Source organism: Aythya fuligula, chromosome 11 (assembly GCF_009819795.1).
Source record: "Aythya fuligula isolate bAytFul2 chromosome 11, bAytFul2.pri, whole genome shotgun sequence".
NCBI lineage: Eukaryota > Metazoa > Chordata > Aves > Anseriformes > Anatidae > Aythya > Aythya fuligula.
Window position 1 is genome coordinate 11232606 of NC_045569.1, and position 66291 is coordinate 11298896.

At 38.9% G+C, this 66291-nt stretch overlaps 3 protein-coding genes across 7 annotated transcripts; 2 read left to right on the forward strand and 1 right to left on the reverse strand.

The window, feature by feature from the left end:
- Positions 1-1487: 1487 nt before the first annotated feature.
- LOC116493723 (immunoglobulin gamma-1 heavy chain-like) lies at positions 1488-18294 on the reverse strand. Its single transcript, XM_032195288.1, has 8 exons — positions 18249-18294; positions 16506-16838; positions 5513-5569; positions 3268-3552; positions 2504-2566; positions 1964-2079; positions 1628-1771; positions 1488-1514 (listed from the first exon to the last, which is right to left on the reverse strand). Exons 1-8 carry the CDS (start codon positions 18292-18294, stop codon positions 1488-1490), a joined length of 1071 nt encoding a protein of 356 aa, XP_032051179.1.
- Positions 18295-22883: 4589 nt separating this feature from the next.
- On the forward strand, positions 22884-28797 carry LOC116493649 (CDC42 small effector protein 2-B-like). 2 transcript variants are annotated; one of them, XM_032195178.1, is made up of 4 exons: positions 22884-23297; positions 25069-25281; positions 25727-25828; positions 26416-28797. In XM_032195178.1, the coding sequence occupies exons 2-4, from the start codon at positions 25228-25230 to the stop codon at positions 26488-26490; spliced, it is 231 nt and encodes a 76-aa protein (XP_032051069.1). In that variant the 5' UTR covers positions 22884-23297; positions 25069-25227; the 3' UTR covers positions 26491-28797. The 2 variants fall into 2 exon arrangements, with proteins under 2 accessions (XP_032051069.1, XP_032051070.1); XM_032195179.1 differs by lacking the exon at positions 22884-23297 and adding an exon at positions 23312-23529.
- An 8057-nt stretch (positions 28798-36854) lies between these two features.
- SPPL2A (signal peptide peptidase like 2A) lies at positions 36855-63092 on the forward strand. 4 transcript variants are annotated; one of them, XM_032194679.1, is made up of 17 exons: positions 36855-37047; positions 40628-40747; positions 41949-42131; positions 42896-42985; positions 46110-46243; positions 48482-48633; positions 51640-51736; positions 52006-52107; positions 52819-52900; positions 53221-53295; positions 54017-54073; positions 54231-54284; positions 54696-54795; positions 55682-55759; positions 56084-56244; positions 58368-58401; positions 62697-63092. In XM_032194679.1, the coding sequence occupies exons 1-17, from the start codon at positions 36994-36996 to the stop codon at positions 62726-62728; spliced, it is 1605 nt and encodes a 534-aa protein (XP_032050570.1). In that variant the 5' UTR covers positions 36855-36993; the 3' UTR covers positions 62729-63092. The 4 variants fall into 4 exon arrangements, with proteins under 4 accessions (XP_032050570.1, XP_032050569.1, XP_032050572.1 ...); XM_032194678.1 differs by lacking the exon at positions 58368-58401; XM_032194681.1 differs by lacking the exon at positions 54231-54284.
- Positions 63093-66291: the final 3199 nt, after the last annotated feature.

Consider the following 66291-nt stretch of genomic DNA (forward strand, 5'->3'; position numbering starts at 1 on the left):
CAGATATGTAGGACCTAGAAACATCATAGAAAAGTCACATCTTCTGGATATGACTGCATGTGTGAACGACTGAACCTAACAAGATTGATTAAACAGATTTTGCCTTGCTGCTTTGGAGCCAACAGTACCTCAGTTGTGTACCCTTTCCCTTCAGGAAGTGGTTAATGTGCTTTTCGGTTAATGTGCTTTTCAAAACAAGGGGGAACTTTTCTTGCAAAGTGTGATTTAGTCATTCATTTTAACCACAGGATCCTGCTTCAAGCAGGCAGCAGCTTGAAGCTTATGAGACAAAAGTTAACTGGGACATGTGTGTGCAGTGTTTTTTTGTTGTTGTTGTTTGTTTGTGTGTGTGTGTTTTGACTGCTAACCAAACTTCTAGGTTATCTGTCAAACCAGCCCACAGTATTTCCTGTTGGCCCCTTCCCAGTACTGGTAAGTGGGAAGTCAGTATCCTGTTTTCTCACCTTCTGAGATCTGTACCTTCATTCCTTATTCTCATATTTACTATTTTTCTTTTTGTTACAATCAAAAATTTTGAACCTGACTAATTTAAAAGGGCATGAATAATTAAAATTCATTTAAAAGCAAAGCCAAATTTCTTAGCCTTGCTGAAGTCTTTTAAATGTGTCAGACAGTCTTTCTCTTACCCTGTGGAAAACCCAAGAAAAACAGTTTTAATCGAAGGGAAATATATCATGTGGTAGGTGATTTCCTAGTTCTCAGTGGTGACTGGATATGACAGTTGAATTTTATCAATTTTTACTGAATTATCATAAGTAAGGACACTGTGCAAATCTTACAATACTTCAGCATAATAAAATTTTATTTTGATCTTCATTAAGAAACCTAAAATGTTGGCTCCATATACCTGACAAAGAGAAAAAAGTTTCTAGAGGAACAAAGAAAAATCCTACTATATATCTGTCTAACATGAGTTCCTTCAGGTCCAGTGAAACTACGTTCACCTACACTAGAAAACTAGCACTAATAAAAGCATCTAAAAATTAAAACCATACTATGCTTCCTCTCTGCCTGGGATCCCTAAGCAGTATGGCATTACTTTTGTAGACAGTAATGTAATACAAATAGAGATGTTATTTTTAAAGCATAGTAAGTATGAAGCTCAGTTTTAAGCTTTGAAAACTATCTAAGCAACTTGGTACTTCAACACAGTGGATAGAGGAGTAGGAAATCTAAGTATTCCTGCTTAGCAGTAGGTTGAAGACAATTTCTGATATGAATCAAACATAACAAAAAATTGTTGTAACAATTAATGAAATTTAGCAAGACAAGAGTTCAACAATATTAACTGCTTAAGAAAGCTTTCTGATGATGTTAACTGAAGAGCACCTTGATGAAGTGATGGGACTCAAAGTTCTGCAGGAACTGGGAAGGGATATTGCTTCTTTGGTTCCTTAGATGTTTATTGGCAGCAAAGTTGAGCCACAGTGTTTAAATTACACTGTTACATTTTCTCCCTCTCTTCTTCAGCCCATTGCTGGCTCACTTAGTACCTGAAAGCAGTGTTTGTTTAATGAAGTTGTGCCTAGTTTCTGTGAAATCAGAATAAACTGGATAATCATTTTGGTCATTTTGTGTACTTGATCTTCAGAATTCTCCCACCTACTTTTTCCTTCCCCTTTTTCAAATTTGTTGTATTTGGGGATTCTCCCTTTGTAGTCCTCACATGTCTGGACTTCTCTCCAGACTTTCTCCACTCGAAGCTGCCAGCAGAAGATTTTTTATATAACCTGAGGTGATCTGGTCTAGCCTGGAGCAAAAACAAATTGCGGATGAGCAACCAATGAGTTAGTCACTGGAAACATTGACTCATTCTGTGGAAAACAGAAGAGCTGAGATGGTGTCACTCCTTGTGGGGTTACAGGAGGTTATAAACCCAAATTGTCTGCACTCCCTACACTTCCCTCCTATGTTCCCAGGGACTGAATTATTTATTTCCTACCTCAAAGATGAATAGCTTGATAGTCATGAGTGTACCGAAGGCAATGCTTTTAGCCAGCAAGACTCTCAAACACAAAACCACCATGAAGACCATATTCATTTTTTCCATTTTGACATCTGTTTTCAAAAGAAGAAAAAGATGGAAGAGATTTTGGCATGCACACATCATGGATGAGGGAAGGAGAAACAGAGGGGAAGATGGCAGAGAAATTCATCAAGTTCAGGGACGAGAGGAAGAAATGCCTGCCCAGTGAGAATTTACTTCCTATTACTGGTTTATCCCAGGGAAAATTCTCAGCTATTTAACCTCTTAACCCAAAATAGCAGCTTATTCCTCAATAAATATTTCCAATTCTGACATTTTTACACTAGAGAAAGTAATTTGTCATGTCTTTATACAGAATCCACAATCAGTGAAGCCTATTGTTTAATAAGTATCTACAATTCAGACATTTCTGTACCAAAGATAATACATTTTCATGTATTTTTACTGATTCACCAATAAAGTACATAAACTATACTAATGCTTTAGACAACTAACCTTTTGTAGAGGCATCTGTAATGTTGCAAACTTTCACTGTCACCAGTTCTTCAGCTTTCTCTTCTGTTGAATGATTGAGACACACTATAAACTGTATCTAAACTACATAAAATGAGAATTAAAGAAAGAACACCTATGCCCCTTTCCCCAGCAGTAGATAAGCATTATTGGAATATCAGATGGCAGGCAGACATTAATTCTGGTATTAATTTGAAGAGAAAGAATATCTTTCTACATGTGATTGCAGAAAAGTCCACCAAGATTGTTGAGGATTTTTCTATACTTTTTGAAATGCACTTTACCATAAAAAAATAATAATAATAAAAATAAAAAAAAAAAAAAAACCAGAAGTTTTGGGTAAAAAACATATTTTCCATTTCTTTTTGTTTTCGTAAGTTATTTCAAGCTTTCTGCTATCAGACATGTATACTCATGTGCCTTGAACGATTTTGCATCAGATAAAGGAAGACTCAGAAACATAAAGAGTTTTGGTTTTGGTTTGTTGTTGTTGTTTGGTTGTCCATGTCCCCCCTCCATCCCTCCTTCCCCCCCTTTTTTTTTTTAAAGAAGAAAATTCCAGTGCTTAAATGGTTGAATTAAGATCATCTACACCATGTACTTTTGAATATCTCACTTCCACATGTCTACGCACCTAAATATCTTTCTGACCGTACTTGTTCCTGTTAGATGCTCAAAGACTAAGAAAGTATCTTGGAGGAGGCATGTCCCAGAATCAGTCTGTGCTTGTACCACAAACATTGTACCTGGCAGGATTGTGCTGGCTGCAGTCTCATTCCTCTTGTGCACAGCCTTGCAGGTCCCCTCTGCATCTGGTTTTACTCCAATTACCTTCCATGTACTGTACATCCCCTCCAATGTGATAAGAGGTGCCTTCAGATCATATACAATGTGACCCTCAGGCCCATCAAGACTGATGTTCTTAGGGTAGAATGTCCTTGCCAAACAAGCTATATTCAATTTGCTGCCATATTGTTTGGGTACCTTTGATTTAAGTGCAATGACTTCTGGTGTAGAATATTCTTGTCTGTCTGAAAAAGAAGCATAACTTTAGAATAACTTTATTTCTGCATACTTTCTTGACAGCTAAATCACCTGCAATTCAAACATAGTCCACTCATGTTTGTCCCCTGACACCTAAGTGTCTTCTTCCTTCTCTTTTCCAAAGAGCAGATAAAATACAGAAAGGGAGCATAGTGGGATTTTAATGGAAGGTTTTAATCCCTTGGGGTCTTAAACTTGTTTTTATTAAAACTCATACCTATATGTGAATTAATTTAAATTAGGCACTTTGAAAAGAGGGAGTTCTTAAGAATACAACACAAATGATCATATTCATTAATAATTCATAATAATTTACATCCTAAAAAGAACATTTATTTCAAGGGCAGTCATATATGTTTCTAACATGATACATGATAAAAGATCCTTTTTTAATTGTGCAAAAATCCTTTACTTGATGAGGTTAAAAAGCTTAACCATAAAATATACATGTAAGTGAGAGGACTCTGATACTCCACTCTACAGTACTGTTCCAATAAATGGCATTGGGTAGGATTACCTGCAGATACAAAATAATGTTGCTAAAACAGAAAATGATGTTAAATTTTTATTTACAAATGTTCAGGTCCAACAAGAGTTTCTTTCCAGATTCTGTTATTTCAACATTTCCATAATATTTCTTTGAAGAACCTGAGTCAGGCATAGAAATGTCTCTAAAATTAACAAGTGAATAGTGTTACATGAGCTCTGGAGTGATTTCCAAGTTATGAGACCGTTTCACTACATAATGCTGAGCCATCCTAAGGAATAAAACTAGGGCAACTAACAGAGGCTTTCAGTGCCATTCTGCATATCCCATTTACTCTGTCTTATCTCTGCTTATTCCTTCTGAAAGAAACAAGTCTCCTGTAGATCCTTAAGGCATCTTTGTACTAAGCATTTATGCTTTCGCTGAAACCTACCTGTCATTACTGTGACAAACTAGGAGAAAAAGAAGAGATCTCTGGAATGCTCATCCCCAGTTAAACGGTTATCCAGGATTTCCTGGTACGTTCATGTGTGTTGCCTGTCCTGGAAGTTCAGCTGCTGGGACTTGGAGCTGACTCTCTCTCATATCCTCGCATGGGAGCTGGTTTAAGATGAGGTTATAAGCATTTTGTCTGCACCTATGTTATAGCTCCTTCAGCATCACAGCCTGTGCCTGGCCGTGGCAATCTCTCATGAGAACTCCCCAAGAGTACTGTGTTCAGCTCTGGGATCCCCAACATAATAATGACATAAACCTGTTGGAGCGAGTCCAGAGGTGGCTGCAAGGATGATCAGAGGGCTGGAACACCTCTCCTATGAAGACAGGCTGAGAGAGTTTGAGTTGAGGATTGGGGGAGACTTTATTGCTACACATTCCCACACAAAAGCTGGGGAAGGTAGACCATCCTTATAAAGATCACCTTTATGAGAGTGACATTTCTAAATATGAAGTGCTTTCTCACATTTCAAACAGTTGCTTGCTAAATCCTATATGCCATGATTTTCCCCAGGATTTTTCTTCTGAAACCCTTTATGTCTCCATTTTCCTTTCCATGCATCTTAGTGTTACACAAACGAAAGAAAAGAACTAACTTTACATCATACTAAAGCTGGGCCAAAATACCATCTCCTGTAGGTATAATCAATACAGTGTTAAATTTAGTAGTGCAGCTACTGGGGGGAAAAGGGTCGGGGAGAGGTAGTATTGAGGATATGTGGAGTAATGCTGATGCACACAGCTAGGAAAATAACTTTTTTGGTCTAGAAAAGTTTTGTTAACTAAATTGAGGACTTGAGCGCCTGGTTGGTGTATACATGTTCAAGAGATCCCTAGCAACAGAAAATTCTCATTCAACTGCAACATCATAAAACCCACCCCAACTCAGATTTATTCCACTTTGTCCACCCCACCTCAAACTTACATGTACAAAATATATTAGTAGTAATACAAGCGGAACTTACTTGGTTCAACTGAGAAAGCAATCCCACTTCCAAATACAAGCTTGTCTGTTTCCACAGTGTTTCTGCATAGTCAGAAAACAGAAATGATTTCCTCACTACATATTAAAGGTGTATAAACTCAAAGAACAAAATGACAGGGGTTAGTCCAAAGGATCTGTGAATGAAATGCTATGAAAGCTCTCCAGAGAAACTTTTCTTTCCAAAACTGGGGGGAAAAATATTTTTGTAGTAGAGAGATTTCAAACAACTTGATGCAGGCCAAAGCTTTTAAAACTCTTTCCTCTTCTCTGTTGTTAACTCAATAAGCAATATACTTGCAGAATAAATAGTCACAGGAATACTGCAGTTTGCTCCTTCAGCACACTCCTTTCTTTCTTTCTTTCTTTCTTTCTTTCTTTCTTCCTTGAAATGTTCTTGAAATTTTCTTCTTGCAGTCTCAGGTTTTTGTATGAGGCCTTAGAGTGTTTGTGCCATTGTGCTACTCCAAGTTCTCAACACAGTGATATACTTAGTTACAAAAAGTGCCTCTTCCTTCCTTTTTACTTCACAGTGTATTCAGATGAGACAGGTATACCGATATACCATACAAAGAAATCACATAGACTTGTGAATAAGAATCCGATCATGGGTCAAAAGTGGAGATTTAAACCTACCTGGGATATATAGAATTGCAACATGGCTCTGAGAACACTTAGATTTTTGCCTAATGAAAAAACAAAAGTTGTGTGAGTGTGATTCTACAGAAATTAGCAAAACTCTTCAGAGTTGCAGAAGTGTTCTGCTTTTGTTTGTTTCTTTGTTTTTTCACTTTGGATTTTTTTTTAATTTTACTTATTTTTTTAATTTATATATATATATATATATTTTTTCCCAGGAAGAAGAGGAAAGTGCTCACTCTGGTCTTTTAGAGCTGTTACCTTTCTGGATGGCCCAGGGGTAAGGGTAATTCAGTACCTCAGGAAATCATGCTTTTGACAACTGTTCTTTATTAGGTAGAGTTATATTGTACGACAGAGGCATTATTAAATAGGGATTTTGCTGTGGATGGTGCAAGTTGGATTGATCAAATGTTGCATGATGGTCAAATTCTGCACTCTTAGCATGAACAGCATCTAAAGATTTGTGTCAAGCATAACGTCCAGGGAAAAATAAAATTCACGTGAATACATTTGTTATGCATATGTGTGGCAAGATGTTCCCTTCCTCTGTTATGGCATGGGAGAATAAAAGAATAGAACACTTATATAACATACTTACATAACCAATTCACATTAAAAAAAAAAAAATCTGTGATTTATCCGTTGGTGGTCTTTAACAATATTGATAGAGTATTTACAGGTGATACACAACAACTGTGTTGACTCACTCAGTTGCTCCTGAATGGACTAGACAATGCCCTTCTTGGGTATACGGACAAACCATTCACCAGATAATAGTATGCTATCCACAGAGCATAAACCTTCTAGAAACACACCTGACACTCTTGCATCAGCTTGTTGGTCACAGCTGAAGGTCACAACCCTGTAAGAGTAGTTGGCTGGTCTTGTTGGTTGATCAAGGAGTGTTGCCTGGTGAAGATGTTTGTGAAAGACAATATGAGATGTTGACAATCAAATGCATGGCTTCACCAAGGGAAAATCATGCCTGACCAATCTGGTGGCCTTCTATGATGGAGTGACTATATCAATTGACAAAGGAAGACTGACTGGTGTCATCTACCTGGACTTCAGTAAGGTTTTTGACATGGTCCCACATGACATTCTGATTTCTAAATTGGAGAGATATGCATCTGATGGGTGGACCAGTCGGTGGATAAGGAATTGGCTTGATGGATGCACCCAGAGAGTAGTGGCCATTGGCTCTATGTCCAGGTAGAGGCTGGTGCTTTTCAATATCTTCATCAATGACATAGATGATGGGATTGAGTACACCTTCAGCAAGTTTGCAGATGACACCAAGCTGAATGGTGCAGTTTATACTACAGAAGGAAGGGATGCCATCCAAAGGGACTTGGATAAGCTGGAGAAGTGGGCTGAATGAGGTTCTATAAGTCCAAGTGCAGGGTGCTGCACCTGGGTCAGGGCAATCCCAGGCATATGTACAGACTGGGAGAAGAACCTATTGAAACCAGCCTTGAAGAGAGGGATTTGGGGCTTCTGGTAGATCAGAAGCTCAACATGAGGCCAGCAGTGTTTGCTTGCAGCCCAGAAGGCAGCTGTATCCTGGGCTGCATCAAGAGAAGCATGGCCAGCAGGTCAAGTGAGGTGATTGTCCCCCTTGGCTCTGCCCTTCTGAGGCCCCACTTGGAGTACTGCATCCAGGTCTGGGGCCCCCAGTACAAGAAAGCTGTGGACCTGTTAGAATGGGTCCAGAGGAGGGCCAAAGATGATCAAAGATGATCAGAGGGCTGGAGCACCTCTGCTACGAAGAAAGGCTGAAAGAGCTGGGGATGTTCAGCCTGGAGAAGAGGAGGCTCTGGGGAGGCCTCATTGGAGCATTTCAATACTTAAAGGGTTCTTATATAAAGGATGAAGAGGGACTCTTTACTCGTGTAGATAATGATAGAGGGGAGGAGGGTGGGGAGGGTGTTAAACTGAAAGAGAGGAGAAAGATTGGATGTTAGGAAGAAGTTTTTACTCAGAGGGTGGTGAGGCACTGAAACAGGTTGCCCAGAGAAGTTGTGGATGGCCCATCCCTGGAGGTGTTCAAAACCAGGCTGGATGGGGCCCTGGCAAACCTGATCTAGTGTGTGGCATCCCTGCCTATGGCAGGGGGGTTGAAACTAGATGATCTTTAAGGTTACTTCCAACCCAAGCCATTCTATGATTCTATGATTTTGTGATTCTGTGATTCTGTGATTCTATGACAACTTTCCTTATTGTTGCTCATCCATAGGTAACATTAGTGCCTTGACTATATGGTAAGTAGCTTCTCCATTTCAGTTTGCTTAACCTTATGCTTAGCTTGCTTGCATTCTGCTCAGGCTTAATTAATCAGTATGGGTACTTATATCAAACTTAGTCTGTGGTCTGTTGCCATGTTATCACTCAATATCCGAAAGACCCTGATTATCCTGTCACATTTTTGGCATGGTCAGTCCTGTCCCAAAATGGTGTTCTTTGCCCAGTGTGCAAGGAGCTGATTAGCACTCAGAATCAAGACATTTGCTTATTTCATGTCTGCATAGAGATGAATGCCAGGTAGTAACTCCACGAAGCTCGCATGCCAGCCTTACTGAGAACAGTTAATTATTTTATATATTACAAAATGCAAGATCATCACTTCCTTGGGTTCAATGATAGCATTCACTTACATGATTGGTCTTTTAACTTCTTGCTTTCGTTTAAAGATACAGTACATTACTTTTCTACTACGCATGCTTAGAGGGTAAGGGGTTTCTAGTGGTAGGGGGCTTCCCTAGCCTACAGCTGGCTACTTTACTATGTTAATGGGATAAGCTTCACCTAAAGTTTAAATGAGTAATTCTTTCTACTTCCTTATCTACTTCTTGCTGTCACTGTTCAAGGTTGATAAATCCATTTGGGTTCCCACTATAACAGACTTATGTGAGTGAACTCCCACTCAACGGTTATGTTGACCTCCCCTTCTGCACGTGTTGACCTTCCTTCCTGCATCAGTTTGTGACACGGGAAGTTGCATCTTAAGATACACAATGGAAGCTTATAATGAATACACACTGATTTTTGATGGTTGGTAAAGGACCAGCTATCTTTACTGACAGAGGGTCAGAGCTGAGTGCACAGGAAAACTCTTTTTGAGAAATATGGGTTTCTAGCCAATCCTTGACTGTTTCCCCTTGTTCCATTTTGGGGTGTATTTTAAAGAATTGGATTAAATTTGCTGGGGAACCAATGACCAAAGTAAGATGAAAAGGTATTGTAATCACTTCTGACCACACTATAAAATGAAGGATGGTGAGGTTTGGAACAAAAATGGATACTTGAATGTAATATATACTGCAATTAATGCAGTTTAAAAGGACAAAGAATACTTGTGACAGAAAGAAAAGAAATGATTTCCAGAATTTCAGTACCAAAAAACAAGAGACAGTTCAGAGGTTTCTTGTGAATGGCTGGGTTCTGCTGCATTTGGATTCCAAATTTTGGACTTATTCATAAACCATTATATGATGTTATCAAAGGGTCAGAAGAACTACTGGAATTGACTCCAGAGTACCAGAAAAGTTTTGATGAGATAAGAAGAAAATTAATGGAAGCTCTGGTCTTAGCCTTTCCAGATATGACTAAGCCCTTCCAATTGTATGTATATTGTGAGAAAAATCTCAATAATTTTCTTAGACAAGATCTTCTGTGAAGCTATTTTATTCGCAATTGCAATGGCAGGTGTCCAGCAAGCAGGAGCACACAGTGAAAGTATACCATGACCTTGTATTCCCTATTACTCAACAGCTGATTTCTCCCCTGTTTCCTCATTAGCTGAGTACTATAGGTTCACAAGCTAGTCGACGCCTTTCTATACCATACTATTCTATACTATACCATACTATTTTTTACCATACCATTCTATACTATTTTATTTGACCAACCATTATTTTATCCTTTTCCTTTTCTTCTTTCTTCTCTCCTAAATAGAGGGCTCATGATTTTTGGTTTTACTGATTTTGCACTGCTTCTCCTGTTTTTCTTAGCTATCCTCCTTATTTTGGGACAGTGGGACCTTCCTCTTCCTAATATACTTCCCGCTGCTATGCTACTGTCATGCCTGCACAATCGCTTTTCAATATGCAAGGCTAGTGGCATTTTCCACTGTAAAAACACCTTCTATTGCAAAAACACAACTTTGTTTCTCACAATATTAAAGGTAACATTGGGCCTTAAAAGTGATAACCCAAATGCTCAGGATCTTGAAAAGACCAGTGGCTTTCTTCTCAAAGCAACTTGATGAAATAAGTAAAGAGTGGCCTGCGTGCTTATGGTCTGTAGAAGCAGCTGCTTTATTAATCCAGAAGACTTGGAATCTTCCCTTGAGACAACCTATAACTGCAATGGTCCTTCATGAACTTCTGACAATTATAAATGATAAATGACATTACTGGGTTTCTCTGAGTTAATTGGCCAAATATCAAGCTATTCTGATATAGTAAGAAGAAGAGACTCTGGGTATGGTATCTACATTGAACCTGTTGCCAATAACTAAGCAAGAGCCATTACAGCATCACTGCCTGGCTACTGTTGCATAAGTCTATACCAGCAGACCAGACTTAAAGGATGAATCATTAAAAGATGAAGATTTACAGTTACATACAAATGGCAGCAGTTTCATGCATGAGAGAGAGAGGAAAGCTGGATATGAGGCAGTAACCCTCGAGGAAGAAATAGGAACTAAACCATTACCTTGGAATACCTCAGCACAAAAGGCCAAGATTATTGTGTTGATTATAGCTCTTGAAATAGAGAAAGATCTGAAAGTTAACATATACGAAGTCTAAGTATATTTTTGGAGTCATACACGCCCATGTAGCCATGTGGAAAGAACAAGAATTACTGAATTCACATGGAAACAGTATAAAATATGGACAAGAAATATTTAAATTGTTGCTTGTGCTTTTAGAACAAAAGGAATTAGCAGTAAATCAATACATAGCCAATAAAAAAAGGACAAGGAGAAGTGACTCAAGGAAACAGAAAAGCCAATTTGGCAGTCAAAAAGATGCCTTACAGGAACATGTGGTTGAGGCCCTGATAAAAGGCAGAGAAATTAATATGCCAAATTTGCTGTGTAAGTAATCCCAAATACAAAGAAGACAAGAAGACTACCTGCACATGAAGTGAAATGAAGGATAATCCCTGGGGAACACTGGCAAATAGATTTCTCTGCACTGCTGATATGTGGGCATTATAAATACCTACCTGTTTTAGCAGATACCTTTTCAGAGTGACTGGAAGCTTTCCCTTGCCACACCAATTGTCTGGAGAAGTTGTAAAAGCTCTTTGAAAATAAGTAATTCATAGATTTGGAATCCCTGAAGGGTTATCCTCAGATAATGGTCCTTATTTCGTTTCAGAAATAGTCCAAAAGCTATCAAAGTTTCTTCGATTCAGATGGGACCCCTTGGAGGCCCCAGTCTAATGGAAAGGTCAAAAGGATGAATCCCTCAAAAGGCAGCTTTCAATGTTATGTCAAGAAACTCTTCTTAAATGGATAGATGTTCTGCCAATTGCTCTGATAAGAAATAGAATCTCCCATCAGGTAAGAGAAGGAATAAGTCCTTTCAAAATATTATAAGGAAAACCTTACCCTGTCAGTAGGACAGAATACCAGATTGATGGCATGTATATCAGGGATTATGAATTATGATTATGGATTATGATTACCTGGTGTATCTCTCATGGGTACTGCCTTCTTTACACAGGTATCTCAACCAGAGAGATCCACTTCCCTTGGATGTCCTAGCACACAGCTTATTCTATGATTCTAAGGTGGGAGACAGTGATCAGAAAACCTGGTCAGTTGTACTACTTGATAAAGAAAGAAATGCAGTATGAGAATGTTGATTCAATCAGGGTTGTCTGAATTAAGATCTGTTGATCAGGATGATAAGAAATAAAGAAAGGGGAACTGTAAGCAAAATGCTGAGACACAGACTTAACAAAGCAAAAATGAAGACAATAGCAAGGAACAAAACTCCCAGTCACAGTGGTTGAGTAGCTAGCAAGCTACAGGCATAATTTCCAAGAAGATCAACCTGAATTTTGGACCTGTGAACCAGAAAGAGGCTGGACTGGGAAGATGCAGAAACTGCAGACCTCTAAAAACCCATGTAGGTGTGCAGGGGGAAGGAGCTGCAAGAGGAACAAAGAGGGATAGGTAGAAAAGGATAGAAAAATCATGTCTAAAGTGAGGCCAGTCACTGTGCTTGTCTGACTGAGCCCTGCAGCTGAACACCACAGTCTGTTCTTTCTTCTCATCTTTTCTCTTGAAATCTTCTCTTAACTCACTCTCTGTTTATTCATACTGTCTCTCCTCTGTGTCTGTGCACTTCAAGACAGGCCTGGCATCCTGGCAGGGTTGATGGGCATACATTCCAGCCATGCTGGCACTTGAGGGATCCTGGCAGAAGTGCTGGACAGACATGGTTTTAAAGGACCCAAAAGGAACATCAAGCCCCGCTCCCGGGTTTTCTCTCTAATGGCTACAAAAGAGACACAAGGAGTAACTTAAATATAACCTTCTGAACTGTGGCAGGTAAAACCCCACCTGCTGACCAAGATCAGACAATTAGATGTTCAAAATCAAATTATCCTGAGCCCAACACTCATATTTGAGTGCAAGAAAAACTAGCATAGTATATAGTGATTGTCCCACAGCTTGCATCATGATCAGTATCAAATCTGTTCTCTGAGGTTGTGAGGAAGTGGAATATTATACACCTGCAGGCTCTTCAGGGAGTCAGTTTGTGTTGTGTAGTTCAGTCTCTTTCAACTACTGTGATACCTAGCCCACACAGTAATGAATAGTCATACAAAAACGTTTCTGATTTCATTTCAGTACCAGGTGACACACCTTCTTTGATGTCTTTTGAATGCTGCAGTTTGTCTTCCTCTCTGTTCTTTTACTGATGGAAAATCAAACCAAGTTCCTATGTGCCATATCTAGTTGAGTATTGAATATGGAGATTCTACAGCCTCTTTGGGCAACTTGTTCCAATGCTTAGTTACCTTCCAAGTGAAAAAGCTCTTCATTATGTTTAAGAGGAATTTCCTGTATTTTATTTTCTGCCCATTTCTTCTTGTCATGTCACTAAGTACCACTCAGAAAAGCCTGGCTCCATCCTTTTTACTCCCATGGGTACATTGCTGGCTCATTTTCACCAGAGTCCCTCACGATCCCCAGGTTGTTCTGCCAAGTTACCAATAAGACATTTTTAGACATTTTGTGAAGAAAAAAACTGTACTCTAGTTCAATTTCTACTATGGTGCCTGTCTAATTGGTGTATGAGGAGAAAAGGAGTGGGGGCTGATTTACTGTATTTACTGTGGCTACTTGTTGGATTCCCTAGAATCATGAAATTACCCTTCAGACATTTCAAATAAAACTTTCCTTGTGAAGAATGGGAAGAAAATGGTTTTGTACCCAACTCTCAAAACTCCAATAACATTTCAGTCTTCTCACCTTTTTTTTCTTTTTTTTTTTCTTTTTCTTTTGTCCTGCTCTTTCCATCAGTCATTATGTTTTGTTTTGTTTTGTTTTGTTTTTTTCTAAAGAAATTTTAATTTTTCATATAGAAACATGCAGCTTTGTCTGCAGCTGTTGCAGGGAGAGCTGGTCCTTAGAAGGATCTGCAGAGCTGATGACTTGGCTTTGAAAGGATGAAACATTACATTGGACTCTTGAGAAAGGATAGAGCAAAGCTAGGTTTTAGGTATTTCCCAGAGTGTGTTGGATCCAACTCCAAGCTCAGCTGCTATCAGTGACGGGTATGCCAGGGATGTTGTAGGTGACTGACTCTAAGATCTATTCTATTCCATATCTTTCTCTGCACATAAGAAAGCATATCTGGAAATGAGAGAGGCTTAACTGAGTAGGTGGTATATGGGTGGAGAGCTAGATCAATCAGAAGTTGAGTGTTGGGTGTTAACCCTGGCACATGCCAGCTAAGTACCAAAGTGCTGACTTGTGTTAATCCTGTAGTGGGATAGGGGAGACCACTGGAAGTGAGAAAACGCATGGATTGAGATAAAGACTTGAGGGAAAGCAAAAGCTACACATGCAAACAGAACGAAATAGGAATACATTCATTGTTTTCCACTGGAAAACAGATTTTTAGCTATTTCTAGGAAAGCAGGGCTTCATCATGCATAGTGGCAACTTGGGAAGACAAATGCCATAACTCCAAACATTTCCCACTCCTCCTTCTTTCCCCACAGCTTTTATTGTTGAGCATGACATCATGTGGTATGGAATATCATTTTGGTCAGCTGCGGACTGTTGTTCTGGCTGTGTCCCTTCCCAACTTCTTGTGCACCCCCACCCTATTTGCTGGTTTGTCAGTGAGGGTTTCTCATTTTTCAAACTGTGTCTCCCTCTTCCAGAAGTCACAAATCAGAAGCTTCCCAGCTTCATATTTGTGCCTGGTCCAAGAAAGGGATTAAAAGACTGAATTCAACCTTGCAGTCCTTTTTTTGTTTGTTTGTTTGTTTCTTTTTTGTTGTTTGATTCTTTTTTTTTTCTTTTTTTCTTTTTGTTTCTTTTCTAACCCAGTAGTTACTGAATGTTTTTGCAGAATGGTTTAGGAAGTGGCGTCAGTAGATGCCAATGACAAACAACACTGGTTTCTACATATTGGTTTCTACATATTGGTTCTACACACTGGTTTCTTCAGGTACAGCAGTTTCATTTGGGAAGGGCAAGACATTGCCCATGTCTCAGTGCAGTGCAGGAGATAGATTCATTCCTCACCAGTGGGTAGATTCACTCTCAGTTATGGATTCTGGCATATTGTCAAACCACAGCTGTGTAAGACATGCAAGTAGCTTCTTTATTGCTGAGTAATATTTTCTTTAATATCTTGCTCTACTATTCTCTGTTAGAGTTCCATAAATCCAACACATAAAAGTACCTTAATTCATTTCAACCACAAGAATACAGCATCTTACTAAAATGCACTCTTTTGGCTCACTTTTCCAGACAAAATGGATCAGTTATTTACGTAACAGCATTGACATGATACAATCCTCTCTATGTCAGTGTGAGTGGCACAGAAAGTTGTAGACCATGATGAGGTCCCCCCTCAGCCTCCTCTTCTCCAGGCTGAACAGGTCCAGTGCCCTCAGCCGCTCCAGATATGTCTTCCCCTCTAGTCCCTTCACCATCTTCGTCACCCTCCTCTGGACACTCTCCAACAGTTTTACATCCTTTTTGTACTGTGGTTCTGGTGAGTAGGAGGTATCCAGAAAACATTCCCTCCCTGGAAAAAGACATCATCATCTCTGTCAGGGATGGAGCATCTGGAATGACATGCGACATCTTTGAGGATTAGAGGGAAGTCCAATCCTCCTATAGTGGCCATCATGCAGAGGTAGTGAGAGAGCCCTGGGCACTACCACCTCTGACCATCTGTCTTCCTGTAGAAAGGGAGAATAGACACAACTAGATATAATTTGAGCGTATGCGCTTCTATGTCAGAAGTACCTCTCATGCTCTTGCATTTCCCTCTTTACCAGACATCAGTGCACAAAGAAACACCATTATGACTTACCTGGACTGAGTGCCAACACAGCTAAGAAATCTTTCTGTATGGCTAGCAGTGCTGGTGCCCCAATGCTGGCAGAGGCCACCCACAGCACACTGGAGGAAGGTCTATCAAGAAGGATTAGGCAGTTCTGGGATGTGCTTCTGCTTGAGATTGTAAATACTCTGCAGCAGACAACAGCTGCTCAGGCCCAATCTCCAGATCCAGCATATAGAAAAGCAAACATCCACCTTTGCTGTTCCCAGAGCTATAAGGGTACCCAGCCTCTCCAACAAGGGTGCAATCCCCCTTTAGGAGATAGACAGGCAGCTTGGGGCAGATCTGTGCTGCACGCAGAAGGAGCCAAGTGCCATCTTGCAGCCCCAAAAGGCTTCACAGCAGCCCTGATATGGAGAGCTGAGGGTGCCCTGCTCCTTTTACTCTCTTGGGATTAAAGGAGCACCAGGGTAGATGTGGAGAAGAGGCAGTGATAGTAGCTTGTGGAGAAGTCTGTGAATTAGATGAAAGTCTATGTTGTGTGAAAGGTTTGGGGATTGAGCTGCCCATGGGACTTATTCATACATGAAATTTTGTTTCTGACTTCTGTTATAAATGTCAAACTTCTCTGCAAATTCAGTTGCCATGGATAGGTTGGGAGATCCAACATCTTTTAGTCCTAATCTTCACTGTTATTTCAGAGAACATGTACAGGCAACTGTAACTTTGAGGAAGGGCTCTGTCACCACAGTAGTCCTCCCACTTTTTGTGCTGCCTCTGCCTCCATTGCTTTTATGGTGTGCTGTCTGGCACAGAAGTAGGTGGCTGTGTCTATGGCTGTAAGGGCATGCAGCTGCAGGGAAACCTTTTTTTTGGCTTTATCTGCAGAGATGGTGGCTCGGCTTTTGAAAGGTGGGGCATAGCCTGTGTTATTCCCAAAAGGATAGACCCACGCTAGAAATTGCAGTTCCCCTGTTGGAGCCAGACGGACGTAATTCCAGTCATAGAGAGGGCTATCCAAAGGTGCTCCTATTATAGTGCAGGTGAGTGGGAGTGATCCGAAGACTTTCCCTTCCTTGGGACCAGATGCCACCATTTTTATGTTGGAAAGGGTACCTGGAAAGACAGAGGGCAGGTATGAAGTTTGAGCTTTTGTGAGAAAGGTCATGGGTTCAGTAGTCAGTCCCAAGGCTGCAGGGTGCACAAAAATAGAGTCCTTTAGCTCTAGGAGTTATCCCTGGAAGCAGTGGTTTGCTCAGACACCACAGAACCATATTTCTTTGTACCACCCAAAGGACTTCTGAGGCAGGAGACCCACCAGAGTCTAGATAACTGCTGGTAAACATGACATATCACTAAATATGAATCCAGAGTCTTGAAAGAAGGAGCACATGGAGTCCCCAGCCCCTCTCAGTCCCACTGCTGCCTTCACCAGCTGCACCTGAGCACAGGGAACAGGATGGGTATGGATACATGGGGAGTTGGTTTGCCAGTTGCACATGATCCCCACAGGAGCAAGAAACATGGGGCTCTTGCTGTGTCCCCAGAAAATAGCCTGCCCCTGTAAAATTCTAAAGCTGCTCAAAATGGGATTCTACAAGGCTCCTTGGAGCAGTTATTGGTTGGATGCAGTGGATGGAGCCTGTGGCCCCTCTGGCCTCATGACATACCCCTAGCAGCACTGAGAACACCATCTCTGGAGATGGTCCCCACCTTGCATAGATAGAAGTGGGCTGAACACCACATGTTCATCGTTTGTCTCATCTTTTTGTGCTCATCTGCACCTTTTGTGGGTCCAGGGTCCAGCTATACCCTGAAATGCTGCAGGAGTGTAAGTCAGACCTGGGAACCTCCCAGGCCCTGCTAGGCTCTTTCAGCCCTGGCTTGGTACCCTTGCTGTCTCCATGGGCTTGAAGTCCCCGGTATGAGGAGAAGTGGGATTCCACAGAGAAGGAATGCATGGGGCAGGCATTACAGTTGGGCATGGAAATACCTGGGCATAGAAATGGCCTTGTGTTCCTGGGATCCTTCTTGGGACCCGCCTTTACCTCCTAGAGTTGCTGCAAAGAGGAGACACAACAGCATTACAGCCATTCTCCTTCTGCTCCTTCTTCTTCAACCTGAGCTAAGCCCAGAGCCAGCCTGCCTCTCCCATACCTCAACATGAGAAGACAGTATGGGGCTGGGCAATGCTCTGGGCATCTGAAGAGAGTGGTCAGGGTACCACGGGAGTGCAGAGCCCAGATTTTCCTAAGTCAGGAAGAGTCAGCTTGGGCCCCAGCCCTTCCAGCCCTGGAGCTGGTGGACAGCTCTCCTATGCCATGAGGTGAAGTACAGAGGAACTGCAGAATTATGCCAGATCATCCTCCTTAGGTCCTTCAACATCTACACATCCTACAGAAGGGCAGGAAAGGGCAAAGAGTAGTTCTGAAATGCTACAAGTCCTGGGCAGAGGATCCACCCTGGTGAGGAGAGAGCACAAAACCCATGCCCTTGTCCTTGACCCAGGAAAAGTGGGGCTCTCACCTTCAGTGGCTGCAGCAAAGGTGATGACCAGCAGCCAGAGGAACATTGCAGGCTTCTCCAGAGGAATTTGCAGGGTGAGGTAGAGAGTTCAGGCCTTCCTCACTTTGGGTCAGCAGAGAAAAGCCCTGTCCTTTCAGCACTGAAGGCTGATTTCCTTCCAACTCTAGACAGATTTCTGACCAACCCCTTTGCAGCTGCAGGTACTTTGAGCACTGGGGAGTTGGATACCTCAGTCACTGCTGTCATGGGTGGGGAGAGCAAGTCACATTTCCTTTTGAGTACTGCTCAGCCTGCACAGGAAACCCAGGGACCTCGGTTGTCTCACCAGGGCCTCTCATAACCATTTCCCTGAACCCTTTTCTGTGTGGGTTGTTGCTCTGCAGATAGCTGGGGGCAGGGTGAGGGGGTAGATATTCGTGATAATGTGGAGAATGCTCTCTCTGGGAGTGAGATGGGGTCAAATCCTCCTTCCTCCAACCTGTTGCACCATCCCTCACCAAAGCCCATGGCTATCAGGTCTGGGAGGGAGAAGGAGGATTTTCACCTCTGGCTCCTCAACATCTGTATCACTGTGAGCTATGCCCAAAACAAAGAAATAGAGTAGGCAGTCCTGTTCTTGCATTGTGAAGACCAGGATCCCTTCCTGGAAGAATAATTTGCCCTGTGGTGGTTTTACCCTGCTGGGCAGCCAAATTCCACCACAACCACTCTCTCACTCCCCATCCTCAAAAGAAGAAAGTATGCTGCAAAGAAAAAAAAAAAAAAGTCTCATGGGTTGAGATGAGGATAATTGAATTAAAGGGAAAAGGAAGAGGGAAAAACAACAACAACCAAGCAAAAGCCATGTGGAAGCATATGAGAAGAAAAATAAATTATCTACTTCCCATCAACGAGTGATATTTGGCCGCACCCTCGGAAGCAGGGCCTCAATACACATAGTGGTTGTTTGGGAGGACAGATGTCTTCATAATGAGAATGTGTGTGTGGCCCCCTTCCCACCACACCCCCTTTTTCCCCTTCCCCCCCTTTTATTGCTATTGAAGCATAAACAAAACTAAACAACTTCTACTTCATGTGAAATTTAGTTGTCTGTAGGAAAAACTACTGCATTTAACTTTTTTTCTAAACAAATTATTCAAGTGTGCTTTGGGGTTATGTGAGATAATCTGTGTGAGGGCAGCATAACAAACTATTAGTGAATACTGATGATAAATATTGTATGGAGGTTGATATCCATCTCTCTGAGTTTAATTACTTGCAGCACTCAGTGTGAATTCCCATTCAAAGGAACACACACCTGGTTTAGACTGGCAAAAAAGCTTTAAACTGTTTGGTCAAATAGTCTAACAAACTATTGTGCTGTGTCTGTTATTTTTAAGTAGTAATGTAAATGGCACGCATTGAAGTAAGACGACGGGTAGGCTGTGTGAAACTTTCTACAAAGCATGTATGGTAGGGCATCAGAGGGGTGGTTTTCTTCAGTTTTAGATGATTTACACGTTGTATACATGCCTAGACTCATAACTTTCTGAAGTCCTAATTTCCCACTGCTAATATTCATCTTTTTCTGTGAAAGACCTACTGTAACAAGTGGTCATTCAACATGAAGTCAACTGCAATGATGTTTTGGAGCAAGAACAAATTCCTTAAAGTAGTCTGAAGCAACACTGAAATGCTGTTACTGAAGTAGTAATAGATTAAAACTTTCCGCAGATGTATTTTCTTTAAGTTGATTTTGTCTTGTCTTAATTGCCAGTGGATTGTTGACCTGTGCTGTGGTTTATGTGTATTTCTAAAAGAAATGTAAAGAATTTCTGCAGTCCATTTTTGGAGCAGAATGTACATAAATACTGTTTAATTTTTTTTTATTATTATTTTGTAACGTAACTTCAAAACTAGAATCTAGGAATTTGAACTATTCTTATTAAAGTATAATATGGAATTAGATGCCTCCATGAAGTATACTAATCTGAATTAATTTCCTTTAATATTTCTTGTTTTCTGTTGCCTCATGTAGTATCCAATTTAGTGTTTCAAGCTGTAGTCTCTTGTTTTCTGTTTGTTTGTTTGTTTGTTTGTTTTCTTCTGTAGTTTGCTTGTTTGTTCTTTGAAGTTTTTTGTTTGTTTGTTTTCAAAAAAAAATCATGTCCACTGTTACTGAAAATGAGAATTCTAAGCACAGAAATTGATGCTTTTGCAATTGCATGTTACAGCATTTCTTTGGAATTCCTGAGCAAATGAAGCTTGCAGTGTTTGATTCCTCAGGCAAATACATGTGAAAATATAGTTGGTAGTTTTACCTTAAAATTGTAGAAAGTTCTGTTCTTGTATGAATAAAAAACTTTTAGATAGAGATTTTATTAAAATTAAATGGGGGAAAACAAATTGGGGAAAGTTTGAGCAGCTTATATAACATCTTTATTAATTCAATGAACTCTTAATTATGCCAGTTAAAACTATGATTTGTTATCTCCATTAGATACTAGTCTTTCAAATGATACTATTATGTTTTAATGCATAAAAAGTAAATGTTGGATTAATATAACTACAGTGTACTGGCATCTAATGCATTTACAGCTAAATTGAGTAATCTTATTGTTGTATGCATTTAGTCTTGTTTGGCTTTAGTAAAAACTGATTTATCAATTAGATAAACGTAGTGTTGGACACTTTCGTATTGATTTTTTTTTTTTTTAATCCAGGTGAAGAAGTATAGCTAAACGTATTGCTTAGAGAAACAGATAAAATCAGAGGTCTAAAACAATCTCATTGTACTGTTTCATACTTGGTATACGACTTACTTTTGAGTTATCAAGTCACTGTGGTGGAATTAATACTTGTATGTGCAGTATTGCTTTGAATTTCTGCTTTCTGAGTGGATTAATACGTGGATTATCAGTGCTGATTGGGGAATCTTGGTTTCCTGGGCTTCTCTCATTAGTATTGTTAACCTGGATACTTAATTCGGGTACCCCCTCCCATCACCGTTCAGGTTCACATTAGATAATTTTTTAATTCAGTGAAATCTGGCTTTTTCGCTGGCAGTGATAACTCTGCCACGTTCATAAGACATATGCTTCCTTGTGGAAAATGGCAACAGAATACTTGATCTGTTTTTAGGCTGTGTGATAAGAGCATAAATAATATGAAGGTTGTTCCTCTAACTGTGCTGTTGGGATTCCTTCACGTCAGTTCCCTCGTTGATTTATCACCAACTGTGCTTTGGTAGATGCCTTCTGCCACCTGCTGTTTGCTTTGCAGCACCGCTCTTCCCCCTTTATTTTAATTTTGAGCTTGGCTTTCCAGCGCCCTGACCTGCAGGAGTAAGCATTTTTAAAATTCCATTAAATCCAAGTAGTCTAATTGTAATTTAATAAACTTCGTCCTGCTGGGAGTGCTGTGCCCGCACCCCAACGTTCAGTTAAACCGCCCTCAAATTTAAACGGCCATTTCAGGCCGTTACTACCAGCCCCTGCGGCCCCTGGGTGGTGCTCGTGCACCACACGCCTCCCCCTCCCCCCTCCGCCCGCGCGCCCCTCGGGAGCGCGCGGCGCGGGGAGCCTCGCGCCCATTGGGCGGGGAGCGCCCGGCTCGCGCCCGATAGGGCCGCGGCTCGGCCGCTCGGCGGCGCTCATTGGAGAGGAGGCGGCCGCGCCTGGGGCTGCACCAACGCGCCCTGAAGGCGGGGGGGGGACAAGGAAATCCAGGGGGTGCTGCGCCACGGCCCCCCTCAGGCGCTGCGGTGGTTCGGCCCGCGGGGTGCCCTGCCGCTGCCTGTGCCCGGCCCTGCGCGTAATTACGGGCCTGCAATTAGCTGATGAGGGGCCTGCAATTAGCTGATGAGGGGCTGTCCCCGCGCAGCTCCGCGCCTCTAGAGCAGCGTTGTAACTGCGCGGCTCCGAGGGCCTTCCAAAGGGTTCTGGTGTGCTTGGTTGAAATCTTCACCTGTGGTGGAGCGAGGTGACTTGGAGGCACCTCGAGTTTCACACCATGCTCAAAGCTAATTAAACTAATTGTTATCTACAAGTTCCACTGTCTTTTTTTTTATTATTATTTCCATACCTTGCCATTCAGATGCATACCCATACAGCCATTTCAGGATTTTAGCACCATATCAGTAAAACAAGCAAAGCCAGCATAACACACACATTCCAGGCACAGAGCAGGGGGATCTCAGAGAGGCCAACATCCCTCAGAAAGGGATCTCATGACCAGACCTTGAGTCTGTAGGACAACTGTGGAGAACAGATATGTTTAGTCTGTTATTAAGCTGATGGTGCTCATCTCCTGTCAATGGAAAGGGGAGATCCTTTTGTTTTCATTCAGGAGAATGTTCTACACTTCCTGTAGAATTAGTATAAGTAAAACACAGGGCTATTTTCAATACTTTTTAATGCATAGCAATGGTGGGACAAATTGCATGTTACACTCAGTAAAATATATCTAAATGTTCATAAAGCTCTGGGGTGCTTACACGCCACGGAGCGTGGCTGTGTATGCTGGCCATCGTATTCAACATCTGTGTCTGCGCGTGCTAGCTGTTTCCCTGGCCCTTTGTCTCTCTCTTCTTGATGCTGCTGCTGCTATGGGGAAAAACAGAGAGAAAGAACAACAGGATATTGTCCGGTTCTGGTCTGTGTGCCAACAGTGACAAAACGTTGTTTTCTCCTCGGTTTTGGGATTCTTGTTGGCTTTTATTAGTCTTGGGCGAGCCTGAGCACATTAAGATGTTTTTTAAATTCTTCCAGTTACTGTGGAAACCTTGAGTCTCCGGGAGGAAGGTGGTGTCCCGTGCCCTTGTGCAGACATTTCTGTTTGGGAGGATGACACCCTGACTCATGCAGAGGAAAAGAAGAGCCCCGTTGCAGAACACAACAGGAAGACGTTCAGCACTGCTCTTTGCCAGGATGACACCTGCAGGGCTGCCGCAGGAGTGGAAGTGAGCCACAGGCTGGATGGGTAGCGCTGAGAAAACTGCATTGCTGTACAAATCTCACGCCAAACCAGAGCACCATTTTGGCTTCCATTCTCCTTTTCTGACACCTGTAGGTAAGCATGAAGTGCACTGCCAGATAGACTTCTGCAGCAAGTTACCGAGCAAAGGAATCATCCTGGGGTGCGGATTCACACCACAGTGGTCTTGTTTAGCTGTCAGGATTATAATCAAGGAATATCAACTGCAAATGTGCTAGGGTTGGTGAGGCAGGAACTGGCTGCTTGCCAGTGCTTGAATGAGGAGGTGGCACCCGGCAGGACGCCTGGAGCTGCGGGTGACACACAGGTACGTGCTGCTGAGGCTGAAGGCTGTGGGGTACAGCAGGAGGAGAGCAGGTGTATGGCCACTATTTTGGGATGGGGATGTTCCTATGTCTAATTTGACTCTGGTAAACTCATTTGACCCCCCAGTAAGTCTGCTTTTGAAATAGGTTATTAGGGTACAGTGACACACTTTGTGATTTTTTAGAAAATCTTAGCTTTGATAATCTTCTTAACATGCACTAAACCCAAATAGTCTGCAGCTTCTGTGAAGTGTGGGCAAAAGCTTTGGTTTCTGCGTGTTCTTGCAGTTGTGGGGACCACTGTCCCTGCTTTGCTGCACCCATACAAGACACCAGTGGTGATAAAGGCCTTTGTGAGAGGATGAAGCAGGGTGAAAAATGATCATTTAGCCAGCTAATGAGTTGTATTAAAACCACACAGGATATAACGGAGGTTTTAATTTCTTCAATAATGCATCATATAGACCACCTAAAGCTAGGAAGCAAATGTCACAAACGCTTTGAAAGATAAATGGCAGAAATTTAAAAAATCTGCTTCAAGTGTGAGAAGTGACAAAGTGAAATAGAACTACAAAGGTGAAAGATATTAATGTGCTAATTACATAATTGTGGGACTACATAAGAAATGCCTGCAATAGGGGGAGTTTATGCAGTTTGTGAGGACTTCAGTATTGATTTAGAAAGACTGAATTTATGGTGTTGCAACTTCTGTTAAGCTGTAAGCTTTTTAAAGAACTTCTTAATAAATTGACCTGTTATTACATTGTTTGAATGCTGTAGGATGTGAAAATATTGATGTGATGCCTGGGCTTGATTCGAAGGGGGATGTATCTTAAAAATAAAAATAAACAAGTCACTGACACTACACTATTGGGTTTTATCATAGCTTTAGGACTTGTATAGTCCATGAGTTTCCTGTTTATGATTCTGATTTGGGATTGCTGTGTTCATCGTTCTACGTGTTCTGGGAAGTTCTGGGCTCTGTCTGATGAACTGGTTCTGTTGCTGATTTTAAAAAAAAAAAAAAAAAAGCTTTCCTTTTTTTTCTGGTTTAATGGCTTTTTGGTGTTGTAGAGTTCTCTTTACTTTGAACTTCTCTGTGTCTGTGAAGAGCAACTATGTAAGATGTAAGAATACTTTTATTTTGCAAATATTTGTGAAGCTTAATCATTCAGTCTGTTGTGCTTCTAAGCTGTTCTTTCTGGAAATACTAAATAGTTGAGAAGCTTTGGCCAGCTCTAGTTACAACAGGGTTATTGACTGTTAAACAAGACTTAGTTTAATTCTTGTGTTGCTTTAATTACACTTCTGTAAAGACGCTAGAATATATTCTACTTTCTGTCTGGGAATAAATGTGCATGCTTGTTCATGCTGTTTTCTGATGTGAACCTAGTGATTTTTAAATTGATACTGCTACTCGATGGAGGTATGTCTAAAACAGTTCTCTTACAGACTTGTTTCAGCTTGTTGAAATGTCTGTTGCTCAATAACTGTTACAAAACTTTAGATATTTTAGTATAAATTAAATAATTTCTTTCTAGGTATACTCATCAGATGCTTTCTGTGATCTTTATCTGTGAATCTGCTCAAGCAATTCCTTCCTAAACTCACTTTAGGAACCGCATCTTGGTCCTTGTACCGCTTTAACTCCCAGAGAAATTATTAAATAACAAGACCGTATAACCTACTGAAAACATAAAATGACTGAATTCCTGGTTTGTTTTAACTGGTGCAATGGTGAACAACCCCAGCCGGTAGGTAGATGCACAAATCCCATCTTTTATCATATTTGTAATTTTATCTTTTGGTTATAATGTGAAACGCTTTTACTATCATGTTGTTTTATTAAATTGGATTAATAGAAAAGCTAAGAATGGATATGTTATGCTGTGTTTAAGCTTTATATGTTGTTTGTCAGAAGCTTTGCCAGTATGATTGTTTGCAGTTCTCAGACCCTATATGTAGGGGATTGACTTTTTCCAAAATTCAAGAAAGCTTTTGCTAAAAATCAAGTAGCAGTAATAAAGGTGCGTTTGACCCTCTCATAGTGTGACGAGTGTAAAGCTTCAGCCTGGTTGCCACAAGGAGTCACTGGGGGGTCAGAACTGCCTGTTTTTCTTTGTTTGCCGCTCCTTGTTTCTGTCTGAAAGCTGCCCCATATTTTCTGAGTAGAAACATAAGATATCTTTCTTTTTATAGAAGAGGCGTCGGAGACTGGACCGGAACATGATAGGAGAACCAATGAACTTCGTCCACAATGCGCATGTTGGGACAAGAGAGATGAGTAGTGACTTTTCATCAGTAAGTGTGTGCTCCTGGATAAGCAGCAATCTCAGCTCAGTATCCTGTAGAGCCAGTAGATACTAAAATACTAGATAATATCATGGAAGGACAAAACATCTGTCTTTGTGTTCACCCTACACCCCTTTCACCCCTCCCCTTCCCGCCCCCCCCCCCCCCGAAATGCCCCTCAGTTTGTAAGCATAAGATACTGTAGAAGATACGTTCCACAGGATGATCTGACTTCCCCAGTGTCTCTGTGTGTGAAGTGAACCCTTTGGGGTAATGATTCTGTGGAAGCACTTGATACTAGGTCCAGATTTCACATCACCCAAAATCAAAGTTGTGCCATGTTGAGAGATGTAAGAACAGCTGGATGTTGGACAGTAATACCCATTTCGTGCACTGACTTAACACAGAACTTCTAGGTAGTTTTTCTAGTTTTTTTGTTTGTTTGTTTGTTTTTTTAGTTACTATTTCTCCCCACTGCTACTGGGACCTAGCACTGTCTGCTTCTTCAAATTTATGCTTTTAGAAATTGTTCTGACAACCAGACTTTGTAAGATGAATGTTCTAATTCTAACTCAGTCTACCCCTTCTTCTTCTAGACTGCATCAATTCAGGACCACATGAAGTCTAAAGGTGGTTACACAAATGGCACTTCAGCAACTGCTGAGCTATAGGAAATTGAAAGAAGTCTGACATTTGCCCTGTCTTAAGAAGATCTCCTGGACTGTGATTTCATATTCTCTAAAGCCTCTTTATCATGAAGTAGAGAGAGTACTTGAATTATAATAGGTCAGTGCGAGCTTTTGCGTTCTTTGCACAATAGCTTCTGAAGGAGTTACTGGAAATTATCCTTAAAAACAGTCTGTCATGGTAGCAACAGTAATTTGTCACTGGATGACTTCCTGGCTGTATTCCAAAAACCTCAAAGTCGTCTTGTAGGATGGGACTGGAAGTTGGCATGAATTGTCTGGGGTTTTGTTATCTCTCTGTCTCTTTCCCTCAAGAAACAAGACTAATTTTTAATTGGAAGATAACATATTTGTACTTCCTATGTGGGCTAAATTGAATATCTAAGTAGGGTCTTGTAGCCTATAACATAACTTCTGACCTAATTTTTGGATGGCTTACAATTTAAGGCATTAATTTACTGAGTTATGCTTTAGTATTTTTCTCCATGACTTTCAATAGCAAACCAACTCTAATGTGATGTAACTAGCTGAGTCTGCAAAACCCAGTGAAACTTCTGCCTTGCTGTGATAACGCTGTTGTAGCTTAAAAGGCAGGTTTTGCAGACCTACCCACTTAGAGAAAAACAAGCATTTCTCTCAGTTACTGGCCTGCCTCCCCTCTATATGTGCACTAGTATAACTGACAGGTATTATTAATACAACAAAACTAATATCAGGTATCAGTTAATTTGAAGTGGTGCTACAGTATGCTCACAACTTTACACTAATTTTGCATGAATACTATTGAATTTTAAGCTAAATACATTTAAGAGCTCCCTGTATTACCTATCTGTAACAATAACTGCACGGAACTGGAAGGGGTATCTCTTGCTTCTGTCTCTTTAATTTCGAAACTATTTTCTTAGATGAACTGAAGTCTTTCTTATATATGATTTTAAATGATATGGGTTAAATAAAGTATAATTTAAATGATAGTCAGGAGAATATTAAATGGAAACTGTCTTTTAGAGTTCCAGTGCTTTATAAATATGGATATTTAGCCATACGCAACCTACAGTTTATCTCTTATATCACTTAATAGAAAAACTAATAAGAACTGACAAAACTGCTTAAATAGAGATTTTCCTTTTATCACATCACTGACAACTGTTCTAACTTAAAATTATGAATGACTGTCAGTGCAGAAACTTGTGAAGTTTGCTGTTGTGGGATTAACTAAACACAACTTTTTAAATTACTGCCAAATCAGCACCAGTTATACCGAAAGTCAGTGCACCTCTCCCTTTCTTGCTCTAGGCATAAGATCATCCATTAAACTTTTTTCATGAAAAACAAGAAACCAAAAGATTTGCCAGCTAGATTTTTGGAAGGCAGATTTTTAACTTCAATGATTATGTTTGTGGCTTATGATACTTTTTTAAACTGGCTTTGCTTAAGTCTTAGGCTGCCTATTCTGAGTATATTAGGTAACTTAAAACGCGAAAGGTAGGTTTCTGTATGCATTATAAAAAGAAATATTTTCCCCATGCTTCCTTCCCATATTTCATCTTTAAGGGCCAAAGAGGAAGAGAATGCTACTTTCTGTAGTAGTCAACAGCTGATCATTGCATTCAGCAACCACATAAAAGAGTAAAAGAGAACTCTAACGCCCCACATCTTTCTAGGTCCTTGCTTTTGAATTAAATACATGCCATATTTTAATACCTTTTAAAATTAGCACATTAACTGTAAACTTAGCTTTTTAAACACTTTCATATTTTTGTCTTCTAACTTCAGACTTATTCCAGCAAGCTAGTTAGGATGCAGAGTTCAAAGAAGTTAAATCCTGTATACTGTTGAGGAAGCATAAAGTGGCCAAATTATTCTTTAAAAATACATTCTAATTCATCTGCTATTAAACTGAATTCATGTATTCATTAGTCCATACCTGCCAAGAAAAAATAAACATAGGACAGCTGTGATGAAGAAAATGGGTTATATTTTTCTTAACACTACAAGAAAACAAGCTAGAGAGTTAGTATTTCCTGAAGACTCATTCAGTATATTTAAGAACAGAGTGGTGTATGCATGATTACAAATAAAGAAGTTGGGGATCATGATAGTTCTTCTTGCTATAAATAAATCAACAGAGATAATTTTGTTATTCAGCTTTTTTGTAGAAAAAACCTACTCCTGATTCTGTAAACCAAACAGCATTACCTAGCGTCAAAGTGATATTCATCAGACTACACAGTATTATCTAGGACTACATTAAAATTAACGAAGTAGTCGTATTATTTAAAAAAAAAAAAAGAAATAAAAACATGTTTAGCTATTGCATTAAGTGCCACTACTTTTTAAATGTAAACAAGCATAAAAGAATGTCTCAGGTATTTTCTTTGTATAATTAGAAGCCTTATTTAGCTCTAGTCTGTCATGTAACTCAATATAAACCTATCTAGGTTATAATAAATCTGTTGAACAAGGCACTTGCACTCTTTTCATATTGTCAAAATCTTGATATTTTTCTCTGCACTGAAGATGTGTTGGTCTGGTGGACGAATCAGCATGGTTTGAAACCTTATTGTGCAAAATCACATTTCTCCACTAGAGAGCACAATTTTCCATCAAGCCTCTGTCAACTGCTCTATACAGGCTGTTCGGTGTGGGGTTGGTTTTTTGTTGTTGGGGTTTTTTGTTTATTTTATTCCAGTCAAGTTGAAAACAGAAAATGACACCAAAGGGTCAAACCTCTTAATCTACCTTGTAGGCTGTGACAACCTTACACCAACAACCCAATGTGGCAGTGAAATGTTACTGCTGTGACTTGATGGAATTTTTATGGTCTCTCTTCATAGTCAGAAATAAAGTAGCTTACAAGGGGTATAGGATTGTCTTCTGTATGTAGTCTGCCAGAGTCTCATCACTCTGTTTGCCTTTTTTACGTGTTTTTTTTTTGTTTTTTTTTTTTAAGGTAAAGGGGCAGGGAGGAAGTAGGTCTTATTTAAAACATTGTCTTACCTTGTGATGTCCCTGCTAGGCTTTACTGACTGTACCATACTTTTGCTTAAACCTGTAGTCAGTATTGAGAAAAGGTATTTTGATTTTTCACAACCTAATATGTCCTTTAATCTCCTGGAATGGCTTTGTAAAGAATGTGGTGTCATGCTATGTTCTGAGTTATCCTGTAATATGGCAACCTGTGACTCAGGCATGTAGGGCTAGTTCTTTGTATGGTCTCGCCACTGTGGACTATCACCTGCTTCTGTAACTTCCACTCTGTGTAGACAGTAATTGTCTGAGATTAATAAATACTTCTAACCTTATTGTACCAGCAAGAATAAGCATGATTTAATAGTGCTAAATTCCATGGAGGAATGGTTATGAAATTTATTACAAGTTACTAAATATGGTAATTAATGTTGGAGGAAAAAATCAAAGCTGCCATTTAGAGATGATTGTTTGGCTGCTCTTGATCACCTTTGGATGTACTTTGCTATCATCACTGTGACAGTACCGTAAAAACTTAGCAGGGGCAGATAAGAATGCTCGTCTGCCTCTCATAATGCTGCGGGGAGAGAGGAGATAAATAAGGGGATGAAAACAGTGCCATGTTACAGGGATGTTAAAAAGATCTCCTCTGGTGAGTGGGTTTCTGCAAGGCTTTCAGGTAGTTTGTGGTTCTGCAAATGTGGTTAGTCCAGAATCTCATGTAGATTTTTTATTTAATGTACTGTCAAATCATCCAGATAAATTTAGGCAATTGGGGAATATGAGGTAGAAACTACATCTTCCTTCCTAGTTTTTCTTGGCATTTTCTTTTCCCAAGAGAGCACTCTTCAGTGGGACTAGTTAAAAAAGAGTAGTGGCAGTGCTCTGATTTGCACGGCTTACTGAATTATGATTCTGGTTTGAGTCCTGAAAGTAGACCTTCAATTCTAAAATCCATACGACAGATAAATCACATGCCACAGGGTTAATACTGAAGGTGTGGAGTCCTGAAATGAGAATTGATCTGGTTCATTACATTGCAGGTTAGCTGCTTCTGCTGCAGGCAGAAAATTAAGAGTAACCATAAATATAACAATGCTTTTAGAAAAGCAAGGCTGCTTGGAATAAATAATTTATATACATATGCGCACACATTTTTAAAAAAGGGGAGACTTTGCATTTTAACTCCCTACAATTGTAACTCCACCCTTAACTCTATACCTTTCTCTTTTAATACATGGGCTAGCTCAGCAGATTTTAGACGCAAAGTAGCAGTTAATTATTGAAATTCAAAATTGTAGATACTTTCCTCTGTACCTCAAGTCTCTGTGCACCTAAGGAGATGGTCTGCATGGTTGGTACTTGTGCTTCTGCAGGCAAACTACCGTGATTAGTCTGGCACACAAGGCCCAGGCTGCTTATGTCAGTGGTTTTCCTGTCATTATTCACATGTTTACAGTGTATATGTAAGAATACATATTTCCTAGTACTGTACAGAGCATGGCTTCTCTAGGGACTGGCCTGTTGGAGAGCTGTTTCTTCAACAGAGCCTTAAGGTATGGAGTAACTTTGACTTACTAGCACACGCAGCTCTAAGCCAATGTTACTACGTGAAATAATAAAATCTTTATTTCTAAATTCTTTATACTCTGGAGAAGGTAGTCAGAGAGGCTAACGGGTCTGTTGAGAGCTACAGAAAAGTTAGATATGCAAGGGAAGCAGATATGAAAGCCACAGATGCTGTGGTATTTGTTTATAAGGAAGAAGCAGGGGAGTAGAACATGTGCAAGTTAATGTTTGTTTCCCGTAATACACAGGACAGCTTTCTTAACATCAAAATATTGGTAAGGTGTGCATAATCGGTATATGGAGGAAATTGGGCACTTAAAAGCATGACTAAGCTGGGACTTTATACCCTTCCACTTGCACTGCCAAATGGATGTTGGTATCCTCTTCCTGCAGAGGCTTACAAAGCTGTATTCAGCACGTAGGGAGAACCCCAAAATGCTAGTGTTGCTTTCAGCATCTGCATGCTGATGATGGCATGTGTAGGTTTGGAAGGTGGCTTTTTCTTCTGATGAATGTGAGACTGAAGATGTTCTGAATGCTGAATCCTGCTGCACCCAATACCATTTCCTCTAAGCCAATTTAAAGTCGGTACAAATATTGGTGCTAAAGGGAATTTGACTTCAGCCCACAGTACTGCCCAAACTTCAGGAAAATTAACTAGATCCAGCTGACGCTCAGTTTCCAGGCATTGGGAGAGAGTGGATAGGTCAGAGCTGAACAATGATGAAGACTTCCTCCTGCTGGACTCACTGTGGGCTGGGGTTCCAGGAGTTGACCACAGCGACAAGAGCTTTCCATTAAGGCCTTTTCTCCTGATGCTATGCAAAGAAAAGAAGCATTAAAGAAACCAGTGAAAGCGCTTCTGAGCATGCAGGGGCATTACAAGGACGCACTCTTGTGCCAAAAGAGCCTGCAACTCGAGGCACTTGATCCAGACCTAGGACTTCTGCAAGCACAGCTGTGGCAGGGTATGCTTTGGACTCCATATCACCTAAACTCAGTCCTAATTAGCTTATCAAGCCTTGCAGTCTGGCTACTGAACACTTTGTTCTGTGTCTGTACATCCTGTAGCATGACCAAATTAAAAAATTATATGCATATGTAAATAAATACTATCCAAAAATGTAGTTCAAATTGGAGGAAGTTCTCTTAACCCAGTTTTAATCCTGTTTAAGAGAGAGTTGTCAAGATGGACAAGAACACCAACTTTGAGCTCCAGGTGATCAGTTGAGATCATTACAGTAAATCATTTGTGAAATCAGGGCCACAAAGTTGTACTGAAACTACTCAGTGAGCCTTCTTTTATGTTTTAAAACAAACTAAGTCTGAAGAAGATACTCTTTATAACAGATTTTAAGTTTCCTCAGATACTTCCATATAAATCCAAGCTGGGCAAAACCAAAGTTATTACTAAGGGCCGACCCTTATTCAGGAAAAGTATTAAAGCTAAGTGTTCATTTTCTCAGATTTTGAAAAATTCAAATGGTACGATACTGGAATATTTAATTGCATATATAATATGTGGTTTAATATATATGTATATAGAGAGACCTTGCATCTTAAGTAATACAGGAGGAAATAATCCATTCTTTTAAACTGAAATTAGTATGATTGGTCTGGCTTACTGAAGGTTAAAAACTGGACTCAAATCTACATTTAAACTACTGAGACAGAATTTGGTGTGCTTTTAAAGATGACATTGGCCTGTACAAGTGGATGACTGACTAATTTCAGATTCTTCATCAAAGAACTAGAGAAAGTGTTTGATTATAGGATTTTTTAATAGTGTATTTACATGCATCTGATCTTGCTGGTGCTTAAGAAAGATGCATACCTTTTACATAACTTGAGCAGAGTCTAAAGGTAAATAGAGACTATAACGATAACCAGTAATTAACCTTCTCACAGTGAGCTCTCTGAAACTAAGGATTTGTAGATCAGGCCAAACAATCATACTTTCTCCAGATAGAAAGCCAATTTAAAAAGTTAATATCTATAAGCTTAAAAGCCCAGCCTTAACATGTGCTAAAGCTGCATACTAATAGTGGAAGGAGCATGTTTTTAACTGCAGTTATCCATGTTTACCCTTGCAGTCTCTACTATCAGGAAGTGTTAAAACCTGACTCAATACTTTTGAGGGCATGATACAAGTTTGAAAACATAATTCAAAAATAAGGTTACAGTCATTTATTAATGCATGCTAATGTGACCTTGCCACAAAATGGCATGTGAGGAAAGCTTTCACTAGTTTCTCTTAACTCCTTTAAACATTACCTTTGAAAACACATTTGAATCGGCTATTCTCTCTGCTGCATAATGTCCAGCAAACTAAGGCACCTCTTTATTGCTTATATTAACATTACCTGATGTTCAGATAAGGCTGGTAGGACATGGGGAGAAGTTTCTAGGCATGTGTTCACATGAATAAATAATTCTTAAATGCCAGCCTTACTATTTTTTTGGATCATTTTCTTGCCAGGAGATAGTCCCATCAGGCTGTTGCGTTATGTCCTCATTTTTGCCATGTGGGTATGCATCTCTGAGCTGGCATATTTCAGAAAAAATCTTCCTCATGGCATTCTTTAATCAAGAGGTTTCACAGTGAAGGAGACGAGTATAGGACAGAGTAAAATTTGCTCTGGTTAAGTCTGTCACTTGCTTTATTCTGTGCTACTACTTTACCTTCTAATAAATTTTCCTATAAATATATTTACATCCAGCATATGGGTTACTGTTCTATCTAAGTTCTCAGAACTAACACAACATATTTAAAATCCTTTCTTACTTTTGAAGCTTGTGTATTAATTAACTCCAAATCCCTTCATTACTGATTTTTGTATGAAATAACTGTTTAGCATGAAGAGTCTAGTCTCTTAATTACAATCTTAGCTCTTTAAAAATCATGCAATATATTTTCTCTTATATAACTAATGCTGATAGCTACCCTTCCAAATCTGCCTACCTAACAAGGCAACTATTTTCTGTGTATAGTATTTCATGCAAAATTAACAGATAGTAATTCAAAGTGAAGCTAACAGAAGAACAGATTGAACTGGATAAAGAGATACAGGAAAAGGAACAGAAAAGACAGGTTGTTTGAAATAAGTTAATTTAAAAGTTGAAAGGTGGATAAATATTGAAAAACAAAACAAAATAAATAAAAGTAGCACTTAATGCAATGGGAGAGACAGGAGAACGGCCCTGGAATGGAAAATGTTTGGGATGTTTCCTTATGAGTCAAATAAGTTGTGTTTGTAAGTGTGCACATATGCTGGAAAACAGGCAGGGGGAAGGAGATGATAATTCCATGATGCCTTCAAAAAGGATTTCGGAATTCCAAGCAATTTCTTCTCTGTGCTAATGATCACTTAGCTTCAGTTTCTATTTTCTCACTAGTGTGCTCAAAGCCTGCTTTAAACGTGTCTGTTCCTAACACTTTGAAATGCTTTAGTAATGCCTGAGTCATTACGGATTTTATTTCATGTTGATGCTTTGGTTAGGGAAGGGATTTTTCTGAGAGAGCCATTTCTCTTCTTTTCTCTGATGTAAATAATTATGGTAGTAGAGGAAGGATGCAATTTTTGGTGTAGACTTTTAGTATCTTAACTTAATTATAAGTAAAGCTATATTGTTTATTCTTCCCTCTCCCCTACCTGCAAAATAAGGAATTTCATGTTGAAAACCGGGGGAGGGGGAATAAATAAATAAATAAATCTTTTAGGCCTTGAAGTCCTTCTCAGCCTTTGAAACTCTTTATAACTTAATTATCTTTTGCCTGTGACTAAAAATAACAAAAATAAATAAAATCTAGTTTTTCTTATAGTGCAGAAATCTGACACTAGATCATTTGTTTTCGGTTGCACACTAAAGCTAACAGTAAAAATTAGGGAGTACTTAAGTTGTCAATAAAGATTACATAAGAAGTTTTTATGGATGTCCTGAATGTGAGCTGCCCAGGTCCTGAACTAGCATTAGGGTTTTTGACTGCACATATTTCTAACCTGCACAGTCCCTCTGGACTGTAGGGAATGTGTTTAATGTGAGAGAGATGTTTATGAAGCATCTTTATACATCTATCAAGGCAGGGAGAACAAACCAAACATACTGGAAATATGATTTCCAATTACTTACAGGAAATTGCTCTCCCAAAAAATGGTCTTTACTCAGCCTATTTATTTTCAGCCGCAGACAGAATATTTTCAGCTGCTGTGGTTTCCTGGGGAACACAAGGAGATGGATTTGTATCTGGTAGGGTGTCCTGATACTACCAGGAATCTGATCTTGTGAGCAGCTACATACTTGCAATTCAAATTAAGCACCTATTCCATGGCCTAAACACATCATCATACACATACCCTTAGCTCTTTACAGGATTTATTCAAGTAATCTGTATTCATCTGTATCAATCTCTTATCCAGATCTACTTAGATTTGGAAGAAGAGGCAGCAGACAGTGTAACATGTCATGGTTACTCTGACAACAGTACCGATATAGAAATACACAGATGGACAATGTACTAGCTGTCCTTTAAATACCAATTCTGTATGGAATATGAATTGTTAGCTGTGTCATGGTGTACCATTATCTTGCACTGTATAAGCACATGGAAATATTAGTCAGACTTTTGCAGCTTAGCAAATCTACAAGATGTATAAGTCTGTTTGTTTGTTGATACGTGAATGAATTGCAAATTGTCACTGGAAAAAAAAAACAAAAAAAAACAAAACAAACAAACAAACAAACAAAAAAACACTTTACCTGTTACTGTCAGAGTAACTGTATCAATCAAAATACTGTTTGTTTGTTTGTTTGTTTGTTTGTTTTTTACAGGTATGTAAATGTTATTCTGATGTTTACACCAACAGAACAGCTTACTGAAAATTAGCCGTAATGTGGTGGGAAGTGTTCCCTGGAGATGCTTTATGTGGCACTGTCCTTAAATTCACACAGAGGGAAATATATATGTGCAAAACTTCCTTCTCCAGTAGTTAAAACTAATAACCAGTGTTAGTTTGTGACTAACTCAAGAAAAATGGCTTACTCTCTTGAGGCTTTCCCTTACTACTGATGGATTGTAGCTCACCACTCCTCTTAGAGGCTTTGCCTCTTATTTTTCATTTCTCCTATGTCCTTTCTCTCATGGCCACATCTTCTCCTTTCTCCAATAATCTTTCTTATCTTTGTTCTGCTTTCTTGTGTGTGCTGGGCTCAAGACAGGCCCGGGCCCTTTGGGTAGGGGTGGGAGGGGGCTGCCCAACCAGTTCTTAAAAGCCCTCAGTGAAAGACATTGCACAACTTCCTTAGCTGGTAAATCACTGAGCTGCTTCAGCGTGCCTCCTTCCTGCGAATCACGCTGGTTCCTACATCTAGTGCATCACAGTCCTTCTAGCAGTCATGGCCTGGAAAACACTTTTTAGGGCAAAAGGTGCCATTCCCTCACCCATTTGTCATGGGTCATGCTTTGCAGCCCACCCTCCCCCTCGCACTGCTCTCCCATGGCTCTGTGTCTGTGCCCGCTCATGCCAAAAGACTGAAGGGAGGCGACACACGTTTGTCTCTGGAGACTTGGGGCAAGCCCGACCGTCTCCTTCAGATTATGATGGCCGCGGTAGGTAACCAAAGCCCAACACCTCGGAGCCGCTAGGCAGAAACCAGCTGCTGCGTGCCCTGAGGAGAGCAGAGCACCCAACCACGACCCAAAACGGGGGCGGGCAGCGCCGGCTCCTCACCACAGCCCCCTCCGAGCCCTCCCGGGCTGAGCGAGCCCGCGGGCAGCCGGGGACCTCCAGCGGCAGCGCCGCCCCGAGGCCGGGGCCAGCCGGCCTCACAGAGGGGCCGCGGCGTTCGGGCCGGCGGCTGCAGCCCCCAGCGGCCGCGGGGGACAGAAGAGGAAGTGAAGCCGCTCCGGGAGCCGGTGGCGCTGCGAGGCCCCGGCAGCGGCCGAGGAAGATGAGGGCTGCCGGGCTGCTGTGCGCCGCGCTGTGGGGCCTGCTGCTGCCGCCGGTAAGGGGCTGCGCCGGGCCGGGAGAGCTAGGGGAAGGCGGCGGGGCCGGGCCGGGCGCTGCCAACCGCCCCTTCCTCCGCACGGTGCTGAGGGGGCGGCCTCCGGCCCCGGCCCCGCAGCGCTGCGGGGCCGCTTTGGGTCGGGCCGAGGCGGTTGCAGCCCTCCCGAGCTGCCTGCCTGCGGCCGGGCCCTGCCCGGGTCGGCGCCCCGCCGCTCCCCTGCCCCGGCCCGGCCCAGTGAGGAGCGCTCCCTGGGCTCCCATTTTGGCAGGGGGGGTCTGAGTCAGGCTGTGTATGGCTGGGGGAGAGCTTGTGGTGTGCCTGTGTTCTGTTTTTGTGTTTGTTCGGCCGTCCTGCGGGACGGTTTGGTCGCTTTACGGGGCGCCCTGGCAGCCTTTCCCCCACATCCTGACGTGCGGTGCGCCGGGAGCCTGGTAGCTGCCCTGCTGCCTGCCTTCCCCTTCTGGCAGGGGAAATGGGGAAGTGAAAGCCTTCATAATCTGTTGAAGCCATGTATATAAAGGGTATGCCACCATTAAGTACTGCTCCACTCAGGTGTCTGTTTTCTTTGTTTCTTGTTTTTTTAACATAATTTGTGCTTGTTTTGATCCAGAGTACTTCCCTGTGTAGGCAGTCACAGCTTGATATTCACAACAGCAGGCATGGAGCACAATGGTTGTGTGTGTGTGTGTTGTTGTTGTTGTTATTTTTTTGTTTTTTTTGTTTTGTTTTTAAATCACCTTAAGAATGGCATTGGGCGAAGTAGCTTGTGTCCATCCTTGCAAAGTGCTCCCTTGGTCTTTGTGAGCCCTGTGCAGCTCTCATCAGCTGTATTAGGGTTTTCTCAGCAGTGCCATTACTCTCTGATCCTAACTCAATGGTTTGTTGCTGCTGACAGAGGAAAGGACTTTTCCTGCCTGCCTGTAAAACTCCAGGCCCTGTGTCCTGCCTTTTTTGCTCTACAAACGCTTCACTGGGCCGGTTCTGGCAGTGGTGAGCACTTAGGTCAGCTCCTTGAGCCTCAAGAGCAGTACCCTAAGAGTGACAAGGTGAGGAGATAGCGCTGATGTGCAGGGAAGGAGCGCTGCTGTCTGAGCACAGGCACTGGTTCCCCGGTCACAATGTCCCCAGGGAAGGAGTGTTTGTGTCACAGTGCCAATAGCAGAACTGCAAGATGCTGCTTGTGCTGTTCATGCTTCGTTTTTTCTACCTTTCTACATTTCTCTGAAGTTCATGTTGTTACTTGCTACATACAAAATACTTTGTTCCTGTTCTGCACATTTGAGTTTCTTGTGTCTTATCTAGATGCTAAACGTGATGGGTGTCGTAAATACAGGCTTGGCTTGATCACTCTGTCCCCTGGTTCCCGTAACTTCAGGTGTTCTACATGATGGGGTTACCACTACACCTGTAAGTGGAACAGTCAGCCCAAGCTTATACCCCTACTGTGACTGGGGAATGTATTAGGAATAATAAGGATTAAGAGACACTATAAGATTTTATTATTTTTTTTTCTGTGAAAGATGAGGAGTTACACAAGAACAGTTTAAAGGTGGTAAAGAAAGGAGGGAAATGAGAGAACCACTTGTCAAAAACAGGATGAAATCTGTTTGAAGGTGAAGGGCCATTGAGAATTGTCTGAACTTGAAAGTGAAAGTTGATGATATACCTTTACAGACAGCTGTTATGCCTTTATTTCAGGTGCAAACATTTTTATGCTGCAACAAGTCAGCCTATGGACAGGCCCTGTATCCCATCTAGTAGCCCTTATCCATTGTGAAACAAAGAAACTGTAGTAATTGTAAAACACTAAAAGTTCAGTAGGATGCAATATGACTTCAATAGGGATGTTCCAAATGAGGTGTAGCGTGTCATGTTTATCTCCCTGCCTGTGGCAGGGGGGTTGGAACTAGATGATCTTTAAGGCCCTTTCCAACCTGAGCCATTCTATTATTATTATTATTATTATTAACTTCTAAACACTCTTTAGAGCAGCACCAGGGTAAACATCATGCTCTGGTATTCCCTCCCCCATCTTGTGAGCAAGAATTGTATTCTTCAATTCATCCCTAGAGCAGGGAAGCTTGCCAAACAAAACATGCGTATCAAATAAGCAAGTAATCACTTCTTTTAGACAGACTTGTGCTTGTGTGGCATTAACACTTGATTTTCTGGAGCACAGAAAATTCTTATTTTCCTTTGTGGAACAGAAAGAGCTTTCAATGGGTGGAAATGTCTGAGAGGTTTTGCACCTGTTAGAAGATTTTTGCTTTTAATTTGCCATTTGTTTATACTTTCTGATGAGCACATTTGAGAGGAAAGCTCGATTAATTTTGTACTGGTCATAAATTATGGAACAATTTATTTTAGCTGACATCTGAATAACTGTTGTATGTTAAACAGTTAATGTGCTCAGGCCCTCTGACACAGTTCTCCCAGCAGATGTTCACACACTGTGGCAAATATAATGGATTCCTCTGAAGAAGGTTTCTTGCTATTCAAACCAGGCAGGCATAAACCTCAGAAACAATATCATCACATGTTTTTCTTTTCTTAGTAGGTCTCACTTGCTGTAGAATACTGATATGTTAGCCTGAGCAGAAATATTTCTGTAGCATTCATTGATTAGCATCATACATCTGCCAAATATTTGGGATTTACCCCCCTAGCCATGCCTACTTTTAGCTTAGTATCTCAGTATTCTTTCAGACAAACCTGAAGTCTACAACAGGATTATTTTTTTTCTTTTTTTAATATATTGATACTTCCTGATGTTAAGGTCAGCCTTTCTCAAGAAAAAACAGTCAAAATGAGATCATCCAGCATTTTTCTTAGGGTGATGCTTGTTTGAGATACAAATGATGCTTATTGGTTTTCACTACTCTGCAGCTGTAACTACATCTAATCCTCAATCAGTTTGTTGATCCACATAGAAACCTGGCCTTTATTAATATATTAACACTAGGATAACTCATGTAATATACATTACTTTCATGTACTTACATATATAGTATACAAGTAGTACAGTGTTAGTGTATGTTAATCACTAAAATTAACAGAGGTTTTAAAATGTATATGTATTTTATAGTAAATACTAGAAATTATGTTACATGAGGGACTTTGAGAGTAATCTAATGAGATTACTCTCAATGAGAGACCAGGATTTCTTTAGACAAATTCTTTTTAAAGTACAGTAATTGGTCTCTGTGCTTAAAATTGTTTGATTAGAAACTATTCTAGGTATTGCCATGTAATACCTTTACTAGTAGGGGATATTCTAAATTCTGCAAACAGGCAAGGACTTTAATCCATTTTTCTATATCCTGTTTTAATGCCTTTCTATGTAAAATCATACACTTCTCTTGGAAAGTATAGGGTTCTGAATCTGACTAGCTCCTCACTAGTTTTCCATCCTGCTCCCCAGCTACCTCTCTATCATGAAACTATATTGTACAAGTAAGTTAAATATATGTATATCATCTCTAAAAGCTCTTTCTCTTTCCTAACAGCTTTTTAGGAGAAGACCTGTATACTCATGGTCTAAACTTTGTTTAATTTGGAACACCTTGGTTTATTTCAGATAAATGCAGATGAGGGAATCCTGCACGCTTCTGGAAATGGTGTACCTCCAGTAACAAAGGATTACTGCATAGTTTACAATTCTAATTGGATCTCTCTTCCAGACAGTCTGAACAATGCTGTAAGTAAAGAGTCGTATTTTCTAAGAGAACTACAACACGAGATAAGTGTGGGTCGGCTATAACTGGTCTTCACTTTTTTGGGTGTTAAATTGGTACTATACTGAATACTATTGCATCCTCCACCCACAGAAATGAAAGATCTCTGTGTACTAGTAGAAAGAGATCCATATAGTGAACGTTTCTGTACTGTAAAAAGTAAGTTTTTAAAGTTTATAAAGATGCTATTCTGTCTGTGCTTAAAACCAGATCTAAGTATGATGTGTTTTTTTTTTTCCTTTGGGTGTCAACAGTATATCCAAGTTTTAGATTTGAGAGTAAAATTCTTCTTTATTTGTTTATAAAAACACATAAAAACACAAAAACACCTAAAAATGTTGTAAACTTGTGAAAGATTTCTTTTATCAGTTTGTCAGTTTGCTCTCCCATTTAACTGTCTTGTAACTTTTCTTATGTGTTGAAAGAGGAGATATTTCAGATGATCTTGGGTGTGAGGCAGAAACAAATCTTTTCTTTAGGCATTCTTCCTATAAACAGGAAATACTTAATGTTTGGAAGTGATCAAGACAGCAGTATTTTTCTCATTTCTCCTCCTTCCCTTCTGTCATTCATTAGCAGGTTTACTCAATGCAAAACGGAATAATTTGTCAGTCCAAACATCTTTGCTGTTTTACTTTGGCCACTGGGATGTCATGCCTAACTAAAGAAAACTGACAAGTTTAAAATCATTGTCAATCTTGAACTGAAACTTTTTTTTTTTAAAGTAATACATTTTTAAGTTTGCCAACTGTTTCTGAACAGGTATTACACTTCAAAATTCTGGTTACATTATATCAGTTAGTGGTGGGTTGCTTTGTTTGTTTGTTGTTCCCCTGAAAAATCTGGAAATAACTTGAACTATATGCTGGATTCTCCAGAACTATAGGCAGTGATTTTTTCTACGTAGCCAGAGTTGTATGTTTGAATTACAACTGCTGGGAAACTGTACTTAGAACAGCCAGGTATTTTGGCTATATGATGTTCTAAACATCCTTCGGTATTGTCGGCTGTAGAAACTGCTGCCCTGATTTTATATTTCTGAATCCATTATTCCTTTCTGTTATGCCTCTTCCTGGCAAACCTCCAATTAGGGATAGTCTTACAGATAAGTTTGCATTATCAGATTTGCTTCTTTGATGCTTTCTGCGCCTCTTCTCTTTGCAGACTTTTAGGACTCTGGAAAACCTGACTTCTACAGTACTCTGCAATTCTTCTGAAGTTCCTTCTGGCTTAATGAAGGACAAAGCAGTTGTAGTGATGAGAGGAAACTGCACTTTTCTGGAGAAAGCAAGAATTGCTCAAAGATCAGGTGCTAAAATGCTGTTGATTGCCAGTAAAGCTAGGCTGGTAAGTTACAAACTATGATTTTCTTTTGTAGTAAAATAATATCCTATCTATTTGGTCCAAGTCATTGCTGTGCAGAGATAGCTCAGAAGTCCCAGAAGCAGGGGACTACAGGAATGTGTGGGATTCCAGCATGAGGTAACCTTCCCCACCGAGCACAGTGCTAGTGCTGCTGCCCTTCAAGGGACCAAAGGGGTCATTCTGAATTAGCTCTGTGCAATGCTGTGTTGCATTATCTAAAAGTATCCACAGCTGAACTTCTATCAAGCATTATTCTATAATGCTTGTCATTGTCATCCCATAATTTCAGCAAACTCTGAACTCCTCATCTTCTTAGATAATATTTTGTTTTAAACACATGACAAACGTAAACTATTTCATCCGAAGCTGGAAATAAAGAAGGTATGGAGATGCTACAGATACTTCTGCTTTTGTTGTTTTCCGTTACAGCTGCAAAATATAAATACAAATATTTGCAATTTCAGAATTTGTGTGATTATCGTGAGGTTGTTTCCTATGCTTCTAAAACAAGTTTAAAAAACAAGTTTTGTTTATTCTTTATAATACTATAAAAGCACGGGACCTTAATGAATCCAGATGTGATGGTAACATCACCTGTTTTGACCAAAGTACATCTGTCTTCATTAATCCCTAGGAAAAGGAGATGAACTAGCTCAATTTTTCTTCCTACAAATTCACTGAAATTTAAAGGACAATCTGCACCTGTTTGGGCTCAATACACTTACCACTAATACTTTCTGTTTTAGGCTCCTCCTTCAGATAACAAGACTGATTTTGAAAATGTGACTCTACCAGTTGCTCTTATAAGATACAATGACATTGTGGATATGCAGCTGGTAAGTAATATAATTTCAGCATGTTATGGTTTGTATAGACTTAGGTTTTTGATGAAATAAATAAAAATTAATATCAAACATGAATGTCTTCCTGATTTGGATGGGCATAGATAAAGATTCACAGAAGGGGATGGGTATTAAATCATGGAAAGACTTCCTTCTTCAAGTCAATTTAAGAGAATATTTAATTAGAACACTAAGAATGGGACACAATAATGGTTGGAGGGTAATCTTAGAAATCTTCATCCTAAACAAGATAAGCACCCTTCCAGTAGACTTGTATAAAATTGCAGGTGCTTGGCAAATGTCAAGAACTATAGGCTGAGAGGGCTATTCCTTTTGCACAGAAACTAGAACAGCTGAACTTGTATCAAGCAGCATGATATTTTGCAAGCAAGCAGTACCTTATAAGGTTGGATCTTGAGGATATTGTATTTTTGTTGTCTTTATAAGATCATAGGCTCTGTTTCTATAGCGTGACAGCATCTGTTATACACAGGTTAGGTGGTATAGTTTGGTTTTCTGCTGATGAGTTCATGACGAGATGCCAAGTTTATGTCTTTAAAATCTGGCAGTTGTGGTATTTCCTACACTTGCAGGGGGGTTTTGTTGTGGTTTGTTTTTTCTTCTTTTAGTTTCTTTTCCTTGATGCCTAATATTAGGATACAGAATGTTGCAGAAAGTTTTAAAGAAAACTATGTTTTCTTGGGTGTGGAATTTTTGTTGGTGGTGGTTTGCTTTCTGTTGTTTTGTTTGTGTATTTAGTGTTAAATAGCTTTGCTAGGCAGGAGTTGCACTGCACATGTTTTCCTATGAATAGCAGAGGCTAGCAGTAACCTGTGTAGTTTTAGCTCCTTGGATTGAATTTGCAAGCTTGTTTCACCATTTCTGCTCTTAACCTTCAGAGCTGCCGTGGGAAGTTGGCTTAGGTAAGTATGTGAACTGAAAGTGTCCCGAGATATCTGGGACTTTGGTTGTTTTCTCCTTTTTTATTTTTCCATTAAAGTTTGGTTCTTATAGAGCATTGATGTGACTTGAAGGATTGCGGTAACACTCCTCAGTCTGCCATAATCACTGAAGAATACTGAGTTTCGGTTTAGGTTGTCCTCTTTCTTGAAACTTAATCATTCAAGGAAGCAAGCATTGTGTGTTTAGCTGAGTGATTTTTATACATGCCCTGCTAACCTGGGGGGCAATTAGGGCAAGGTTAGATCCCTGATTTGTTCTAAAACTTCTCTGCATCACTTGATTGGCTAGTGTGGTTTAGAGTGGTATCACACAGAATCGCTTCTGTGCAGCTACAATAATTCAACAAATAACTTCGCTAGTATACAAGTATGCCAGGTGATGTCTCATGCTGCTGTTGAATTGAGGGGGAAAATAATTTTTGTCTTAAAGAAACTGTCTTCATAAAAGTAGTAAGAAACAAAGCCTTGCCTACAAGTGATCCTTTCCTAGTTCTGATGTATTTTTTGCCGTGGTTTTGTCATGTCACTGGCAGTAGCTGTTAGGAATGATATGTACTGCTTAAAAGCTGGCAACCGTAGTATTCTTCCTAGTACAGCTGCATATTACATTTTAATGCTCTTTATGGCTTCCAATTCTCTCTTTTTAATTAGAAGAGAGAGACAGCACAGTCTGAGGGGAGCCAGTTGGTGTAAGCATTCTTTTTACTGTTTCTTAGAATGTTTGAATTGGGTTTATGAGGAATCTTGTCAGTTTTAGAGGCCTTCTAGGAAGTGAGCTGCTCTCTTGCTGAGCTGTTACCTGATGGGCTGTATTTGGTTGTAGTGCTCTCTGTGGTAGCAGCTGAGATTTCAGAAGATTTCAGAAGTTTTCAGTGAAGAGCAGAACAAAATGAAATAACTGTTCTCCATTCTAATGTGAATTTTGCTTTATTAAATTCATGGAATTTAAAGGAAAAACTGGGATTAGATGTATTGGAGTTGAGTATGAAAAATATATAAGCCATTATTTTTTTTCCTTTTGTCTTCCACCTACAGGGTACTCTTGTTTGTTTGTTTGTTTTGCCTTTATCTAATGTTATATATCACTTCATACAGTAGTAGTGTTTTACCAACACTTAAATTTTCTTTCATGTTTTCTAAAAATGTGATTATCTGAACTGCCATAACTTGAGGCAAATGAATGATTGACTTCTTTAGGCTGCAGTAAGGTTAATTCTGTAATTAGATAATTCAGATGCTGAAATGAATCTGCTGTCTTCACATATGGCCCATGTATTCCACTACACTACTCAGCTTCCTATTCAGTCTCACCACTGCCAATTTGATCTTCCTGTAGCCAAACTTGCCCGACGTGTTCATCTCTTCTTTTTTTATCCCACATCCCACTGTTAACAAATCTGTTCTACCACATCTCTGAAGTGTGTTTTCACTGCAGTGTTGCTTTAGGTGCCTTGACTTCAACAACAGCTAACCTTCCTCACTTTCTGTCAAATTGTCACCCTTTCTTTGTTTAAATCTCACCTTTCAGTCGCATCGAAGCATTTAAGTTACATGAAATTGCTTTCTTTTATTTTTGAATCCATCTCAAGTTGTGTTTGTGAAAAATTATTTTTGAATCTTTCTGTCACCATGAGTTTTTACTGTGTCCTGTCTGAAGCATCTTGTCTTTATCTGCGCTGTGAGTTTTGTGGCCTCAATAGCTAGAGGCAGACCTCTACTCATATCTCAGTGGACCTGTGAGTCTTTATTTCAAGGTAATTGACTCCAGATATGCCCTCCTGCAGAACCTAAGTCTTTGGTAGCACATGCTATATTTGTGGGATAAAAAGCATTTGGATTAGGGGTAGGTACAACTTCTCAGAAGCATTGAAAGATTGCAAAGAAGTACCGTTTTGCCTTGTGGTATCCATATTTACCACAGCAGTAGTAATAAAGCTGCTTTCTAACCTGGTTATCTGGGAAGGTGGCATGGTAGACACTGCATCTTTACAATGACCAAGACAAGAATATGGGATATGTTATGCAGTAAGTTGAAAATGTCCTTGTTACCATTGTGTAGGGTTAAGAGCAGGAAATCGTATTGTGCGCCTTGTTGGAAATTAAGCAGTATAATTTCGTTCTTGTCTTTGTGAAGTAATTTGTATGTTCTTTTTCAGACTCTCGGAAATGACATTAATGTGACTCTATATTCACCGCCTTTGCCAGAGTTTGATTGCAGTATGGTTGTCATCTTCCTAATTGCTGTGTTCACTGTGGCACTAGGAGGCTACTGGAGTGGAGTAGCAGAACTGTAAGTCTGCACGACAGAACTGCGTATATTATGTGGACTACAAGTTTTGTGAAATCTCTAGTTATGATTAGTAAGACATGATTTATTTTTTTTTTTTAGGTGATTGAGGTGCAATTAGATGCTTAAGCTTCTTGATCATCTATGTAACCTTTAAAAAATAACAAAACTGTTGTGACCTAAACTGCTTAGGGTTTTCCACTTAAAATCATGAGTCTTTGATAACAGTATTTCTGGATGAGAAGAGTCTGAAGACAGGTTTGACAGGCATGCAAGAAAACATAACATAATGTATACTTCCCGTTCTACTTTCCTGGTGTCTTCCTCTGCTCTATCTCTCAGTAGGTCTTCAGGGAACCCTAAGCAATAGGTTGTAAAAGTTCCTGAGTGATAATGCAGCTCTTGGCAGGATGAGTGAGAGTTAATGTTGTGACATCGGAATATTCCATTATCCGTGAAAAAATACGCATTTTAGCGACACCTTTAAAATCCAGTGATCTAGGAGGTACAACTGTAAACGTTGTCGGCACTGGGGACCTGTACAAGTGCCTTGTTCCAGCTGGCTGAGCACCACCCAAGAGGATGTCTCCATGCCACAGCCCTGTCACTGGCAGCACTGGGGAGCACAGCTTGGTTGTGTCTGGGTGGCTCCAGCCAAAGTCCACCTAGGCTTATCTGCCTCAGCTGTGTGTGTTATCTGGCAGCAGAGCTGGGGCAGTAGCAGCTCTGGGACTAGGCAGGGGAAATGAGACATAAGGGTGTGTGTGGTATAGCTTGTGGCAAATGCAAGGAAACAAGCTGGTAAGAGAGGTTTCTGCACAGTGTTGGGAGAGTGTGCAGCTTTGTTTAGTGAAGTGAAGCACACTGGGTTCACAGAACTGGTTTTACTTTGGGGTTGAACTGGTTGTAGCTGGTCTTTCAGAGCATGGTATTATCCTGTAGCATTTCTTGGATGTCTGTGCACACGCAATGTGCCAGTCAGTGTACTTTACAACAGAGAACAGGAGATTTAGGTAGTAGTGCTTTGTTCCCCACAACAGCAGGGAGTGGATTGTATGTGATAACTGCGCCTTCCTCTTTCCCACTAGTTGTTATGCAAATATTAAGTGATTTTTTTTTTATTTTAAGATTAAAGAAATAGAAGGGGGGATTCTTTTTTTAAAGGCTAGATGTGATTATGCTTCTTTTTTACCCTACAGTGCTTCAGGGTGTGGCTGCACTGAATGCTAAAATAACAAAATGTGATGCTGTTTCCCATATTGGGGAAAAAAGTCCTAATGTAATTACATTAAATCTGTTAGAAGTGTACTTTCATAAGTCTAGGGTGAGTTTTTTTTTAAGCTGCTTATTCAAAGCATGTTCTCTGAGAAGGTGATTCATCTAACAAAGTGTCTTGCTCCTATGGGCTTTTTTCTTTTGAAGGTAGTTGTTTCAGTGCTGAATTCAGCATTTTGTAGGTAGGCCCTGGGGTTTGTCAGGAACACGCTATCTGATGGGCAAGTTTCACTAGCACCTTTACTTAAAGAGTAGTAGGGCTGTCTGCTCAAAGAACAGAGTAAAACATAACAATTTGGCTCCTGATTTGGATGGTGTGGTATAAATACGGAGTATGTAAGCACAGAAATCTTACTTCCGGTGAACATGCAAAATGTCTCGTTTAACACACACACACACGTTCATTTACTCTGTAATTATGGGGTATAAAGGTAAAAGAATTAGTCATTAGCTAGTTTCATTCTGCTAACATGAGGTGTTTTTGCAGATGCTCAGTGTTATATAATTGAGGTTTTAAACACATGGATTTTAATTTTTCACAGAGATTGACTACATTTAGCCCAAGATACTTTGTAGTCAGAGGTGATGCGCTAACAAAGCTGAGTACGTGCATCCTGAAAAGAGGTTAAGAGTTTTTATATTGGACAGCTTTTCCTCACGCCGATCAGGATTTTGATTGGGAATTCTCATTAAAGTTGGCAATCCCAGTATTGTTGGAAAGGAGGGCAGTTAAGAATCTTTTCCTTGTGATCTATGCTAAGCTAGAAGTGCACATCTCCATCAAAAAAAATGGAGAGAAACTCAAACAAAAAGCATACCATTTTTTCTGAAAAGCTTGAATTCTGATAATAATAAGATTTAGACCTAAATGCCATCAGTCAAAATGATTTGTAATAAAAAATTGTGTTTGTAGTAAAAGCTTTCCATAATCTCTCATCTGAAGTAAGTGTCATTTTCTTAATACAGTGAGAATTTGAAAGCAACAGTAAGTCCTGGGGAGAGAGAAACAAGACGGAAAAAGGAAGAAAATGTTACTTTCACTCCTCTAACTGTTATCTTGTTTGTCGTCATCTGTTGTGTAATGCTGGTCTTACTTTATTTCTTCTACAAGTGGCTAGGTAAGAAAGAAAGGATAATCTCCTTTGTCTTTTTTTTCTGCATAATTTTAAGTGTCTAAGTCTGAAAAGCTAGATTTCTAAACTAAAATTAATGTAACTTTGTTAATTGTACTGTACATCTATGAGTAGAGGGTTGAAAAGATGTAGCTGCTAATTAAAAAAGAACGAAGAAGCTTTCTTCTACTGCCTTAGAGTCTGCCTGGATGGTGCTTATTCTGAGTGAAGTAATGTGGAGGAGAGGTGACTGGTGACTGCCAACAAAAAATCAAAACCCACAAACAAAAGTAAATGATATATGCTGATGTTTTTAGGAGGATGACAATGACACTTTAATAGTCTTTAGAGTAAAAGATTTTTGGGGGTATCGCAACATTGACCTTGAGTTTGTGGTTGCAGTGCCCTAATTGAAGTATCAAGCTAAATGGCATTCATTCCCGTAATGGAATAAACTGAGGCATACTAGCAATAAGGCAATTTCTTGAATGATGCAATTCCAGTAAAACTTAGTTTCCAAACTGTTGACTTTTTTTTCCTCCTGCCCTCAAATTATGCAACCAGAAAGCATGTACTGTTTTAAATCACACTTTTTAGTGTGAACAATGTGTCTTTCATTCTGAAAGCTTCCTGAATTCACTGTTTCCAATAATTTGTTACCAGGTTACCATCCTTCTTCTGCAGAAGAAACTTCACCACGCTGACTTCTGATTTTGTTTATATTTGGTTAACTTGATTCTATGGTCATTGGTACCTTGGCTAAACATGTCACAAAAAAAAAAAAAAGACTGATGAATCTTTTAATTTTATTAAAAGGTTTAGCTTAAAAACTTCCTGTTTACTCCTAGTTTCAGGTGAATTTTTGGAAGAAGTGATGAAAAAGGTCTCTTAAAGGAGAAAGGGAGAGGGGACTGGAGTGAAGAATGAGGCCTCTTAAAGGAGGGGAAATGAAAAGGATAAGTTAGTTGGGGACAGGAAGAAATGTGAAGGGTTCAAAGCAAATATGTAACAGATTTTTGTGAAGAAGCCTTAGTGTCTGCACTTTGAAGCAGACACAAGCCGTTTCCATGGTATGGTAAGCTGTCCTATGGGAAAATTCTGCGTATAATTACATGTAAAACCAAACAACGATAAAACCCCACTGTGTTGTTGTGATCACTATAGTGTGTGAACGTGAGTCCTAACATCAATACCTGGAGACAACATCGAGTAGTCAGTAAAGCTAGAAAAATTCACTTGCTGCCAGCTTCTCTGTGTAGACTAAATCCCAGGTCTTTATAGGTTTCTAGGGTTCCTTGCATATTTTATGTCTAAACTTAAATAACAACTTAAGGTTTGGGCTGTTTTCTTGTTTTTATTTTGTTGTTGCTGGTATGATGCCTTTCTGGCGCTGGAATGAATTCTGAGCAGGTCTGTGTTAACATAAAACTCAAAATCTGAAGGTACTACTCATATTAAACCAGAGGGTGTGGAGGAAAAGCAAATAGTTTTTAAAAAAAATCCAGACACTCCCTCAGGTTTTCTTGCTTTTATTGGTTCTGTTGCTATCTTGGGTTCACTTACAAAAGTGCTCAGCCTTTTATAACTTTACAGATGGAAAAGTATTAAAAGGGTATGATCTTTAAAGAAATCACAATGGCATAGTGCTTTAACACCTTGCAGTACTACAACAGAACTATCTTGAATGTACAAACCAGAATTTCCACAAGTACGGATAAACTTTTGTTACAAATATACCATAATCATGGTCTTTAAAGCAGAATACCACTACTGACACAATTGTGCATTTTTTGTTGCTGTACTAGAGGTGCTAAGTGCATTTGCTTAAAGCAGTAAATTTAAATTTACTTCACCACCTGTAGCTTAATTCTGTAACTGAAGCACCAGAGGGGGTGTTACCAGCAAAAAGCTGCTGCTTTGCTCCCCTGCAGTGGTGTGGGGGAGAGCATCAGAAGGGCAAAAGAGAGTAAACTCATGGGTTGAGATGGGGACACTTTAGTAGGTAAAGTAAAAGCTGTGTACACAAGCAAAGCAAAATGAGGAATTGGAACAACGCTTCCCATCAGAAGGGCAAGTATTTGGCTACTTACAGAAAAGCAGGGCTTCATCATGTATAATGGTTATTTGGAAAGACAGACAACATTACTCCAAATGTCCTGGGGACTTTCTGTACACCCTCAGCGTATTTGCAGGTTTGCAGCGGTGTGTTATCAATGCTGCCTTGGTCACCAATCCAAAACATAGCACTGTAGGAGATGCTATGGAGAAAATTAACTCTATGCCAGCCAAAACCAGTACGCCTGTCTTGCCTATTTTTCAGTAAATTCCCTATAGATGTTAGAGTCAATTTCTAGCCAGACCTTTGTTACAATAAAACAAAAACAAAAAAAACATGTAAAAAACTGTTTTTATTGTCCACCTGTATTTCAGGGTGCTTAGAATAGGCAGTATACCCTAAGTTGGAACACAGTGTATGAAGTCTCTTCCCAAGGAGGTGGTTCCTAGCTAATCAGAAATTTTGGAAGGTGTATAGTATCTTAAAATGCTATTTAAATCATCAGTCAGAGCTAGAGATTGCTGAAATTTTTATACATTAGCAGACAAGATGACTACAGATATAAATTTGAAGTGAGGAGTAAGTATTATCAGTAATTGAGAAAGCTGGCAGTTGTAAAAGAGCACTTCAGTTTTAAACATAAACAAAGAAAAGTATGTGAAGGCAGTATCAGACCACTTTTCCCCTTAAATAAAGGAAAAAAGAGTGCTTTTTTTAAAAAATAAAAATATTAAAAATTCAGGTCTTGAAGAGAACTCTTTTCATGGAAGAGACATTTCAGAATCTAGCACTATGCGGTGATCTGTAACTGGGGTCTCCAATGACAGTGTACCAAGTAGCACTATAGCTGTAAACAGTTTAAATCATATGTACATCCTTGTGTTTGATACCTGTTTGCTGTATTTGCTCCCATTGTATTTTGTCACTGATTCCTACCACCCATTCTTTTTATCTAGTATATGTTATAATATCAGTCTTCTGCTTGGCATCTGCAACGAGCCTGTACAACTGTCTTGCTGCACTAATCGGAGAAATACCATTTGGACAGTGCAGGTATTGGACACCTTTCAATTCTTACAAGGTTTCTTTTGTTGTTTTTTTTTTCTTGTTGCTACTAGAGGTGGTGTGAAAACATGAGTGTAGTTTGATAAAGTCTGCAGTTGGAAGAATAATGCCACCCACTTGAGCGCTGATGAAACAAAGGGGCGGGAGAGGGGGGTCTCTGGATGAGAACACTTTGTCAGCTTAAGGACCTGTGACAGCACAGGCAGGTATTTTGGCTGTTTTACGCTTTCTTTTTAATTTAATTATTTTTCTTTTAGAATTACGTGTTGCAACAAAAATATTGAAGTGAGGCTTATCTTTCTCGCTGCATTCTGCATAGCAGCAGCTGTTGTTTGGGCAGTGTTTCGAAATGAAGATAGGTAAGTGGTGCATTCTAACTTGAAAGGGTAATATGAATAAACGTCCTCAAAAACCCTTCTCATCTCATAACACTTTCTGGCACATGGCGTCCTTCTAAACTACGATGCCTATTTAAAAAAAAAAAAAAGTCATAAGTATTTATGAAGCTTAATAAGTATGGGAGTAATAGAGAACAAAGCTATACAAATGAACTGTGTGGCAATTTGGAGTTGCAAAAAATTTTGAAGATGAGGAAGAACTAGCTTGATTGCTAATGATCACCATAGTGGAAAAAAGTGCAGAAATGGTAATATAAGCATGAGACCCTAAATAAATATTATAGTAGAATCCTAAGAAGCATCATGAGCCACACAGTAAGCAGGGCTTCCAGTCAACAACATGTGTTGAGCAAGTGAGCAGTCATACAAGGGAATGGCAAGACCCTGCTGTAGCCTCTGCTGTACTCATTTTCTCTGAGCCACACTGACAAAGAACAGTTACCAATTTATGATCAGAGGCTAGTGAAAATTGTTGATCTTGAAACTAGTGTTTTTGTGGTATTGGTAGCAATACTTTAAAAAAAAAAATAAATAAATAAAAGGAAAAGAAAAACACCTTGTTTTCAGTTCCCTTTTGCAATTTTGCTACCTACAGAAAAATCTAAAAAAATCATTATACTTAAATACCAGCAGTAAGTTGGACAACGTGTGAAAGTGTGTTCTTATATTTAGGTGGGCTTGGATTTTGCAAGATATTTTGGGAGTTGCTTTCTGCCTAAACTTCATCAAAACACTGAAAATGCCCAACTTTAAGGTACTGTAAATTGCATATTTTAAAGTATTTTAATGCCACATGTATAAGTTTAGCATCAAGAAGTAAGTTTTTAATGCTCAAGAAGTATTGGAAAACAATAAATTTGCAGAAATTTTAATTATAATAGTTATTTTAAAAAATATTCTAATGTTATGCTGGAGTAGAAACCTTGGTGTAGTGTGGGTTTTTTGTTTGTGTTTTTTTTTTTTTTTCCTTCTGATTCTTTCTTTATTTTTTAATGTGGTGATACAGTAAGGGTACCAAAATGTAATTATGCAGTCTCTGAAAACCCGTGGTATTTTTTTCTCTCTCCTTTCCAGTCCTGTGTGATACTACTAGGCCTTCTCCTTCTCTACGATGTGTTTTTTGTCTTCATAACACCATTTATCACGAAGGTATGTCCATGAATTTCTCTTGAAAATCAAAATGATTGTGGCAGCATTTTTGTCAGATGACTGGTTTTTTCAGTATTCTCGATGCAGAAATGCTGTCTTCCTTTTCTTTTTTCCTGTTCAAGGCAGCAGTGGTTTAAATTTCTGCCTTGCAAGGACCATAGATCATAATGCTTGCATAGGTATGATAAATTTTGTTAAATGAACAATTCTCCAGCAGTCTTGTGGCCAGAAATATCCTGTCCCCATTTGTGTGACAGGGTGATGACTAGCAGTGACTGTTCCCCAGTTTTCTTCCTCCTTTTGCTTTCGACATCCTTTTATGGAACACTCTCTAGTACTTTCTTGCAGTGCTGATTTGCAGTGTAGTATGAACTATATGCAAACATACTTTCTTCTATTTGGAAGCAGAAAGGTCACGTCAGAAAAAGCTAACACAATTTTATCTAAACACCCAGCTACACCTGGTGGGTTTGTGTTGGTTTTTTGTTTGTTTGTTTTTGTGTATGTGTGTTTTGTTTTTGTTAATCATTTTAGACTGGACTACGTGTTTTAAATGTAAAACAATACTGTATAACACTATTATATTAATGTATTCCTTTTGACATTTGTGATTTTTCCAATCCTGAATTGTAAGATGAGGTGCAAGAAGTTTTTTGTAAATGTAGTATGAATGTTTTGATATATTAAACCACTAACTTTAGAAAAATAAACTGAATTTCAGAATGGGGCAAGTATAATGGTTGAAGTTGCAGCTGGTCCCTTTGGAAACAGCGAAAAGGTATGAATAGCTGTTTTAATATGTGTAACATACCAATACTGACATTTTGTAGCTAATTCATAGCGTGCTTTTCAGCATAACTTTCTCACAAAATATAGCCAGCTTTTGCTATTTTCTTTTAAGTATTAAATACCTGTTGACTTGGGTTTGATCCTAGAATGATGGAAACTTGGTGGAAGTCCCTACTGAACGCTCAGCTCCCCATGAGAAAGTAAGGATTGTATTTCAGATACTGGATTTTTAAATCATTCCCTCTGAAAAGATTATTCTTTTGGGGAAAACCTGACTATCCAAATTTCTCTTCAGGGCCTGGATATCAATACTGTATAGTTAGGATAATAATCCAGACTTGCTATTCTCATTGTATGGTTAAAAATAACTTAAGACAACATGTGGCGTGTACATATTATTTGTAAATCTGAAATTCTAATTTACATATTGCCTTAAGCTTTATCCACTCTCTGTGATGGTTTCTGGTTTTTACTTTAGGTCCTACCTATTTCGAAGTCATGAGTTATGATAAATTAATGATATTTAAACTGTTTATTCATTAAAAAAATATCCAAAGTACCAGGATGCTTTATATTAGATTTATGTGGGCTTGTGAAATACTGTTTTACAGTTACCTGTGGTTATTAGAGTGCCTAGACTTGAATACTCTGCAGCGACATTGTGTGACATGCCATTTTCTTTGTTGGGTTTTGGAGACATTATTGTCCCAGGTGAGCAGATGTCTTTGGCAATTGTAATTTAGGATTAAATATTTCTTGGTTTTGATTCTCAACTGACTTATGAGAGGGATTATTCTGCAAAGCATTTTCTAAATCAAATACAGCAGTTTGTATTGATTTGTTAGTGTGGAATACAAGAAAAGCCAGAGTATAAGAAAGGTTGGTGTGCTACAGTCTACTTAAATAATGAATGTTGTTTTGCTTTTCTTTAGTGTTGTGTTTTGTGAAAATACAAGTCCCACAGATAAATCCAGTTGTCGGTGTTAATGAAATCTTATTAAAATCTCACCGAAAGCAAGTATTTTGTGACTCATAGCATTATTGCGTCATAAACTATGAAATTAGAGGTGAGGTCATGGAAAATGTTTTGTCAAATTTTTCTACCTTAGAAAAGCTGAATTTTGCCATAGCTGAATAGCTGAGTGTTGGGCAAATTACTTAAGTGCAAAGCTCCATCTCGTGACAAGACTGCTCTCCCTTTTATTGTGATCTGTACTGAGGCAAAATTACTGACTGTTACGAGTGAGCATTAAAATCCTATTGAAGATAAGTATTAAAAATAGGTGTTACTCTTCTGTATTAGTGCCTTCAAAATTGAAAGTAGCACAAAATTCTTAGCTTGCTTAAAACAAACAAACAGAACCTTCTAATACCACCCTTTTTAGCATATTTGCATTGTGGTTTTGATTTTCAGTACTTAATGCAGGATTTCTGAAACTGGTTCTTGGCTTTACAGAAAAGAATTGAGAAGAAGATAATGCACAGTAATGGGAAGTCTTAGTATAATTTCTTCTTATGCTGCTTTGATTTGGAAGACTGGGTAGAAAAGAATTCATGGCTACATGTTTCATTAAACCATTCTTTTTCTTTGTTCAAGGGCTTCTGGTTGCCTATTGTCGAAGATTTGATGTTCAAACAAGTTCTTCTTCTGTATACTACATTTCCTGTACAATAGGTAAATCATGATTTTTCAGCTATTTTAATCTTCATCCCATTTTTTTTTTTAATGGCAGAACTAGATAGCTTTCTCCAGGTAAATGTTCAGTGTTGTCAAGAATCTCTTTATAATCTTCTTAATGTGCCTGCTCATACTTCAAGTGAGTGTTCTTCATGATAGTTAGTTGCTTTGAGAAAGCTTGCAAAAATACATAGCAACCTATTGTCCCTCCTTACTGCAATTAGATCAGCAAGGTACATACTAATTAAAGAAAAGTTTTTTTCGCTTACTACAATAGTTATTTCATTTAAAAATATACTTGCTCTTGATCGTGTTTTATAGCTTATGCCGTTGGTATGGTGCTGACTTTCATTGTTCTGGCATTAATGAAGATGGGACAACCTGCCCTTCTCTACCTTGTACCATGTACACTCATTACTAGCTCTCTTGTTGCTTGGAGACGCAAAGAGATGAAGAAGTTTTGGAAAGGAAGCAGTTACCAGGTAGGTTGGATGTCCTGAATATTTTATTGTTAGTAATTACTTTCTGTATTTGTTTCTGTAAGTACTTGGTAATACAAGCACTCCATTTTTTCCTCTAGTTTTAATGTTGATTAGTCTCAGAAAGAATAATCAGAAAGTCGTGACTCTTAGAAAATCTTAGCCTAGTAGTTGACGTGACAAAATGAAGCTTAAGGAACCTGAAATATCTGGTTCAGTAATCATGGAAGAAGGTAATTTATTCAGTTGTTTTTTTCTTTCTTTTAAATGTATTTTGTGTGTGTTTTAACAGTGCTTATCTATCATCTTATGTGGTATATAATATCTGAATTGCAGATGTGATTTCAATCCGCAATAGTAGTCCTGTGTTAAGAGTCAGTTCAAAAGTTAGTGATGGACTAGAATTTTAGAGACTAGTTTCTGTGCATCGTTGGTGTCTTACATTGTCAGGATGATATGGAGCATTCAGCAAAAAGATTTTGTGTGCTTATGTAACTGTATCCCAGCATGCACATACACACCATGTTCAGGTATACTGCAGTTCACCTTTGGTCATCTCTAGCACTACCCAGAGGAGCAGTAGTACTTAAAATCCCGCCAGCCATCTGCCTCCACCTGTTGAGATGAGTACTTTCCTCCTGATCTTGCCATAGCTGTGGTAACTGTATGAGTTAGCCCCTGAGAGCTGGCATTTATTGTAAGATAGTCAAACTTCAACATTACTCTATATTTATTATTAGAGACCTGAAGTCCTTAATAGTTAGTTCAGAAATTATCTCCTGTATCTCTCTGTGTTGAACTCGGCTCAGAGAATGGATAGGGTTTGTTGTCAAAGTTGATGGTGAAAAGGAGCAGCTTTTGCTTTTGTTCAACTTCTGGATTGCAAAGCTGAGGCAAACAGTGGAAGCCAGGTGGTGGTAATTTCTGTAAATGTAAAACTGCAGTTCTGCAATTCCTAACGCATTACAAATTAAGCATTGCCTTTTGTTGGTGTAACTGATATTCTGCACCTGCATAAGCTGAAGTCTAAGTCTCAAATTGCTTTGGAGAAGATCTTTAACTAATACCTTGTTTCTTTGTCAACAAAAAGAAGTCTTCTCCTTTCATAGAAGCAAATAGATGTGTTTCTCTGTAGGTCAGAATTATTCTGGTTTACCATGCATTTGTATATAAATCAATGATTGCTATTCTGAAATAAATTGTTACATGTCAAAGTTCAGTAACTCTGGGACTGTTGGAGAAATAAGCTTCACTATTTATTTTCCTCACGAGTTCTGAGTAAGATTGGCCTAAGTAAACCTGGCAAATCTCATAAGCAACAAAAATTTCTTGCACTTCTCATAGTAAAACTCATACTTGGAAGAATTATGTTGCCATAGTAGTTATTTCATGTCCTTTCAACTGGTTTCTTGAAGGATTAAAACTGTTCTGAATTTGAGCTTGTTTTGAGGTCAGATGATCACATTCCTGGCACAATTTATTATGTTGATTTCCACCCCCTCTACACCACCTCTGAGTTAGACTTGTCTGTGATTGGACACCTTAGTAAAACTCCTGTTTTTCTATAAGTTACACAAAAACTTTCTGATGAGCTCTTCTATATTTTTGTTTTCTTTTCTTGAGAATGTTACTCTCAAGAAATTGCACTCTCAAAATGCTGTAGTGTTGGTCTTTTCTCATATGTTGTCCTCCCAGTGTCAGGCTGCATTTCAAACTGCCCTTATTGACATGAACAAAAAAAAGCAACACAACCCTGATGTCCAAATCTTCAGGTTGCCACACTCATTCTGAGGAGAAAAATTATAGAAAGGCAACAGAAGACTAACTTTTGCTAACTTTTGCCTGCTGAAGCAACGGTAATTTGTACTGGACTAGACATTCTCCATTGACAAGGGGTGACCAGACTTCTGTAGAAATTTGCTTCATCATGGGAACAGAGAAACCTTGCAGGTTAGGGCAAAACATCCGTAAGATAGGGGTACAGCAGGATATGCAAGGTATCAGATGACTAAACTTCATATTCACTGCTATTTGCTTGTAATTCATTAGTTAGCTTTCTTTATTTGCGTTTTCTGATTTTTTTTTCTTTTTTATATGATTTTAATAATGGAATGAATTTTATTTAGGTGTTGGACTCCACCAGGACGCCTTTGCTACAAGGTGTGATTATAGCCTTCTTTTAATGCAATTTTAATAATTTTTTTTGCTCTTTCCCCTCTGCTGCTGCTTTTCATTCTTCTTTTTGTCTGTTTTCTTTTTCATTTTTCTGAGTAATTCATAAGAAAAAGGTAGCAGTGAAGACAAGCTGTGAAAGTAAACCTGCAGTTACCCTTAGTTGTCTTTTCCTGTCAAGAAATTATGGAAAACTTAATATGAGGTACCTATGGAGCCATGATTCGTAAGATTGAATGTAGGCTTTGTTTTCTTTTTTACTCTATAGTTTCCCAAATCCCTTGGAGTATCTTCAGCTACTTAGAATTGATGGTAGTTGTGCTTTTGTTAACTACATGGAAGTTCCCCTGCTAATTTTTCTGTGCCACTGCATTGATATGAAAACCTGCTTAGAGCTAAACAACAATTTTATTGTCCTCTGTCTGTTATAATGTTAAGCATTTTAATTCATCTTTATTAGCTACCTCTGTAGTCTATGATCTTACTGCTCAACAGTACAATTTATCCCTTACTGTATGTAGTTCTTGCAGTGGGGTAAGGAGCAAGGATTCAGACCAGCTTTTGTGGTCTTGCTGCTGTACGGCTTCTAGACAGCAGTGAGAAAGCAAGAAAGAACCTTAATAGGCTATAGCTCATGACTGCTAACACTGATACAATACATATTTTTCACTGTCTACTGTCTCATGCACAGCATGTAGAGAGCAATACAGTCTTTTAAATTTAAACTTCTTGCAGAATTTAAGTATTGATATATAACTTGAATTACAGTCAGCAGGCTAGATTTTCAAATGTATTTATAAAGCGTAAGCTGTCTGCTGTATGCACTGAAGAAACTTTGAGGTAGTGAATTCTGGCTGACTGTATCTTAAATTCTGGATTAAAAACTACTTTTCTCTTTAGCTTCTTTCTTCTCTTCTAATAAAGAGTATTTTAAATCTAATTAGAAAGTCTTTAGTAATTAAGAAATTATAGATACAAACACAGGAGGAGGCTAGCAAGTGGGAAGAGTAGAATGCAAATTAAAATCAGATGGCCAGACTGTATTTTTATAACTTAAGTCTTCTGTCCTTCTGTGTGCACTCAAATTCTTGCATAGGATTACTAAAATCAATTTTCAAGTTTCTACTTTATATATTTATACATATATAAATATATTTACTCCCTAAGATAGTTCTGAGATCCCATAATTCTTATTTGAGAGCATTTCTCTTATTGCATAATGATAGTCTTAAATTCTAGTCCTGCCATGTGTGTGTTTTTGTTGTTTTTTTTTTTTTTTTTTTTTTTTTTTATGAAGTAGTCTTGAATTGTAAAGAGTCCCTGCATAAGAAAATATCTTAACAACGGACTGAAAGAAAGGGATTTCTTAGGAGAAGAACGTACCTACTTCCCTACCACCAAGTGGGCAGTATTGCTGCTGTGAAGTGTATAGTAAAGATTTTTTTAGGTTTTCTAGACAGCTTATACTCCTCAAATATGTCTGCATTATATACTAATGCTTGTTACTTACTTCCCAGTTATCAACTTAGAAAAAAACAGTATTTTAAAAATCTCAGTACAGTCTATGAAATCACTTCGGTAATGTCATGAAAAATCCTGCAGAGTAGTAGAACTTTGAAGTCTTCTAGATGTACAAATTGTGTTGCAGCTTTTTTAGAATTTGTCATTTGGAAGTGTTTAGGTATTTATTACCTGTTCTCAAAATAATAAATCAACGTATTTGTCATTGGCATGTTAGGCAGTAAGCACCTGCTATTTAGTACTGTAAGTTTAAACCATGTTTTTGAGATACTTGCACATTAATCAAAGTTAGAAAGTTTTAAGAATTATGTGAGTGTAACACCATCAGAGTCGATCTTGTTTTCAAATGTGTACATAGGTATTATTCTTTTATAGGTAGAAGTTGGGATTACCATTTCTAGTTTGGCTGTGTGCGTGTGTAGCATTTATGTTTTTTTAATAGTTCACCATGTTAGGATCTACTTTAGTTCCAGAGTTTTTTATCTGTCTTGACACTACCTACCATACCAAATAAATAAATAAATAAATAATGTTAGGAATTCAGATGTGGGGAAAAAAGCTGATGAATTTCTTCCACTTAAAAAATGCTTGTCAGCTCTCCACAATGTTCTGTCTGATTCCTTTGGCTCTTCCAAGGCTTGAGATGACAATTTTGTCCAGGATTTTAGCACTGTGCCTTAATCTTGATGCTCATTGTCATAAAGATACCTGCCTCTTCTGCAGAGATTTTGAGAACATGGTTGTCCTGAGAGAACCTACAAGTGGGATACTCTTATGGAAGAAGCTACTTAAGGCAGGTCTACATGTTTAGAAAGGTATCTGTTGTCCCTGACTTGAAGTTGTGGGCTATTCTTGTGAAGACAAGAATGTATTTCTTCATATATAGTGAAGAGATAAGAAATAGCAGGTCTATTTTGGTCTAAAGACCTTTTTCTTTTTTTTTTTTTTTTTTATCTTGTGAAATTTATGTGTATCAAAAAGCCCCAAACACCTTTAGAATCAAAATGGCTAGTAGAACATAAACTGAACTTAAATATCTAATACATCAGACTTCAAAATTTAAATACATGCGATATCTTCAGTTTAAGCACATTTTGTGCTATTTACCTAGTTGCAGGATTAAGAGAAGAATGCTTGACTTAGGGATACAGTCAATTGTTGCAAATAGTATCAACTCTTTCTTCTGGAAGCATTCCATCTATTTAATAGGGAAATATTTTACAATAACACTTACCAAAAGTACCCTCTCTCTATGCCAGCTGTTGGATGATCCTCCTCTAGGATAAAGGAAGCCATATATTACTTGGTGTGATTTTGTACTGCTAGTGCTGGGTGGTTTTGTTTGTTTATTTGTTTACCTAATTTGTTGTGTTTTGCTTTTCCTGGAAACAGATAATTGAATCCTCATTCAAAACAACTGTTTAGTTTCTGTAACTGTAGGGAGTGTTTTGCTTTGGTTGACTTTTGATGTGGGTTTTTGGTCATAGTTCAGAGGCAAGATTCTAGGTATACTGAAGTGAATGTAAGACTGTCATTGGCAGAAGAGTTTGATATTGCCGGGCTGACTGTGTGTTACAGTTGAGTTCTTGGGTGTATCAGCAAATGCATGCCTAAATTGTTCTTGATTCTGACAACATGAAGGTAGTCGTGTGAACAAACGTCTCCTGGTTTTAGTCTGATCTATACTGTGCCCACAAGGATCTCCTAAGCCTTTCTTCAAGTCCCAATGACTTGTTTTGGCCTTCATCTGAGCTTACTGTATGGCATGCTGGTGCATCCAGATTTGGAAATATCTTGTTTAAGTAAACCTAATTTTAAAAAGGTACGTTTGTATACCTTGTGATGACTCGGTTGTGCCGGTGTAAAAGAGGATATGGCACGGATGGGTCATACCTAGAAAAGGAGGGTAAGGTTTCTACCTTTTGATACTAAAAGTGTTATGCCCTTGGCCTAATAACCCTGCCACACTGAACATCAGAGCTCCTTGACGTGTTCTGTTTTCAGCATTGGTTTTACTACTTTCATATCTTCTGTTTTTCACATATCTGTTTTTCAGCTGTTAAAACTATCCAAAACTGCCCAATCCTTGGCCTCTTGCTAATTATGAAGTCCTTGAACTGGTCAATCTTAGTTTGTCATGCTAACCAATACATGTGCTTACCTCTGATTCTTTTCAATGTTTTGTCCTAGGGATGAAACCAGAGCCTTCACTGTTGTCTCACAATACAGCAATGGATAGGGAAACAAGCTTCTGTTTAGTCAGGGAAAGTACAAAATTGTCCAGTGAAATATATTTGTAATACAGCTAGCTCTTACTGTCATAAAAAGAGAAAGATAGTCTTTTCTATTCAAGCCATTGCTTGCTAACTGTAAATGTTAAGTAGGATCTTAGGCTCTCTTTCCAGTTTTTCCAAACTACCTTTGAAAAACTTGCTTAACCCCATATTTTTTTCCCTCCACATTCAATAATCGAGACACTTTTGATACGTAAGTTTAATTTCTTGAAGAGGACTCGAATCCTTGGATGGCAAGTGCTTTTGTAGTCAAAAGCGTTAACTAAGAGCTTTTTGATTAACTAAAAGCTATTTGGCTTGAATACTTTTCTGATTTATAGAGGACTTCCTATCTGTATGCTGCTAAAATGCACTGTAATACATGTTTAATTGTATTTCTCTTAGCTAACAAATACTTTGTACCAATGGGGGGAAAAAAGCAATATTTCTATATAAAGAACTGTCCTTTTTATTTTTTTTTACATTTAGATGATGGAACATCTGGATTACCCAGGAAATGAAGAAGGCACAGCATCAGCCAGTGAACAGCCTGGAGGACAATAGCAGTTAGGATTCTGGCTTAAAATAGTATTCAAATTTCCTACAGATGAATTACAGTAAACTTGGTGAAGATTTACAATAAGAGTATTTCACACTCTGTGTAAAAGGTTTTTTTACTCCACCTATATTTTTATGAAAAATATTGTTATTAACATAAAAGTAATCAAAATAGATTTGCATTTTTACAGCCAAACCATAGCTAGTAAAACCGTGCCTTATTTTGATTTAAATAAAAGGTATTTTCTATGCAATTTTCCAAACGTGCTTCTATACAGTATATTTTTATAAAAAAAAAAAAAAAATCTTGCCCGTATCACTTTGCATGAAATATTTTCTTAGTTTTGATTAAGGCTAGTCAAATTTCATTTAAAAAATAATAATAAAAGCAGTACTCTTCACAGGATTTCTATCCAGATCTTGAATGCGAAGACTAACAGTAATGTAACTACAGCAACTACAGAATGAAACTATAATTCCATTACTATACATAATGGAATAAACTGTTTGTATGCTAATCTGTGTAGATTGTAAGCCATAAAATAGATAGCAGGTCAAATTTTAATTTGTGGTTGTGGGGGTTTTTTTTGTTTGTTTTTTGTTTGTTTGTTTGTTTTTTTTTCTTTGTAGTTTCACTGTCTTATGCCTTAATCATGAAAATTGTTAAACTTTGATGCAAGTCTTTGGATTATATGCATTGCCAACCATTAGAAAAACTAAAAGTGTGTGGTGGAGGTACTTACACAGTGGCCCTGGAAACTTAGATGCAGCTCCTGGAGTAGTTGGCAAAGATGGTGTGAAAGGCAAGAGGTTGTTTTTGCTCAACAAGTGTGATTTAAATCTTGGGGGTGGGGGAGGAAGACCAAAAATTTTTAAGTTTGGACTAGTTCTTCTCATACTTGTTTGGACTTGGTCTATATACATATACGTGGTCTTCATTTGGCTTTGCCTTCATTCATAGGGATGAGGGATGAAAGGACAGATTTTTCTAGCTTTTGCATCTATACCATACTTTTTTTTTTTTTTCCGAAACTGTTTTTGAAACTTCTTTGTGATTGATAGACAAATAACGGGTTTGAATAGTGCTAGTATTGCCTGTGTTAGTTAAGGCCAGTGCCTGTGTTTAACTTGATTAATTACAATTTGTTTTAGCTTTTAAATACTCTAAAGACTTGGAAAAGGAAAATTAGTTTAAATCATTAATTTGCATTTAGAAGAGTTTGAGTTTGTGTGCTTGTTTGATGCTTTTTTCATTTTTGGGGGGGGAACTGCAAATTGAGGGGTATTAGGCATAGGAAATTTGTAAAGCTGTATTGCTAACACTTTACACCAAAGAAAATTGGAGAAGGCAACAACAGGAAACCACTGAGTTCACTTAATCATCAGGTAGTCATTAAAACATTTTTCTTATCTTTGGAGTGGATGTCGTTCTTATAGTCAGTGCAAGTCAAAGAACCCTGGAGAAAACCAAATAAGTGTAAGCTGAGCAATGGCAATGCAGCCTTTCCTGCAGTGCCTCACGCAAGTGCCTCGCTGTTGGTCTGAAGGTCACCTCTAGACACGATTGGTTAAGGGCATGTCGGCTCAGGAAAACTTACACAGATGAAATCTAGTTTAGCTAGATTTGCTTTGAAAGTATGCTAATTAAGACAATTGTAAAACTATATTGGCAGTTAACAAAGGCTTACTGCAAATTTACTGCTTTACATAACTTATATCAAGTTTCAACCTTTTTGTTCTCAAGAGTCCTGATGTAGATAAACTTACGGACTGAGTATCAGTTGTTGCTATTCGCACAGATTTACCGTGGTACCAGTTGATACGGGTAAGATAACCACCTTGTTTATAGCTCTGCAACTTCTCTAAGAAAACAAATTGTAAACAATTTTTGTATGTTAGTAGGTGCCCATCATGACTTTCTTGATCTAAGCTTGAACTGACAGCTTCAGAATACAATGATTTTGTGCATTGTCTTCAATTTTTATTTATCTGAGGCAGCCAGGCTGACTGGCACTTAATAACAAATTACAGTATACCTCAGTGTTTTGATAGCAGACTGAAAGCTTCTGCTCTGATGTGTTGTCGTGCTCTTTGACAAGCCCAATATCTGCCAAAGTTAAATGGTTGTGAAGAAGTGGATGAAAATTCCTGAATGACGTAACATCATAATGTGTTCAAAGTCCTGGAATACTCAGAGCTCTCAGAAGCTTCACAAACCTACATAATGACTCCTTTTTCTTTGAAATCTTCTGTGTACAGGATTTATTAAATTTTTACCTATAATTGTGAGTGGTATTGATGATGGACTAGTATAAATAAAGAAAACCTTTGGCAACATAAGTGTATTCAGCAGTTGGCTGTGGAAACTGTTGTGTTCTGTGCCTAATTATGCTCTATGCCTGATAATGCCTGAGGTTTCACACGTGCTGCAGTTTAATCGGATGTAAACTAACTATTTCTCTTTCAAATGTTTAGGTGCTTTGTTTACAAAAAGTAAGAATGGCATTTAAAATTTTACATAAATAACAGGTTAGTAGTGACTACTGAAATGAGATTTTTATAAGCTCAGTAGAATTGATTGCAACACTTCTAGCAGTTTTGAATGTTTTTTTAATATTAAACTTGTTTGTACTAAACACTATGTTAAAATCGTTTTTAGTTATATGAAAATCTTACTACTTTTCATTGTATGTTTACTGACAACAACCCACTTTCTCATGACTCTTAATTTATCACTTTAAGAATGTTATTAATAAATGTTACTTGTGTTTAAAAAAAAAGAAAAGCTGAGCGATTGCTTTGAGTCATCTTATTGTGAATGTTCTTGGGAAAACAATAACAATCCGTAATTGCAAATTTCTTGATGGTAACAAGGTTATTTGCACTGAGCCTAGGAAACAATTCTGGAAAAGTATTGTTCAACTAAATGTATTTAGCCTGAGATGGGAAGGGGGAAAAAAAAAAAAAAAAAGCTTAGGTCTTGAAAACTGGGCTGGGTTGGAAATGTGGGCAGAGGAAGAAAATAAAATCACTAAACAGGAATGAATATATTTGATATGTCATCTTTGAGGCATTCTTAGAATCCTGTGATACTGTTTGTATTAAAAGTTGGACACATTTTTAACTATTCTAGCCTCTTCTGTTCATATACTGGAGCCTCCAGTAGCACTGAGTCACACTAATTGAGTACTTAAATGGGAAAGAAAACTCCTATATACTGTCCCTCTTTAAAGAGAAGATAGTTACCTTGTGATACTTTAATTTGGCATTGGAAGCTGTCTTGCATAACTTGTTCAGAAAATCTCTCTTCCCACTCAATCAAGTCTGCAGGTGGAGGAGAAACCTAGCTGTTATGTTGGAGTCATGATTAACAGCATCTTAACTTGCCCTTCTATAACTTTTTTTTTCTATTGGAGCTTGGACTGTGAAATAACTGAAGTGATCACTGAGTTAGGCTGAGAGAAAACAAAGACTTCTTACAGTTTGTTAGTAATTTTAGAATAACTCATGAGCACAGATGCTGTCA

Excerpts from the sequence above, each read along its gene's own strand:
- SPPL2A (XM_032194678.1), top strand. The coding sequence starts at position 36,994 with ATGAGGGCTGCCGGGCTGCTGTGCGCCGCGCTGTGGGGCCTGCTGCTG. Across the intron at positions 52,108-52,818 it reads GTGTTTCGAAATGAAGATAG|GTGGGCTTGGATTTTGCAAG; the intron begins GTAAGTGGTGCA and ends TCTTATATTTAG. Across the intron at positions 55,760-56,083 it reads CTACATTTCCTGTACAATAG|CTTATGCCGTTGGTATGGTG; the intron begins GTAAATCATGAT and ends CGTGTTTTATAG.
- LOC116493649 (XM_032195178.1), top strand. The coding sequence starts at position 25,228 with ATGACTGAATTCCTGGTTTGTTTTAACTGGTGCAATGGTGAACAACCC. Across the intron at positions 25,282-25,726 it reads ATGGTGAACAACCCCAGCCG|AAGAGGCGTCGGAGACTGGA; the intron begins GTAGGTAGATGC and ends TTCTTTTTATAG. Across the intron at positions 25,829-26,415 it reads TGAGTAGTGACTTTTCATCA|ACTGCATCAATTCAGGACCA; the intron begins GTAAGTGTGTGC and ends TTCTTCTTCTAG.
- LOC116493723 (XM_032195288.1), bottom strand. The coding sequence starts at position 18,294 with ATGTTCCTCTGGCTGCTGGTCATCACCTTTGCTGCAGCCACTGAAG. Across the intron at positions 16,839-18,248 it reads CTTTGCTGCAGCCACTGAAG|GTACCCTTTCCAACATAAAA; the intron begins GTGAGAGCCCCA and ends CTGTCTTTCCAG. Across the intron at positions 2,080-2,503 it reads TACAGATGCCTCTACAAAAG|ATGTCAAAATGGAAAAAATG; the intron begins GTTAGTTGTCTA and ends TTTTGAAAACAG.